At 47.0% G+C, this 72,089-nt stretch overlaps 1 protein-coding gene and 1 pseudogene across 1 annotated transcript; both read right to left on the bottom strand.

The window, feature by feature from the left end:
- Window positions 1-35,862: 35,862 nt before the first annotated feature.
- Window positions 35,863-37,485, bottom strand: LOC124699385 (protein ROH1-like). Its single transcript, XM_047231699.1, has one exon. It carries the CDS (start codon window positions 37,349-37,351, stop codon window positions 36,125-36,127), a length of 1,227 nt encoding a protein of 408 aa, XP_047087655.1. The 5' UTR covers window positions 37,352-37,485; the 3' UTR covers window positions 35,863-36,124.
- Window positions 37,486-51,890: 14,405 nt separating this feature from the next.
- LOC124703357 lies at window positions 51,891-58,933 on the bottom strand (annotated as a pseudogene).
- Between the last annotated feature and the right edge of the window lie 13,156 nt (window positions 58,934-72,089).

The raw sequence follows: 72,089 nt of genomic DNA on the forward strand, positions 1-72,089 counted from the left end.
TTTACTTTGAATTTATTGCTTTATGAGTAACTCTTATGCAAGTCTTATTGATGCTTGTCTTGAAAGTACTATTCATGAAAAGTCTTTGCTATATGATTCATTTGTTTACTCATTATCTTTGCCATTGCTTCGAATCGATGCATTCATCTCATATGCTTTACAATAGTATGATCAAGATTATGATAGCATGTCACTTCAGAAATTATCTTTGTTATCGTTTACCTACTCGAGGGCGAGTAGGAACTAAGCTTGGGGATGCTTGATACGTCTCAAATGTATCTATAATTTCTTATGTTCCATGCTACTTTATTGATGATACTCACATGTTTTATACACATTATATGTCATTGTTATGCATTTTCCGGCACTAACCTATTGACGAGATGCCGAAGAGCCAGTTGCTGATTTCTGCTGTTTTTGGTTTCAGAAATCCTAGTAAGGAAATATTCTCGGAATTGGACGAAATCAACGCTCAGGGTCCTATTTTTCCACGAAGCTTCCAGAAGTCCGAAGAGGAAACAAAGTGGGGCCACGGGGCGCCGCCACACTAGGGCGGCGCGGCCTACAGGGGGCCCTCGCGGCCCTAGCGTGTGGGGCCCCCGTGACGCCCCTTGACCTGCCCTTCCGCCTACTTAAAGCCTTCGTCGCGAAACCCCCAGTACCGAGAGCCACGATACGGAAAACCTTCCGGAGACGCCGCCGCCGCCAATCCCATCTCGGGGATTCAGGAGATCGCCTCCGGCACCCCTGCCGGAGAGGGGAATCATCTCCCGAGGTCTCTTCATCGCCATGATCGCCTCCGGATCGATGTGTGAGTAGTCCACCCCTGGACTATGGGTCCATAGCAGTAGCTAGATGGTTGTCTTCTCCTCATTGTGCTATCATGTTAGATCTTGTGAGCTGCCTATCATGATCAAGATCATCTATTTGTAATCCTACATGTTGTGTTTGTTGGGATCCGATGAATATTGAATACTATGTCAAGTTGATTATCAATCTATCATATATGTTGTTTATGTTCTTGCATGCTCTCCGTTGCTAGTAGAGGCTCTGGCCAAGTTGATACTTGTGACTCCAAGAGGGACTATTTATGCTCGATAGTGGGTTCATGCCTCCATTGAATCTGGGGGAGTGACAGCAACCTCTAAGGTTGTGGATGTGATGTTGCCACTAGGGATAAAACATCGATGCTTTGTCTAAGGATATTTGTGTTGATTACATTATGCACAGTACTTAATGCAATTGTTTGTTGTTTGCAACTTAATACTGGAAGGGGTGCGGATGCAAACCCGAAGGTGGACTTTTTAGGCATAGATGCATGCTGGATAGCGGTCTATGTACTTTGTCGTAATGCCCTGATTAAATCTCATAGTACTCATCATGATATATGTATGTGCATTGTTATGCCTTCTTTATTTGTCAATTGCCCAACTGTAATTTGTTCACCCAATCTGTTTATCTTATGGGAGAGACACCACTAGTGAACTGTGGACCCCGGTCCTATTCTTTACATCTGAAATACAATCTACTGCAATTGTTCTTTATTGTTCTTCGCAAACAAACATCATCATCCACACTATACATCTAATCCTTTGTTTACAGCAAGCCGGTGAGATTGACAACCTCACTTTTACGTTGGGACAAAGTACTTTGATTGTGTTGTGCAGGTTCCACGTTGGCGCCGGAATCCCTGGTGTTGCGCCGCACTACACTCCGCCACCAACAACCTTCACGTGCTCCTTGACTCCTACTGGTTCGATAACCTTGGTTTCTTACTGAGGGAAACTTGCTGATGTGCGCATCACACCTTCCTCTTGGGGTTCCCAACGGACGTGTTAACTACACGCATCATTATACCGGTAACTTATTAACTTATGTTTGTCTATTGACTTAACGTTTTTCTCATTGTTTTGCTTTTATCTTGTACTGCAAAGATTCCGGAATTGTTTCCGCATCCAATCCGATGCACACTTGGTTCTTTTGCTTTGCCTCTGCCTACCTCTCTGGGTTTTTTGGCGTACGAGTTACAAAGTTCTTTCGCCAAGCAAGCACTTTCTTGAACTTAGAAATAATTCGAAATTTTCACCGGTACAACCGGGGTTAGTTAAATTTTGCCGGATTGTTCGTTCCCACTCTCTCTTTTCATAGTTTACGTGCTTAATTCCTACCGGTTTATCTTGCTTTCCATGAAGCCGGGTTGCGGACAACAGCAGAGTCGAAGACTCCGGTAGGTTTAGCACGTTACTAAACCGGAAAGAAAAAATGTTCAACAAGCAACCGGTAAACTGAAAAAATAAACATATTGCATGCAACTTTAGTAGGGGTAGTCCCCGAGATTCATTCGAGGTCCCGACATCTTTTATTCATAGCAAATAAGGAACTTCTTACACCACAACTTCATGAGTAGAAAGGACGCAACAGAGCTATGTTCCACGGACGCTTGGTCTCCTCTCCGGATCTGTCCGCCTTTCCTTTTTTCCATTCCTGTGCATTGATCAGGTAATAGGCATCATTGTGGAGAGCTTTGCTCACAATGAAAGGTCCCTCCCGTGGGGGTGAAAGCATATGCCGGCCTTCAGTGCGCTGCACTAGGCGCAACACCAGATCTCCTTCCCGGAATACCCTCGGGTTAACCTTCCGGCTATGATAGCGTCTGAGGTTTTGCTGGTAAATGGTTGTTCTTGCCAATGCCAATTCTCTTGCTTCTTCTAGCAAGTCCACATCATTTTCTCGGGCCTCTTTTACCTCTTGTTCGGTATAGAGCTGCACCCTTGGTGAGTCATGGAGAATGTCGGTTGGTATGACCGCTTCTGCTCCGTAAACCATAAAGAATGGAGTGTATCCGGTAGACCGGTTTGGAGTCGTTCTTATGCTCCACAGCACTGATGGTAGCTCATCGAGCCAACACCCCGGTGACTTTTCGACTGCCTCGATGAGTCTTGGTTTGATACCGGAAAGTACCAAGGCATTTGTTCTTTCAACTTGGTCATTGCCTTATGGGTGTGCTACTGAGCACAAATCCAACCGGATATTGTTATCCTCACAAAATCTTTTGAACTCACCTTGAGAAAAGTTTGTTCCATACCGCAAGATAACATCTTTTAAGAACTTCACCGCTGTGCGCCCATCACATTTTGCGATAGGTTTCACCTCGAGCCACTTAGTGAACTTATCCACCATTACTAGAATATGGGTCATGCTACTCCTTGCCGTTTTGAATGGGCCAACCATGTCAAGGCACCAAACAGCAAACGGCCAAGTTAGCGGTATGGTTTTTAAACCGGATGCTGGAGTATGATTTTGCTTGGCGTACCTCTGGCACCCGTTGCATTTTCTTACCAAATCCTCAGCATTTTCCAAAGCAGTGGGCCAATAGAGCCCATGCCGGAATACTTTTGCTACCAGCGCCCTTGATGAAGCATGGTGCCCACATTCCCCTTGGTGAATCTCCGCGAGCATTTCTTTTCCTTCTTCCGGTTCCACACACCTTTGAAGGACACCGGTTACACTTCTCTTGTACACCTCGCCATTGATGATGGTGTATGCCTTGGACCTTCTCTGGATCCTTCTGGACTCATTTTCGTCAACCGGCAAGGTGCCGTTGATCAGGAATTCCTTAATAGGTTTAACCCAAGATGGTGCCTCTCGAACCAGGAACACCGGTACGTCTATCTCCATGCTATCCACCAGCATTGTTTCCTCTGGTATGGACGCAGCAGTCCCCGAGTTTACCGGAATAGTCCCCGGGTTTCCTTCATCGATATCCATTGGTACAACATGTGACTCCGGCACGAAAATGGACTCCGATTCCGGACTCGGTTTGATTGATGGTGCTCTTAAGTGTGCCAAGGCTATTCCGGGAGGAATTTCCTGCCTGGATGAGCCCAGCTTGGACAAAGCATCCGCGGCTTCATTTTCCGCTCGTGGCACATGGTGAAACTCACAGCCTTCAAAGAAGTCGGCAATCTTTTGTACGTGAAACCGGTATGAGGCCATGTTGGCATCTTTTGCGTCCCAATCTCCGGAACATTGTTGCACCACAAGATCTGAATCTCCGTAGCAAATGATCCGGTGTGCACCGATTTCTTTTGCGACCTTAAGCCCATGGATCAAAGCCTCGTATTCAGCGACATTGTTTGATGCCCTGAAATGCACTTGCAAAACATACCGGAGGTGATCTCCCTTAGGTGAGGTAAGTACCACACCGGCGCCGAGACCCTCTTTGAGTTTGGATCCGTCAAAGTGCATCTTCCAATATTCTATCTTGTGTTCCGGCGGCTTGTATTGCATTTCCGCCCAGTCAACCAGGAAATCAGCTAAGGCTTGCGATTTATGGCATCTCTTCTTTCATATACCGGTACGTATGGCGATATCTGGATCGCCCACTTTACAATCCTACCGCTAGCATCTTTGTTGCACATGATATCGGAAATGGGTGCCTCACTCACCACTTTCATGGGGTGCTCTTCAAAGTAATGCTTAAGCTTTGTGGCGGCCATGAACACGCCATAAGTCATTTTCTGGAAATGCGGGTAGTTTTGTTTTGAGAGGGAGAGCACCTCGCTCAGGTAGTATACCGGCCTCTGCACGGTTTTTCCTTCCTCATCTCTTTCTACTACCACGACAACACTTACAACCCGGTTAGTTGCTGCTATGTACAACAACATGGGTTCCCTTTCCAAAGGTGAAGCCAGTATTGGTGCAGTGGCTACCATTGTTTTTAGCTCTTTAAACGTTGCGTCTGCCTGAGGGGTCCAGACGAACGTATCGGATTTTTTCATGAGAGCATAGAGGGGCAGAGCTTTTGCTCCCAACCTACTTATGAACCGGCTTAGCGATGCCAAGCTTCCGGTAAACTTTTGCACGTCCTTGAGATCTTGCGGTATAGTCAACCTTTCGATTGCCCGGATTTTTACCGGATTCACCTCAATGCCCCGGCTTGATACGAGAAAGCCAAGCAATTTGCCGGCGGGAACACCGAAGGTGCATTTTGCCGGATTGAGTTTCATCCGGAATCTTCTTAAGTTATCAAATGTTTGCCGGAGATCGTCGATTAAGGTTTCTTTTGCCTTAGTTTTTACCACGACATCGTCCACATAGACTTGCACATTTTTTCCGAATTGATCAAACAAATATTTTTGCATACAGCGCTAGTACATTGCACCAGCGTTGCACAAACCGAAAGGCATAGTGACATAGCAATAAGCCCCGTGCGGGGTAATGAACGTAGTTTTTATTTGATCTTCCTTTTTCAAGGGAATTTGGTGGAAACCGGAATAAGCATCCAGGAAAGACAACAACTCACACCCAGCAGTGGAATCAATCACTTGATCGATCCGAGGTAAGGGGAAAGGATCTTTTGGGCAAGCTTTGTTCAGGTTAGTGTAGTCGATGCACATGCGCCACACCTTTGGAGCTTTTGCTTCGAGGTTCTCTTCTTTCTTCTTTTCGACCAGCACCGGATTGGCTAGCCACTCAGTATGCAGCACTTCCACGATGAAACTGGCAACCAACAACTTTGTCACTTCTTCTCCAATGATTTTCCTCCTATCCTCGAGCAAACCGGCGTAAAGGTTGTCGCACCGGCTTCGCATCCTTCCGGACATTCAAAGAGTGCTCAGCCAGCTCCCTTGGAACACCTACCAAGTCATCAGTAGACCAGGCAAAGATATTCCGATTCTCACGGAGGAAGCTGACGAGCGCGCTTTCCTATGCCTCACTGGGTGACAAGGGATTAACTTGTCAATGCCTACGGGTTATAGGCTAGGGTTTAGTTAGAAGTAGAGGGCAAGTAGATCTCGAAGGTTTCAGCCGAAAAGTACTCGACGATTACGAAAACTAGGGTTTGTGAACAATGATTCGATGATCTCTTCGTCCCTCGACTCCCCCTTTATATAAGAGGCGGAGCCGAGGGTTTCGTTTTGTACAAGTTACAGAGTTCGGGACGGTTTCCAACTCATCCGCCAGATTACAAATAATACTTCCTATTACAACTCTACTTTCCTTAATATATCTTGGGCTCCCAAATCTTCTTATTCTTCGGATAGTGGGCCTTCGGTAAACCCCGGGTACTATTTCGGCAGGCCCATTTGGGATGCCTATGTCGATAGCCCCGAGATTTTGCTTGAATCGTAGAGTCGGGAAAATCTCCACCTGTTTATTTTTATTCAACAATTCAAACTTTTCTATATTTCTTTATATAAATTTCTATATTGTACAGGGATATTGGTAGTTGGGGCTAGTTCATCTGACGGATCAGGTACTAGTTAACTGCTCTAGTGGCAATCCGCAAAAACCTACTTCAAGATCACGTCCCTGGACATGATCTCGGGATACCGGTGCAAACTTCGACGAGTGCCGCTTAAGGTCTTACCATTCTGTCGAGTCCTAGTCAAATTTATCGAGTACCTAACGCGTCCGTTAGGATTTTTCGTCGTATCTGTTGATACGGATAAAAGTAGCAGAGCGCAGTCTTCGGCGATGCCACGCCCAACAGAATGTATCTGGGGTCTTACCTTCGCAAATTTGCGGCATTCAGAAATTGATCGCAACTTTGGCGTTCTGAGAATATATTGTCGAGTGCTTTTCCGGCTGTTGGAATGGCACATTTTATCGAGTCAAATATGACTTATATTAATCTCCCGATGGGAGTATATGTAGAGTTAATCATAACTCGAAATATACTCTCTTGCTTTTCTATCTTTCTTTCTTTTTCCTTTTTTAAATTTCATCGGGCACGCGAACAGCGTTCCCGATGGGAGTAGCCCCCGAGGCTACAGCCAAGAACTTGTGCTTGGTTGTAGGCTCAACATTTTAGTCCACCTTGTCGCTATATTGCCATTATTTCCCGATATTCTATCTTTTCTTTCTTTTTTGTTGTTTTTTTTTTAATCTCTCGGGTGCGCGAACAGCGCTCCCGATGGGAGTAGCCCCCGAGGCTACAGCCAAGAACTTGTGCTTGGTTGTAGGCTCCCACAATTTCTATATTTGCCATAGTCGAAATTTTACTTTTATCGAAGTAGCCCCCGAGCATTTGGGCAAAAACTTGTTTCTGACCAAAGGCTCCCGAAGTATTCAAATAACTTCTCCTGCCGCCATTCTCCTTTTATTTTTCTTGTCGACATACTTTCCTTTGTCAAATTCTCCTCAGCTCTATTAATAGTCGAGATTTTTCTGCCTTGTGGGTCCATTGTTCCCACCACGTTGACACGTCGTGCAAGTGGGGGACACACGTCCTCCGCTTTTCCTGGCGCACGTTCGGTAACGCCTGTTCCATTCCATCTCCGTAAAAAGACCTTTTTACCCTTTTCTCTGCAAGATCCTTATTTCACCACACGATTTCTTCATCCAACGGTGCACTGCTTCGCCCGATTCCTATATATACCTTTCTTCAACCTCGGTTCGCTCCTTCGCTTGCGCCGCACATCTGTTCTTCCTTGCAAAGACTCCCCTGCGCCCAACTCTTTCTGATCTTCCGCACGCACGAACATTGCTTTTCCAGTGCCGTTGATGCCACCGCGCACGCGACTCACCCGCCACAGCACTCCAGAATCCAAGATGGCCGCTGAGGATCTTGAGTGGGAGAGATCTAAAATCTCCAACCAAGATGTCAATATGCTGAAGAGGCTTGGCCTGATGAAGAAGGAAGACGCCATCCGCTTTCCCAGCGAAGAAAGCTACCCAAACCCTCCAATGGAGTATCGGGTTAGTTTCGTTGATCACCTCATCCGCGGCCTTTCCGCCCCAATTCATGATTTCCTCCGCGGCCTTCTTTTTGTTTATGGGATTCAACTACACCGGTTGACTCCCAATTCCATCCTCCACATTTCTATTTTTATCACGCTTTGCGAATGCTTCCTTGGAGTCCCTCCTAATTGGGCTCTTTGGAAACGCATTTTCTGCCTCCGCCGTAATGGCGCTCACAACGCCACCTACAACATAGGCGGCGTTGTTATCTGTGTCCGAACCGACGTTGATTACTTCGACGTCAAATTTCCTAACTCTGTCCAAGGATGGCGCAAAAGGTGGCTTTATATACACGAAGAAAGTGCCAATTCCGTGGAACACAACATAGTCCCTTTCGACGGAAACGCAAAAATTCAACGCCGCCACTCCTGGGATGCTGAAGCTTCCGAAGAAGAGAAAAGGCGACGAAGCTCTTATGTCTCGCATTCGTCAACTTCAAAATACTCGGGGCAAAGAACTTTACGGTGTTCAAATCACTTGCTTATTTTCTTAGGATTAGAGTGCAGCCTCTTCAGGCTCGCAAAAATCCCCTTTGGACGTATTCTGGTGAAAATGACGCCAATAGGCTCTCCAATGATCTTTCTTTGAAGGACTTGGAGAAGTTAATTCGAAGAATTTCCTCGCTAAACAAGAAGGATCCTATTCCCTCCTCTTGTCGCGTGGAACCATACAGCTCCGCCAATCCTCTCCCCGAGGTATTTTGTCTTCTCGAATTTTTATCTTGTTCCGAACTTTCCCTGCATCTCATTGTATTGATATCTCTCTAATTTTCCTTTTGCCGCTATTTTCCTGCAGAATCATCCTACTATGACTTCCCTTCCTCCTCTTCCTGAGGATGGAGAAGTCGAAGAAAGGGGCATTATCACTGACGACAATCAAGAAGCTCCATCCTTTGTGAATGATCCCGTGGATTCTCGAAAATCTGCGGGATCTTCCGAGGACACTACGTCGGTCCAATCTCCTCCTCCCGTCGTTTCTCCACAAAGGAAAAGGAAGAGGAGTAATGCCGAAGATTCCGGCACATCCAAAGCCGAAGAAGTTGTTCCTTCTCATCCGAAGGCAGCTTATGATCCTTATATTGAATCCCTCGTCAGCTCGTAAGTCACCTTGATTTCCCCTTATTTCTGTAGTCGAAGTTTTTTTTTTCTTGTCTTGCTTTTTATGCTATTGATCCTCACTCGCAGTGATGACGAGGAAGAAGTACCAACTCGTGACGTGGCTCCTCGGATGAGCACGTCACATACTTTAGTTATTTCGGAGAAGCCCGTTGAAGGAGAAGAATCGTCGCCTCCTCAACAAAATGTTGGCACATCTACTCCTCCTTCGAGCCCCCTTGTTCCTTCACCAAAAAGGGCAAGGGTTGAAATGATCATTGAGCCTCCCCCTCAATTGAGCAGCTCTTCGTCCCTGCTCTTGGATGATGTAAGTTTGTCGATATCTATATTTCCTCTATTTTGCTTTTTTTTAGGCCCTCACTTTTTTTAATACCGATGTTTTCTCTTGCGTTCTTCTTCTTTGACAGCCCATGATCAAAGATCTTATCCGCATCGGATCCCAATTTATTGGGTACCGCGAGTATGCCAGCAGAACCGAAGGTAACAACCTTTATATTTTCCGTTCTTCCTGGCTTTTGCTCCTGTTGTTTGTCGCGATTTTTTTTGATCTTTCCTCCCCCTTTTTTTTCGATAGAGAAACTTGCAGAGGCCAACAAGCGTGCCGACGCACTTGCTCATAAACTAGAGCAAAGTGAGGCGGCTCGCGAGAAAGCCGAACTTGTTGCTAGCGAAGCTAAAGCCGAGGCTGATGATGCCAAAGCAAAAGCTGCTAGTGTCGAGGAACTGCAGAAAAGGCTTAAAGATGCTGAATCTGCTTTAAACGAGCAGAAAGCTGCACAAGCTGCTCGTGAGCAAGGGATCCTCAAGCGTCTGAAGTCGCAAAGTCGACGTACTCTGAGTAATATTATCGATCCCTTCTATTTTATTGTACTTCCTGTTTCTTGGTTTTTGACTAATGTTTTGTCTCGTGTGGCAGCCCAAACAAACCAAGATTTTGATCTGGAGAATCCCGACAATGACCCTCTCCTTGACGCACTTTCTTATCTGGAGCTTCATGGGCGCGAAATTCGTGAAGGCGTGGCAAATGCTAGTGCAGGTTTGTCGGCGTTGTTCCCCTACTTCTTCCCGAAGAAAGAGGAACCTTCGACTTTCCTTGCCCTTGCCAAGAACTTCAATTCATCAGAAGACCTTGGACTGAAGATGCGTCAGGAAAATATGAAGGTTGCTGTCGAAAACACTGTTGCCCTGGTTGCTGACAGCCAACAGACTCTTGAATCGATGAAAGTTGGCGACACCGATCAGATAGAGCTGTCGAGATGGAGGTCGCTGATTAAGGCGGCCAAGCCCAACACGAAGAAGATCTTGGCATATCTCGGGATCAAGCCAACTTCGACTCCTAGCTCATCGAGGCCGGAGGTCTAGTTGCATGCCTCCTTGTTTTTTCTTTCTCTGTTTCTTTTGCTCTTGTCGCCATTTTAGCCTTGGCGACAATTACTCTGTTAGTCCCTCTGGAGAACTTCTTTTGTAATGTCCGTGTAAATTTTCTAGAAAGTAATGAAATTCCTCTTCGTGCTTATCATTGATCCTGGGCCTTTCTTTTCCAGTTAATATTTGATAATTACTCGACCACTCCTTGTTCTGCCGCTGCTTCACCTGCATCTTCCTTCTCGAAGAAAGTACTAGTCGACCATAATCCCCTCGAAAGTTCGTCAAGCAGACATTTGTCGGAAGATTTGCAAGAACTTCGACAACAACTTCAATCTATGAAGAAACAAACTTTGGCCATGATGGAACGATCTCGGAAAGCATCTGAACGAGAAAAACTTGCTCTTCAACAAGCCAAAGAAGCTATGGCTGCTAAGGATGCTTTCTTGTATTAGAAGCAAAGGGAGCCACGACCCGAGAAAATAGTATGCTTGAGCTAATGCTGGAAGCTAGCACAGATATGTTAGGTACGTTTTTGCGATCTTATGATGCCTTCTCTTTATTTTGTTGTGCCTTTCTTCCAATTTCTTGCCCTGTCGCTTTAACGAGGCTCGGTTCTTGATTCTTCGCCGAAGATCGGAGAGTGAATGAGAGAACAAATCTTCTTGTCAATCTTTCCCTTAACCATGGCTGTTTGTTACGGGCCACTCCTGAACGAACCCAACAAATTGTTAGATTCCAAGACCGTGCTTGCCAAGTGCGCGAATTTCTCGGTTTTTGCACGACGACATTAACCCTTGTCTATAGGAATTTATTTCCTCGAAACGAGGTTCCCAAAACTCTTCCTCGAATTATTAGAGGTATTCGAGAGATGCTCCCCGCATTCATAACTTTGTGCGGGCTCAACTCTCTGTTGGAGCGAGATTCGCCATGATTATGATAAACATCTGTCATCCAAAGTTAGACTTGACGAAGATTGTTGCTGATTGCCTGGCCAAGAAAACGCGTCGGAAAAATGATATTGACTCAATCGATGATATGGTAGCTCCCGTGGCCGAATCGATGATAGATGAACTTCTTCGGATGGACTCAGAGTTCTTTATCAAGGGTTCTTATGCTGAACATAAAACAACCAGAGGCTTGTCCGTAGATAGTATCTTGGGATTTAACTGATTTGTATTATATTGGAAACCTTGTATCTCACTCTTTTTTGATTTTTTTTTATTTCCGAGGGAATTTATTGTATATTGCCGAAGCCTTCTATATTGTTGAAGCCCCCGAGCCTAACTGGGCAAAGGTTGTACTATTTTTTCCACCTTGAAATCTATCTTTCTGTTGTAATAAGACATCCTTGTTTTTCCCTTCGAGTATCTTTGATGTCGAAGTTCTATATTTTTGTTGCGAGGTTCTTAGACCAGAGCATTTAAGATTTTTGACGTGTACACTATATTTATGATTGCTGGCTTCCGATTTTTATATTTGGCGAGGTATTAATGTACCAAGGCAAAATATTTCAGTGAATCTATATTGTATGTATTTTGAGACTTAGGCGTTGAGCCCCGAGCGTGTCGAAAAATAAGAAGTATATCTCCACTATCTTTATTATATTGCAGCACCACGAGCCCGCCTCATTAAAAACCTTTCCCGGCCCCACTCGGTGCCCCGAAAAAGGAAAAGAGTGCGTCTGAAAACTCGTGGGCGTTTCAGTACATTGAAGTTTTACAAAGACTATATTTTAGCTCTAGGCGTAGAACCGCCTGAGTTGCGCCACGTTCCAGGGGTTTTGCTCCTCCACCCCTGTCTTCTTGTCCTTTATCCTGTATGCTCCTCCTCCGATTACTTCCGTGACGATATAGGGACCAAGCCATGGTGACTCGAGTTTTTCATGACTTTTTTGCGTGAGCCGAAGAACTAAGTCTCCCACTTGAAAGGATCTTGGCCGCAAACGTCGACTGTGGTAATTCTTCAAGTCCTGTTGATATTTGGTGACCCTTGATAATACTTCGTCTCGAGCTTCGTCGAGTGCGTCTACGTCGTCTTCCAATGCTGTCCTTGAAGCTTCTTCATTATACTGGCTGTGACTCTAGGGAGTCGTGCTCTATTTCTATTGGTAGTACTGCCTCCGCGCCATGGACCGAAAAAACGGGGTTTCTTGTGTCGCTGTATTTGGTGTTGTTCGGATGCTCCACAACACACTTGGTAGTTCTTCGGAGCCGGGTATGTCGAGCTTTTTCTAGTGGTCCCAACAGGCGTTTCTTGATGCCATTGCGAGATAATGCCATTGGCTTTCTCGACCTGCCCGTTGGTTTGAGGATGTGCAGCGACGCAAAGTGCAGCTTGATACCCACTTCTTTGCGGTAATCTTTAAATTTGTGGGATGTAAAGTTACTGCCATTGTCCGTGACGATGCTATGAGGCACTCCAAATCTGAAGACGAGGCCTTTTATGAATTTTACTTGCGGATGCTCCATCTGGCGAATTTATCGGCTTCGCTTCTATCCACTTTGTAAATTTGTCGACAGCTACTAGCATGTATTCCTTTCCTCCTGGCCATGATTTGTGTAACTTTCCCACCATATCGAGTCCCCATTGTGCAAAGGGCCACGACAATGGTATTGGTGCTAGTTCTGCTGCCGGAGAGTGAGGTTTTGCGGCGAACCTTTGACACGCATCGCAAGTCCTTACTATTTCTTTGGCGTCCTCGATTGCTGTCAACCAGTAGAATCCTGCCCGAAAAACCTTGGCTGCGATGGCTCGACTACTTGCGTGGTGGCCGCATATTCCTTCGTGTACATCCTTCAAAATTACTCTTCCTTCTTCGGGTGTTACACACCTTTGCAGAACGCCTGAAATACTTCGCTTGTACAGTTCTCCTTTGATCACCGTGAAAGCTTTAGACCGTCGAATTACTCGCCTTGCTTCAACTGGATCATCGGGTATTTCTTTCCTGAGGATGTATGATATATATGCTTGCATCCAAGGAACTGTACCATCATCACAAGCTCTTGTTCCTCTTAATCCTCCGTGGTTTCGTGAGGGTGTCGAAGTTTTTTCTTTTTTACGCACCTTTTTTGGCTTTGTAGATCTCTCAGATATTTCTTCCCAAAACACTCACGGCGGGATCGGGAGCACCTTGCGACCCGATGTTTGCGAGGACGTCGGCTTCATCGTTGCTCGATCTACTAATGTGGTTTACCTCGCATCCATCAAATAGCTTCTCGAGTTCATTGTACACCTCCTTGTATGCTACCATGCTATCATTGAGCTGCATCACATTGGTTCATAACTTGCTGGGCCACCAATTGTGAGTCGCCAAAGATTTTTAGTCGAGTTGCACCGCATGCTTTCGCCATCTTCATCCCGTGTATGAGGGCTTCATATTACGCTTCATTGTTAGATGCGTTAGGGAACGTCATCCGAAGGATATACTTCAATTTGTCGCCTTCGAGGTGATATAAGTACTACTCTGCGCCAGCTCCTTCTACTCTCTTGGACCCGTCAAAATTCATGGTCCAGGTTCTCGACAGGTGCGGGGGTCCTGTGTTTTGCAGCTCCATCCACTCTGCGATGAAGTCCGGCAAAACTTGCGACTTGATTGCTTTTCTTTTTTCATACGTGATGTCCCGAGGGAAAGTTCTATTCCCCAAAGGGAGACACGACCCGTAGCTACGGATTGTTCGAGTATATTTGACAAAGGAGCCTCATTGACCACTATGATCGGGTGTGCCGAAAAATAGTGACGCAATTTTCGTGCTTGTTGTGAATACTCCATATGCTAGCTTTTGGTGTCGAGGGTACCTTTGTTTTGATGGTGATAAAACTTCGCTGACGAAGTATACTGGCCTCTGTACTCCGTGGAGTTTTCCTTCTTCTTCTCTTTCGACAACTAGCACCGAGCTTACCACTTGGGGCGTGGCTGCGATGTATAGCGGGAGAGGTTCCTTTTCCTTCGGCACCACCAAAATTGGTGGTGTCGAGATTTTGCGCTTCAAATCTTCGAAGGCTCTGTCGGCTTCTTCGTTCCACTTGGAATTTGTCTCCTTGCTTTATTAAAGCATAGAATGGTAACGCTTTTTCTCCTAGCTCGGCGACGAATCTGCACAAAGCTGCGACTCGCCCTGTTAGCTGTTGTATCTCTTTCAACTTTGTTGGCTTTCTCATTGTTACAATAGCTTGTATTTTATCGGGATTTGCTTCAATCCCTCTTGCTGAGACTAGAAACCCCAAGAGTTCTCCTGTTGGGACACCAAAGGAACACTTCGTCGGGTTCAACTTCAGGCAGAATTTGTTGAGGTTGTCGAACGTTTCCTTGAGGTCCTCGATCAGTGTTGTTCCTTCTTTTGATGCTATGACGACGTCGTCGATGTATACTTGCACGTTTTTCCCAATCTGTGTCGCCAAGCACTTCTGCATCATCCTCTGATATGTTGCTCCCGCGTTTTTAGACCAAAGGGCATTGTTACTGTAACAAAACACGCCATAAGGTGTAATGAACGCAGTCTTTACTTCATCTTCTTCTTTCAACCTGATCTGGTTATAACCAGAATACGCGTCCAGGAAGGAAAGACGTTCGCATCCAGCCGTGGAGTCGATAATTTGATCGATCCTCGGGAGGGGAAAGTGATCCTTTGGACAATGTTTGTTGAGACACGTAAAGTCGACGCACATGCGAAGGACCTTAGTGTTTTCTTTGGCACCATCACAGGATTTGCTACCCATGTGGCTTACGTGAATATCTCTTTGATAAAACCAGCTTCTTGTAGTCGATTGATTTACGACGGCATAGCTTTGCGGTTTGGTTCCAAAAAACGCCGCAAAGGTTGTTTGATTGGTCTCGCTGATGGATCCAAATTTAGATGGTGCTCGGCAAGTTCCACAGGTACTCCTGGCATGTCGAGCTGGACACCATGCGAAGATTTTCCGGTTCTCGCGGAGGAACTCGACGAGCGCGCTTTCCTATGCGATATCCATGTTGTTTGCGATAGATGTCGTCTTTTTCGGGTCTGTCGGGTGAATCCGCACCTCCTTAGAATTTTTCTACGTATTGAAAGTTGATTCTTTATTTGGCCTTCCAACGTACGGCGATACGTCGTAATCGGTCATACTTTTTGACGCCAAATACTCAGCTTGCATCCCGAAAGTTTCGATAACCGATGAAAATCCTTGTCGCACTTATCGGCTAAGGCGAAGCTTCCTTTGATCGTGATTGGTCCCTTTGGTCCGGGCAATCTCCACAACGGGTATGTATAGTGTGGTACTGCCATAAATCTAGCATATGCTTGGTCGTCCCAACAAAGCGTGATACTGCGATGGAAAATCCACGACTTCAAACTCCGAGTTTCTCGATTCTATAATTTTCTTGGGTTCCAAAGCTGAACGTCGAGGTTGATCTTCCCTAATGGGTAACTTGGTTTCTCCGGTGTGATGCCGTGGAACCTTGTGTCCGTTGGCTTCAAGTTTGCTAAGGATATGTTCATCTTCCTCAATGTGTACGCATACATAAGGTTTAAGCTGCTTGCCACCATCTATGAATACTCGAGAAACATCGAATCCCGCAATAGCTGCCGGCGAGAATAAGTGCTGACCGCCCTGGTCGAGGAACTTGCTTGCGGATGATCCGCTATGGTGAAGCCGATGTCTTGCCACGACCAATTGAGGTACTCAAGCTGTTGGTGGAGGCATTTTCTCTGCCATGAACACCTGTCTCGAGATTACTTTTTGAGTTACGTTGGACGGCCTTCCCTTCTGAATCATCGACACCGCTCCGTTTGAGTTAGGATTGACATAAGGTGGTGGTGGAGGTGCTGCCGCTATTCTGAGCTGATGCCGATTGTCGTCTGTAATCGCGGGAGGTGGCGGTAGGTGAACTTCGCTCCTGGGCTCCCGAGGATTTCTCCGTGCTGCTCGAGCGTGAGCGTTTTACGCACATCTGAACATTGCTGAAAATTTCGACGGTCTTTACGCGGGTGCCCTGACTTGTCTTTTCCCGTTCTTTGTCGAGGAAAAAGTGCATCCGGCACGGTTTGTTCAGCATTTCTTCGGGGGACACGAAAGGTCTTGGAAACCTTGGCCCACTATTTTGTCTCATTGCGGGAGTCGTCCCTATTATCGCTTCGCTGCTCATTGCTTCTACGATAATCATCTCTCGTTGTTTCCTCCTGTGTTTGCCCGAAATCCTGCCGAAATTTGCCCTGGGGCGTCATAGTTCGGATCTCGCCGAGGAAATCGTCGCCTCGATTGATAATTTCGACCACGGTCCTCCTCGGCGACTTGTGTCGTTTATTGTGGACAGCGTCTTCTCCATCTCGCCCATCTATTTGCTATCTCCATCAACGCGGATACTGTCTTTGGATTGGTCCTTCCCAAGTCCTCGACAAAATCTCCACGCCTAATTCCTGCGACAAACGCATCTATTGCTCTCTCGTTAGATATATTTTCTGCCGAGTTTTTTATGATGTTCCACCTTTGGATATATTTTCTCATTGACTCATCTGGCTTTTGTCGACACGCTCTCAGCTCTTCTAACGACGCAGGTTTTTTGCACGTGGACCTGAAGTTTTTGACGAATACGTCCTCGAAACTTTCCCAACTTGTCGATAGATCTGGCGGAAGTTTTTTGATCCAAGATCGTGCGGCTCCACTTAAGTGCACCTGAATACTTTGCATGGCTGTTGCTCTAGTTCCTCCAGTTAACTTCACCGTCTCGAGGTAATCAATTAGCCAATCCTCTGGATCTTGCAAGCCGTCGAATTTTTTGAAGTGATCAGGCAACTTAAATCCCGAAGGGACTCGAGTTTTTCGTACTCTCCTTGTGAAGCACGGCAGGCCGCACATATCCTCGTCGTTAAGTTCCGGGGATTGCCGATGATCCCTTACGCTTTGCCTTGCTCTATCGACCCTTGCTTGTGCTCCTGTGTCTCTTGCTCCACTTGGTCCTTCATGGACTGCCACCGTTGCTGCTGCAGGTCGTGGACTATTTTGCCTTGCCGTTCCTTCGGGAGGCGTTGATACAAACGCTGTCCCCATAGCTCCAACCCCTGCTAACGCCATATTGTATAATGTTTCCCTTGGATCTCCTGGGGGTGGTCTAGATGCGAGGATGTAAGCTTGTGTCGCCATATACCCAGCTTCTGGTGTCTTAGGGATAATGTTTCCTCTTGTATCTATCGACATAAAGGACATGTCGAGGTTTTGAACCAAGTGCTCTCTTTCGCTTCGGGTATGTGTTGTAACCTTGATCTTCCTCCGTTCCGAGCCTCCCTGTGGCTATCGTCCGAAACTCTAGATTGTCGACTTAGATCTGCCCTTCTCCTGCTCGGATGCGTAAGCTGCCTCCTTTCTCTCGTTCAACTCAGCTTGTCTGTTTTTCTATTTCTCTGGCAGTGCGTGCGAGCCTATATTGATAAGCTTGCAATTCTTGAGCCGTAGCTGTTGTCGTCATTGGCTCCGAACCATCTAGGGCTTTTGCGGCTCTATCCCAGGCTGCTTGTGGAAGTTGAACTCTGACACGTGGTGTGGGCCCGACATATTTAGTGCCCATACCTCTCCTTAGATCTGAGGGATCGACATAGGGATTACCCAAATCGTCGAAAGCCTCCGATGTTTCCTCTTGATTTTCGATAGCATAAATCCGATGATATTTTGTACTCGGATCTATGTTGGGTTTGGTGACATCATTGTTGAGATTGATGAAGACCTTGCCTATCGTGATAGATTTGTCGATGAAGTCGTAGCTCGTCGACATCGCTTGAGCCATCGCTTATATATGAGTCCGCGAGATGACTCAAACGATGTGTCGCCGAAGATCTTGGCGAGTTTCTCTCTTGCTCGCGGTGCCGACGTAACGTGTTGCCGAAATTTCTTCTTCTCCGACTCGGTTGACGATGCATAGCTTGAAAAATCGGAATCGACCGCCGACGATCCCGACGAAATCGGAATTTCGACACGATACGATCCTTCCTTCTCGACGCGAAAGTGAAACCTTCCGAACGTCATCTCCATAGGCTCCGCCAGATACGCATATGCATCCAAACGGGAGGGTGGGTGAGGAACAAAATCAACAAGACCAACAGCGATCTGTTTACCTCGATCCATAGTGTTACTTCCGGTTGACGATGTCAAAGATCTTGAACGTGCCATCGAGATCAGATCCTTACGCCTCTAGTTCCCACAGACGGCGCCAATTGACAAGGGATTAACTTGTCAATGCCTACGGGTTATAGGCTAGGGTTTAGTTAGAAGTAGAGGGCAAGTAGATCTCGAAGGTTTCAGCCGAAAAGTACTCGACGATTACGTAAACTAGGGTTTGTGAACAATGATTCGATGATCTCTTCATCCCTCGACTCCCCCTTTATATAAGAGGCGGAGCCGAGGGTTTCGTTTTGTACAAGTTACAGAGTTCGGGACGGTTTCCAACTCATCCGCCAGATTACAAATAATACTTCCTATTACAACTCTAATTTCCTTAATATATCTTGGGCTCCCAAATCTTCTTATTCTTCGGATAGTGGGCCTTCAGTAAACCCCGGGTACTATTTCTGGCAGGCCCATTTGGGATGCCTATGTCACTGAGGCCGGCACCGATACGAACGGTACGCTCAGGGTAAGCCGGATCCAGCACGATGTCCTTTGTTTCTTTTGTCGGCTTGAACGTCGGTGTGCCCAAGTTTGCACTCATTGCCGCTAAGCTCAACTGTGAGGACTGAGCCAGCGCAACCGCAGTTTGCATCCTCCTTTTTTCCTCTGCAATCACTAGTGACTCTGCCAGGTTTGATCCGGCGGAAGCAGTTTCCAGCGAAATCTTGTAGTTTCCCACCACAGTTAAGGGTCCACGAGGTGCCGGCATCTTCATCTTGAAATAGGTCGTGTGAGTCGAGGCCATGAAAGCAGCCAATGCCGGTCTCCCCAGCAATGCATGGTAAGGACTATCTAGGTCCACCACCTCGAACTCAATGTTTTCAACCCGGCAATTGTCACGTCCTCCAAACGACACATCCACCCGGACTTTTCCCACTGGTGCGCAGGACAAGCCCGGAACGATTCCGTGGAAAGTTGTACGAGTTGGCTGAAGCATGTTTTCTGTTATGCCCAGCGTATGCATGGTGTGTCGGTACATGATGTTTATGCTGCTTCCATTGTCTATCAGCACTTTGCTGAACCTAACTCGAGTCGTTGGCCCCTGCATGATTGGGTCCAGCACAAGAGCATAACCACCCGGATTAGGCATTACCTTGGGGTGATCCTTGAACGACCAGGAGATCTCTTGATCTGACCACAGCATGTATTTTAGTATTGCCGGCATCACAGCGTTCACTTTCATGGAACGGCGATGTAGGCTTTGCCTGTCTGTTGGCTCAGTAACGAACACAACACAGCACACGTCCGGATCCTTGTAAATGTTCCGACCCAAAGGTGCCGGTGGAGGTGGTTGGCCGTTGCCTTCTCCCACCTGATGGACTTGCTGATACTACTGCTAGTTTGGCTGAGGCTGTACCGGTAGAGCATTTGCTCCGGTAAGCGGTGGTGGTGGTGGTAGTGGGTGCTGATGCAACATGTCATGCGAGGGTGGCAGTATTGTAGAGCACCCTTGTGCTTGCGCTTCTTTTGTCGCACCTCTCAGCATCAAGTGCTTGATCCAAGAGCAATCTTTTGTCAGATAGTTTGCCGGCTTCGTCGAATTCGGAGTATGAAACCAGCATGGTTGCTCCATCGCTGCTTCCATGGTGTATCTCATATGCTCTTGCCAATCTTTTTTCTCTCCCTACTTTTTCTTTTCAACCCATTGTTTTTTAGGACCCGCCCACGGCTGCGATCCGGTTTTTTTCCTTTGGCTTCCGTTGGGGCCGGAGTTATCCTGCACCGCAGCTACTTGCTGTGGACCATACCTCCGGTCTGGAAAATCTTCCCTTCTTTTGTTGTGCCGGTTGTCCCGGTATTGATCTTGGCGCTGCTGAGGCTGGTTTGTTTGTTCCGGCTCAGCTTGTACCGCCGGTTGCAATGGGTCTCCCAATGCGTAGTTGTCTGCCACACGTATCATCTCCGCCAGAGTTACCGGCATGTTCCGCTGCAGCTTTTGCCACAACGGCGAACCTCTGCGGCATCCATTGCAAAACCAAGCAATGGCTTGCGCCTCTATCACCCCTTCGCAGGAGTTTCTCGTGGAGTTCCACCGGGCCAGGTAATCCCGGTCTGTTTCTTGTGGGCGCTGCACGCACAAAGCGAGCTGCTGAGGCCTGTTGGGCCTCCGGTATGTGCTGCTGAAATTACTCACAAAAGCTTCCTCAAAGTCCAACCAACCGTTTATGCTTCCTGCCGGCAAGTTGTTCAGCCAGATTCGTGCCGGTCCCACCAGGAATGATGGTACAATTCTCACGGCCCAACGCCGGTTTCCTCCTCCGGTTACGGTTCCTCCGCCACCAGCGACGTATACCGCGGTCACGTAATCCGCGAGCCAATCTTCCGGCTTAGTGGTGCCATCATATGTTTTTGTGTCACGGGGCAACTGGAAGTTGCGAACCGGTGGTTCCTCTTTCATGATCCTTGGACCAAAACATTTTGGACCAGGAGGACCTTCTGCTTCGATCATTTCTGACAAATACACTCTATCCAGACGGTGCCTCGCATCCCGTTCTGGCAGGTGTCTTTCTCCCACGCGTTCTCCCAATGGGTTCCGGTGTGCAGTGAATCTTGTCGAATCAGCTTCATCGTAATGTTCTGGTACCGCGGCCCTTGCCTGCCGGTACCTTGGGGGAAGCATTTCCTCCTCTTCATACGCTGCCCTTGCAGCTCGATAATTTTGCCCGGTTTCGTATCTACCGGCATGATTGTTTCCGGCATAGCCTCCTTTGGCGTAGCATCGTTCTGCCCCTTGGCTTTTCCTACCGGCATCGTGTTGCCCGGCTTGTTGTTTTCCGGCAAGGACCGGATCATACACGATCATCTGCTGCGCATTCATCTCTTTTTCTTTTCTTCTGTCCGGATGGGGGGACGATGCCTGCCCATGGGACTTGCTTCCGGCATTCTTTGTTGAACGCGCGGATTTTGAGGCCACAGCTTTGTTCAACTTAGCAAGCTGCTCAGCATTCTGCTGCTCAATGGTTTCTAGAAAGTCTCTAACACGCTCTTGCTGTTTTGCCAAAGCCTCTCCGGAGAGCGATTCACACAGCTCTACTGCAGCCTTAGCAGCTTTTATGGTTTTATCCGGGCTACTGTACTTAGGTTTCTCTACGATGCTCACAGATGCAGAGGTACTTTTGCCGGCAAGAACTTCCTTACGCAAATCCCGATCTAGATTGCGAGCCTTAAGCCGGTTTTCCGGCATCCTAGCAGCATGAGCGCTAACCGAAGCAAAGCCATGGGCAGCGTTATACTCACGTAGGGTTAGGTTCAGCTCGCGCTGCGCCCGGACGATGTCGGCGCCGTTCACGAGCAGCTTCTTGCGCGTTGCCTCCAGCTCCGCCTCGAGCCGTTGCCGGGTCGATGTTCTGCGCGATGGGCGTCGCCAGCACGTTCATCGCCGCTTGAAGTGGTGTCTCCGGTGGTGCGGAAGATGCTCCCGCAGCGCATGCGTCGCGCTCCAGCGGTGGCTTGGCCGCACGGGTCGATGCCGCACGCCCAGCACCTTCATCCACAACTTCCTTGCCAGCGTCGACCGCGCCAGCCATCATCACCTCCACGCTGCCGGCAGCGCGGCCAGCACAGAGCCACCTTGGCGGATCCGGCGCCACCAGCACCGGCGAGAGGCGCTGGCGCACAGGGACAGTGCCGAAGTAGACGCGGTGGCTGCCGAACTCGATGACGCGGCCGTTCTTGGGGAAGATGCCGCCGTTGGCGAAGCAGCCCGCGTTGTCGTTGATGAAGTCCATGGAGTAAATGCGCTGCACGAGCGCAGACACCGTCCGCTCGCCGGCGACATCAAGGATGCCCGCCCGAATGTGAACTCCAGCAAGCGCCACTTCATGCCCCATGGTGGGCGCCAACTGTCGTCGTGGTGAACAGACAGATGCCATAGGATGGCTTAAGTTGGGGCCGAATGGGCGCTAGAGGATTCGGGGGAGGGTTTTTGATTAGATAGGATGAACTTCCGGATGCTTTCCTCAAGAACTTAGCCAAAGCCAGAGGTAGAAGAAGAAAGACACAAGGAAGAACTCTGCTCTAGATCTTTCTATTCATTGATCTCAACAAGTTACAGGTTTCTGAATACAAGGTTCCTCTAGATCGCATCGTCCCGCGTACGGGTGTGCCCCCTCTCCTTATATAGGGGAGAGGGTGGCTTACAGGGGAAGAAACCCTAGGAAACCCTAATGGCATCTTTGACTAGACAAACTACTTTACAAAGTTACTTTAATCATAAATGATGTCGGGGTCTTCTTTAATCAGGAAGGCTGACATCCTCCGGATGCTTTCAGCGTCATCCTCTTCTTTATCGTCACAGCTTCGTTTAAAGCTACTTTGCTTAGCTCATCCTTGTCCTCTAGCTCTGGAGAGAATCTTTGACCAGTCTTGCCGACGTGCTACGATGCACTTCTTACCTGTAGCTCGGTGTCTTCTTTATCTCGGTTTCGGTATACCCCTCTTGGGGATACCGGCTTAGCTTTACTTAGCCAAACACTTAACTTCGTGCTCCGGTATAAACATTAAACCGGTATCTTGATGGCTCAAACCATCCGGTTTGGCATGCCTTTGGCATACCGGGGGTCATCCCCCCTACAAGACTCCTCCTTCTCATTGCCCTCCCATGCCCCCTTCGCCTTGGTGGGTTGAGTTTCCATACCTGAAAACAAAATTGAAAACCCAAGTTAGTCACGGAATAGGAAAATATAAAGTACAATGCAATTAATATATTGGAGACACATACGGAAAATGCCCTGCTAGGTATCCTAGCATACTAGCACCCTGACGTCCACCATGGCGACCTCTACTAAGCCCTACATGAATCCTAGGTTGCCTTGGAGCTTGTCGCCATTGTGATTGATGCCTTGGGGCTTGTTGCCTTGGAGCTTGTTGGCTTGGGGCTTGTTGGCTTGGAGCTTGTTGGCTTGGGGCTTGTTGGCTAGGAGCTTGTCACCTTGGGGCTTGTTGGCTTGGGGCTTGTTGGCTAGGAGCTTGTCGCCTTGGGCTTGTTGGCTTGGAGCTTGTTGGCTTGGACCTTGTTGCGAAGGAGCTTGTTGGCTAGAAGTTCCATGGCTTGGAGTTTGTTGGCTTGGACGTTGTTGGCTTGGAGGTTGATTTGAAGCTTGTTGGCTACTTGATGCTTGGCTTGTGCTAGCATCATTGCCCTTTGACTTTTTGCTAGATGTACATTTCCTTTTATTGTGCCCCTTACTGTTGCATGATCCACAATTAGTTGGCTCGCGAGCCTCTTGGAATAACTTGTTTCCCAAATGACCCCATCTATCCATATCTCCGTGATACCTCTTTGTCTTTCTTCTTCCACGTTTCACAACCTTCCACTCCGGATCTGGCCAAACTTACACTCTATGATACTCCGGCCATTGTGATTGGTCCAAGTAGGGAGAAAACCTTGGAGCCCATGTCCTCTTTGTGGCTTCGATGGAGAACTCGGACTCCCGAACGGTGAGCGGGTTATTGTAGTCCACACGTCTAGTGCGTGCCGCTGTGAGCAAGTGCGAGCAAGCCAAATGAAGCAAAGAGGGGCCCCTACATGTGCATTCACATGTCTTTAAGGACACACGGAAAGGCCGACCTCTGTGTTGGACACCACCTTGTGTGGTGCCTCCCGGCTCATTCACTTGGTAAACCCAGTCAACATTGTCATAACATGTAGCCGTTTGGGAGTCCGCCTTCCTCGCCTGAAATTCCATGAACTGTTCAACCTTCGTTGGGTGCTCGCAGTTCCTAGCAATTTCCTTCTCCGTTTCTTCGGTGTAGTTTTGGAAATAGACATTCAACTTCTCAAATGTGTATTGAATTATTGTCGTCACGGGTAATGCACAGACACCCTTCAACACATTGTTGAAGCACTCGGCCATGTTGCTTGTCATTTGACCATATCTCCTCCCATCCTCATCATAAGCTCTTGCCCACTTTGAGTTAAATATAAGGTGTCTATGCAGAAACTCAAGACCACCCGCGTTGAGGTCTTTGTGCTTCAGCAAGCCGTTGTATAGGTTTGCAAAGCGGCGCTCAGAGTAAGCGAGGCAACAATCTTGAACAAGGTCAGACAACTCTTTGCTCTTGCATGCTCGGTAGAAGTTTGCACAAAAATGCCTCATGCACCATCGGTGGTGCAAGGGAGCATGCCCGGGAATGTCAAGCTCCACCGCATTAAGAATTCCTTGATGACGATCCGAGATGACACACACTTCCTTTGATGGTGGTATGACCCTTGTCCTCAATATATGGAAAAAACATTGCCAGTTATCATTGTTCTCAATCTCTACCAATGCAAAAGCCAATGGTAGTAAACGGTTGCTCGCATCATTTGCTACTGCCACCAATAATGTGCCCTTGTACTGCCCGGTCAAGAAGGTACCATCGACGGCTATGACCGGCCTACAATTTTCGAATGCCCTCGTGCATTGCTGGAATGACCAAAATGCACGGTGAAATACCCTCACTCTTTTACCGTCATGCAATGTCATTTTGGTTGCGGAAGGCTTCACCACATGCACCATGCCCGGGTTAGTTGCGGCCATCGCTAACAACAACCTAGGGACTCGGTTGTATGCTTCCTCCCAATCATCGTACAACATCTTGAATGCGGCTTGTTTGGCCTTCCATGCCTTCCCATACTTGACGTCGTAGTCAAAGCGGGATTTCACCGTATCTTGCACGGACCTAATGCTCATGATAGGAAGTGATGATATCTCTGCCGAGAGCTTGTATGCAATGAACTCGGATGTGAGTTGACGGTGGTCCGGCTGCGCATCCTTGCCATCAAGCTTCGGCCCCCGGCACATGTGAGTGGCTACACAACTTGTTATGTGCCAAGAGGGCCCTTTTTGAAAGGTCTTGCACGGACAACCCATGGGCACCTTTTATCCACACATTTTAGCGTGTACCGCTTCTTCAAGTCCGAGTGAACAACGATGTAAGGGCGATGATGCTTAATCGAGAACTCCTTCAACCATATCTTCAATTCCAAGAAGGTATCAAACGTGAGCCCTTTAGAGATCATAGCCGTCCTACCATCCGCATCTTTTCGAAATTGGCCTAGCTCCAAGAAGTAAACTTTTGCCACCATCAACCATGGCTCCATCTGCAAGACTAACATCACGGAACAATGGTATCTGAATATCCCATCTGGTTACCTTCTTGAAGATCTCGGCTCTTTCGGCTTCCTTAGCCGTCAAGCCATCCTCATCAAGTTCCTCTTAGGGTCCATCATCATCTGAGTCCGACGCATAGCATGGGGAATAAGGAATGGATTGGTCCATATCCTCTTGCGTCAAATATTTATCCAAATCACCGACATTGTTGTCATTCATCTCGAAACCATCATCACCATCGTCATGCTCGTCATACTCCTTGTCCAACGGAGGTTCTTGGGCAATGGGAGATTGGAGAATGGGAGATTGGGTGGCTTCTTCTTGGCTCATGGGTGGTGGACTCCTCTCTTGAACGGGGGAGGAGGGCCGGTTAAGGTCAAGCTCGATACGAGCATCAACCGTCTTGGTTCCAAACAACTCCAAAGCCTTGTCTTGTGACTCGGTCACCGTCTCCTTGTAAACGGACCAACGGAGTTGATACGCATTATCTTCCAACGGGAGTGCATTCCAAATCCAACATTATGCCTTCCCTCTAGCTCAACACCATCATTTGGCTCATTCCAATTCAACTCAACCCTCACTTGTGCTACCACCTCGGCAAAGCTAGGGCTAAGGTCAAACACCAAGTCAACCTCTTCCGGGTCTGGCTCTAGGTTTCCCTTCAAGAAAGCATCCTTGTCCACATGATGAATATGCACAATTCTTTCCATCCCCCTAGCATAATGGGAACAACACATACACACATGTATTCATTAGTTACCATAATCAACATAATCTACCCATACAAACTAGCACACTACCATTTCTCCTACTTCAACAACCCTAACATCCAACCAAATCCACATCCACCCTCAAATCAACCAAATCCACATCTAGGGTTTCACATGTAGATTCAACCAAATACACAAAATCAATGGATGAAAAGAAGAGGAACGGAGGAGATTACCTCAAGGAACGGGTTGGGAACGATCTCCACAGGCAGATATGACGAAATTCAACAGATTTGAGTAAGGATTTGAGGGGGGGTAGAGAGAGCCGGCCGCCTTGGAGCTAAGGGAGGAAGAAACAGAGAAGAGAATGGCTGGGTCGGGCTGGGGCGGGCTCGCGCGGCCACACATAACAGGATGTGTGGCGCCTTTGCCACGGGCGCCACACACACTTTCAAAGTGTGGCGCCGGTGTGAGCGGCGCCACACATCCTGCCATGTCAGCGTCGAGGGCGCCACGTCGGATGGGAGAGTGGCGCCGGCCGCACAGGCTCCACACAGCGCCACACAAAAGGGTTAGATGAGTGAAATAGTTTACCCTTAGGGTCAGTCTGTGCTATAGTTTCAAAAAAGGGTTATTTTTGTGTAAATCGCCTCTTTAGCTGCCATGTTCAGTTTTCCAAAAGAAAAATTATAAGTAGAAAAAACTATACAAGCCGGGCTAGGTGTGTCAAGTAACAGGCTGCCCTGGGCTAGTGCCATCTACCGAGCCCTATTGCCAGTCTGCACCCCTGCCTGTTCTGCTGTAAGAGCATCTCCAACCGCGCGATCCAAACAGACGCGTTGGGCCGTCCGTTTTGGGTCGTTTGGGTGGCCGAACGGACACCCGGACAGCGGCCCGCGTCCGCGTGTCCGTTTGGGTCGCACGCTGCGCCCAACGCGCGGACGCACCGCATATGTAATTAAAATAACAAAAATAAAAATAAAAAAGGAAAACAGCCAAAAATAACATTAAAGTAGTGGTTAATTAAACTTAGCCCTATTTTGGGCAATTTTTACACAAAAGAAAGCCCTATATGGGCTTTAAACTAATTAAAAAACCCTAGACAGGGTTTGCGAGCACGGTGGCCGCCGGCAGTACTACTCCCAGTAGTACTCGTCATCGTCGACGTCGATGACGACGACGCCCCCCGGCGGCGACGCGCTGTTCCGGCTCGACACGCCGGAGGGCACCAGCGACTCCGGCCAGGGCTCCCACTGCGCCCTTTCCCAGGGGGAGTGCGGGTTCGGCGGGCTCGCCGGCCTGCGCAGCCGTGTCCTCCGCGCGGACTCCGCCGGAGCTCGCTCCTCGGCTGCGGCTGCGTGGCCGGGCGCTCCTCCTCCGCCCGGCCGCGCGGCCCGGCGCTCCTCCTCCTCCCGGAGCGCCGCCGCGACGCGTAGCCTCCTCCCGACGGCGCGCCGGCTCCGGGAAGGCCCACGCCTTCGCACGGGCGTCCTCCACAGGCCTTCCCGGCCGCCTCCTCAGCAGCGGAGGCGCGCAGCGCGGCGGAGCGAGGTGCGGCCATTTGGCCGGCTCGTCGAGGTCCTGCTGCTCGCGGGACGCCGCGAGCGCCGCCTGCAGCTCCTGGTCGTTCTCCTCCTCCTGCGGCTGCGGCTGCGGCTGCGGCTGGGGCGCGGGCTCGTTGATGTAGAGGCCGCCGGGGCGGCGGCCAGCCCGCCTAGCAGGTGTGCCTGGCTGCGCGCGAGGCCGCGCCGTCGCGGATGTGAAGTACGTGCGCCGGCGTGCATCGTGCTCCACCTCGAACCACAAGTCCCAGTTGGGACTTGCGTCGCCGTACGCGGGGTCCTGGCGGAGGTCCGCCGGCGGCGAGCCTCGGCGCCTCCGGATCTCGGCGTAGCGGGCGCGGCCGGAGCCGGGATGGGCGGCACCGGAACCCGATCGGGCTCGAGTGCCGGCCGTGGGGAAGGTGCACGTCCCCCCACGGCATTGGGACGCCGGCGTCCCAGAACATCTGCGCCACCGCTACGGTGACGTAGATCCGCTCGCGTCTGGGAGGCGCCGGCGGCCCCATTGTGAACGCCGGCGGCGCGACTTGCCGGGCCGCTGCCGGCCTCGTGGTCGTTGGCGGACGGCTCGAACTCGCGCTCGGGGCCATGGCGGCACGGAAGCTTCGAGCTCGCGCGTGCGGCCGGAGTGAAAAGTGGGGACCTGGATAGGGACAGTCCCCTTCCCCGATCCACATTTAATAGGACCGGGCACGCGAGCAGTGGGCCAGCCACGCGGACAGGGCGGACACGCGAGGACGCCGCGTGCCATCCGCGGCCACGCAAACCCGGCCAAGATTTGGGCCGGGTTTGCGTCGTTCCGGACGCCGCGGCCGTCCACTTTTGCGGTGCGTCCCCGCGTTGGACCGGGTTTTTGTCCGGCTGAACCCATCCGGACGCGCGGGCGCGGGATGGGTCCCCCCATTGGAGATGCCCTAAAGATGGAAAATACCAACACGCGCCGTTGAGCAGATGATGGCTGGGCATTTCAAAAAAAAAAAGGTAGCTGATGGCTGGGTCCTCCAAAATGACGTGATCGTGACGCGTCAGCGACGTCACGGTGCCACGCAAACAATGTGAGAAGGGGGCCAGCGACACAGCTCACTCGCACAGCAACAGCAACTAGCTGCCATTCGACACATCCATCATTCACACACACACAGCAGCTGAGGCTCTGCTACCTGACCGACGACGATGCACACAGGCAGAGCAACAGAACAAGAATAGAACACAAACTGCTGCTCACCAAGTGTGAACGGAGGTCATGGAAAGGGGCAATCGGAGGCACATGTGGCAGATGAACCAAATCATCAAACCAGCAAGGATCATGACAGTGATGATGATGATGATTAGTGCTATACTGTAGTAACAAAGGCTTGAAGGAGGGTTACAGTAGACACAGGACGGTTCCGAATCACATCACACGCCTTTTCTGAACATTGCCGTCTCGTCTACCGACACAAATGTTCACCGTCAGGACACTTTCCCGGACTAGTGGAGTTTTCTAGGTGAAAAGATGGAAGATTCTTGAGCCGTTGTTCATGAAAACGATGATGAAGCAATGTTGTTTGGGGCTCATTACCAGTGATTTCAGTTATGACATGAGCTCACACAAGCAAAGAGCTAATGTCGCAATATCTATCGGCTAACGGTAAGTAAAACATATGAATGGTCAGAAATACTTAAGCATTGTACTGTGTACACGGGTGCAGCTGACAGAGGAGCCGAACTACAGGACCAACTCGTGTGCCTACTGCTTGGTACTGGATCAGGTTGTTTATTAACATGTGACCTCGGGATAACATGCCGAGACTAGCCTTTTTCCACAGTACAGTACAACTCGTAAAAGGGAACCAGAGTTAACTTTGCGGCACTACTACACACCTTTTTGGCTTGACAGAAGAGGCTTATGTACAAGGAAAGATGAACACATGCATTAAGTGGGTCCTGACTATTGATCATAGGCCATTTCATTGTTCTTGCCTTATTGGTGTTCAGATCAAGTGTCATATGTGGTAATCAAGACATTTCATTGCTCCACAATATGGTACTCTGGCATTCCTCTGCATAGTGGGAATTTTGTTCATCAGATACTATTTTTGTTCATGATAAGCACACATGCCACAACCCACATATAGTTATCTGGGGAAATATAATTTTGAGGACAGGGTGTTTCTACACCCGGGTGCATATGCACCCTTTATTTGAAACGCATATTAAATATATTTAAAAATGTTAGAAAAATACAAATAAAAATTCTTTGTGTATACCTTGACATGTTACATGCTTACAAAGTTGTTTCAGCAAAAACCGATATGTTTCATGCCTTGTGCAAAAAAGACAAATCTTAGGTGCTAAAATAGTCTATTCTTTGAGGCATTATTTGCCTTTTTTACACAGGGTACAAAAAATATTGGTTTTAGGTGAAAATTTACGTGCACACATAGAACATGTCCCTCTACATGCTAAATTTTTTTCCTAAATTTTTTACGGTTTGGAAATATGTTTTATACATACCGGGTGCATATGCACCCGAGATCAGATTTGCTTTTCCGTAATTTTGATTACTACATATTACTACTTTCTTTTGCCAAACAGAACATTAGCTGAGACATCTGAGCATTTCTTGGGACAAATTAAGAGTGGTACCAAGAACTATGCTTTAAACTAACGTTCAGAGTTTTTTTTTTGTTGAAACTAACGTTCAGATTTAAAACATTCCAGATAACTCAAACATGGAAGACTGGGGATTAGAGTCAGAAATAACACAATTGTTAAATCACTGAAGTATTTTTTACCGCATTTTCTCTCTTCTTTTGTTAGCTTCTAGAATTAAATCATTCTAGATAACACAAACATGTGACTTTTTTTTGCCAAAGAGAACATTAATTTAGGCATTTGATCATTTCTTTGGACAAATTAAGAGTACCAAGAACAATGCCTTAAGCTGATGTTCAGCGTGAGAACGTTCCAGATAACACAACCATGGTAAATTAGGAATTATAGTAAAAAATAATACATTCATTAAATCAGTACAATATTATTTACTCGTCATCTCCTTTTGTTGACATTCTAGAATTAAAGGGGGCACATTTCCAAAGCGATCTCACAGATCTTCAACGCGCAAAGTGACTCAAGGATTAGCAGCACACACATGGGTAACAAAAAATTGATGATACACACCAAATGCAGCATCAAAACATGAGGAGAAGGAATCATCTTTGCACAAAGATAGTTCCCTTTCTTTACAGAACGATACACATTTTTATACTTACTTCTACTTCCCGATCACAACTCACAAGTGTGCAAAAACCACGAGAAGGGAAGCCCATTTTTGCTCCTGATAAGCACACATACAACCACATATAGAGAACTGGGAAAAAACATTTATTGTGCATTTGTTTGGACAAATTAAGAGTGCCAAGAACAATAGTACCCTAAGTCCTAAGAGCATCTCCACCGGTGCCCCCCAAAAAATTACCGGCAGAGGCGCCGGCACCTCCTCTATTTAGGAGAGTTGTTCCCACACCGGCGTCCCCAAACCAGCGCCCCCAATAGATGTTTTGAATTAAAATCAAAAATAAAAGCATAGAAAAACGAATAAAGAGAAGAAACATTCTATTCCACAAACTAATACGAAAATTAGCGTAAGAGTATTTTTTACACAAGACCCCTAGCTGAACGATTTGAGATAAATGTAAAATTTGGGAAATCCATATCTTCCTAACTTACCATAACAAATTTGGGAGCTGAACGATTTGGGAGCTGAACGGGGAGGGGGTAATTGAAAAAAGCTAAGCTACAACTGTAAGGGTATATTGCCCCTATGTGTGGTTTTGGTAATTAATGACAACCCCTATGGACTAATGTTTTCATTGAGTTTATATGAAGGAATATTCCATTGGTACTACTTGTACTCCATGTGTTGGATTCAAGTATGGATGCCATGAAGATAAAGGTATACCTTGTGTATTGGCATCAAGATCATTGGTATGAAGATATATATGTGATATGATCAAGAAGAAGAAATGAAGATGGAGTTCTTATGTGGAACTCAATATTAGCCATGCTCTATCTTAAATGAGTATGAGAAGATACAAGGTTGAGTTGGGCAAGTTCAAGATGAGCATCTTGAGTGGATCACATGCTTGAAGCTTGCCGTCCATTTGGTGATAATGTACATGTGAAGATGTGCATCAGTAGAGCTTTCCCATCATGGTGTATGAGGGAAAATGTGTGAGTCTTCACGAAGCGACGATGATCAAGTGAGGCATTCCGGTTTGAGTGGAGCTTGAAGAGCTATCATCAAGATCAAGCGGGATGCGTAAGGCAAAGGTATGGCCTTGCTAGGTTTTCCTTCTACCGGTCTCAAGGTGGTTGTTGGGAGACCGGATTATAGGATAGATAGCCGCACTATCAAGAGGGGCTTTCGATTGGGTAACTTGATCGCATCGTCTTAGGGAGCTCAATCCTTTGCATACTTTGCATATCCCTATTGCATCTTGGTGTTTCTCTGTGTAAGGTTCTTGAGCTTGTTGCTAGCTTTACAACAAGCCCAAATTCATCGAAAACGGAATCCGCATGCATCTTCTATTGCGTTTTCGAGTTTGGACGTCTTCACCGTTTCTTGACGGTGGGAGACTCCCTCTCTAAAATCATCTAAAAATGTTCTGTGAGGAGTCTCCATATTTCCAACAAAATTGGTTTCATGTCAATCGGGGTCCGGACACAAAAGTTATCACAGTTTTTGTATAACATGTTTTCCTGCTCACCCGGTCAGGGACCCGGTCGGACCGGCCCATGCACCGGCCGGTTCCGGTCTTCTGCCCGGTCAGCCGGCCTACAGACCGGCGGGCTCGGCGTGCCGTCCGGTCGACCGGTCGCCAACCGGGCGCCAACCGGGGGACAACCGGATGACCTCCTGGACGACACAAAGTGACCCCGGTCGGGATCCGGCCTACCGACCGGTTTGGACCGGCTGGTCCGGTCTGTGGCCCGGTCTGATCTGGCCCTGGACCGGACGGTTCGGCCCCAGGCCCGGTTGACCGGCCTCCTCGATGGTTGACTCAGCCCAACTTTTCCCCAACGGTTATATTTGCTCTTGGGCTATAAATAGCCCTTCTTCCATCTTGGGCTAAGTTAGTTCTTCTATTCTCTCACCTCCATTGTTGCCTTTGAAGAACTTGCTCTCTCTCTTGTCTCCCCCCATGATTCTTGCTCATTCTTGAGGGATCTAAGAGAGGAGATCTAGATCTACACTTCCACCAATCCATTTCTCCTCTAAGTGAGGGGAACTCTTGGGATCTAGATCTTGGAGTCTTTTATTAACTTTCCCCTTTGTTCTTCCTCTCCAATCTCATCCTAGCATTTGTTGTTTGGGTGGGATTTGAAAGTGAAGGATTTGAACACCTCTAGTGTTCTTGCTTTGCATCATTGCATAGTGTTGAGCTCTCTACCACGATTAGTTCGAGTGAGAGACCGTGAGCTTGTTACTGTTGGAGGGAGACCTCCTAGTTGGCTTGGTGATTGGTGCTCCGGTGATCTCTTCAAGAAGATTGTGAAGAGGCCCGGGCTTCTCCTTCGTGGAGCTTGTGAAGTGGTTGTGGAGCTTGCCATCTCCGGAGCGGAGGAAAAGCTAACCATAAGGAAAGGGCCATTATCCTTCGTGGGTGTGGTTCGGAGAATAGGGTGAGCCTTCGTGGCGCGGGGAATCCTTCGTGGGACCTCCACTCCTCCAAACGTGACGTACCTTCTTGCAAAGGAAGGGAACACGGGAATACATCCTCGTCTCCGCGTGCCTCGGTTATTTCTATACCCGAGCTCTTTTTCTTTGTGATAGCCATCGTGCTTGAAGTTCATATATCTTGCTATCACTTGTTCTACATATATCTTGCGCCTATCTTGCTTAGCTCTAGTTGCTATTGTTACACTTAGTTGAGCTTAGCATACTTAGGGTTTGTGCTTGTAAATTAAACGTTAGTTTAATTCCGCACTCTTACAAGACAAATCCGCAAGAGTTTTTAATTGCCTATTCAACCCCCCCGCCCCCTCTAGGCAACATCTCGATCTTTCAACAACCTTATATTATGAAACAAATGCCAAAAATCTATAGGCACTATAGAAAGGAACGGAGGGAGTACATAATTGGGAACGTGGTTTACACGAAGATATAGTTTGGAACATGATTTTCCACAAAATAATACATAGTTTGAACCATGGTTGACACAAATCTAAAATATTGCAAAATAACTAAACCTAACTAGACCGGTCATCGCAGATTTCGTGTGTTCGCTGCCAAGAAAGAACACTCGAGGGCACACCCAGTCACCCAAACTGAAAAATACAGCTGGTGACGGTGCTCCTGTTGGTTGTTTCGAGTAAAACATCCAAAACCATGCGTGCCTATTTGCGCTGCGAAGAAACAACACTCAGCCGCCATCCTCCTCGGCGTTGTCGCCGTGGTAGTGGCGGCGGCAGCGCGTCTCGTCGAACACCTTGACGCTCATGTCCCGCTCGCCAAGGTAGGAGAACATGAGCACGAAGCCGTCTTCGAGGTGGTGGTAGCGCGAACTTCTCCCAGCCGATGTGGATGTTCATCTTGCCGCGCGCGTCGTAGATCACGTCCACGATCCACTGGCAGCAGCCGCATGCAGCCTCCTGCAGATGCAGCGAGCCCTGTCCGTCGCCGACGACGAAGTCGGCGAACGTGTCCGGCAGCCTCTGGATGGCGTGCGGGTCGCCCTTGAGGACGGCGACGAACTCGAACACCACCGGTCACTCCTCCTCCTGCAGATCCGACGATGAAGACGACGGCGTCGCGGGCGACGGCGAGCGTGCAGCTCTGCCGCGGCCACGACCACGACCGCGACCTTGGCCTCGACCAGACATGGCGTCGTCTCTTCAGATGGTGGCGGCTAGGGTTGGGGAGAGAGGCACTAGGGTTTGTGTGTAGGAGAGACAATGAGAGGCGGCCCTTTTTATAGGCCGGAGGGAGGCCGAACAGCGGTGGCGCTCATTAACGCCGACACGAAGAGCAAGGCGCGACGGGACGGTTTGGTGCGCGTATGCGGAAACTGCACCGCCGCTTCGCCCCAATAACTTCCGTCATGAGGTAGGCGACGGTTAGGTTAAATTGAATGTGTCACTGACGTGTCGGTCCCGCCACTCCCCGCTAGCGTCGATTTTTGGGATGTGTGGCTGACAGGCGGCTCCCACGCTCAAAACTTTCAGCCTCGCGAAGCGCCGGCACGCCCGATTCACGCCCTTGGCCAAGGGACCGTCACGGGGTTGCCGGCGCTTCTATTGGGCTCGAAAAATCGCCGACGCCGCTTGGAACGCCGGTGTGAGCTTATTTTCGCTCCCGGCCCCAAATCGCTATCGGAACCGCTATGGAGGCGCCGGTGAAGATGCTCTAAGCTATGTTTAGACTGAAAACGCTCCAGATAACATAAACATGGAAGATTGGCGACTAGAGTCAGGAATAACATAATTGTTTCTCTTCTTCTGTTTCCTTCTAGAATTATAGGACAGATTCCCAAATCGATCTCACAGACATGAGTCCTGACTATTGATCATAAGACATTTCATTCAGTTGAAGTGTTTGTGATCTACAATCTGTTACTCTGCACATACTATTTTACTAACTGTAAAAGTTAAGTTATACATACTGGGAATTTTATTCCTGAGTAACTTTTGCTACTGATAAGCATACATACAATCCACATATAGAGAACTGGGAAAAGAAATTTGATTACCAAGAAAAACATCAATTGAGTCGTTTGAGCATTTCTTTGGACAAATTAATAGTACAAAAATAAATGCCTTCAGCTATGTTCAGAGCGAAAAGTTCCAGATAACAGGAACATGAAAGAATTGTGCTATAGAGTCAAGAATTACACATTTGACAATTTGTTGCATGAAAACATGGATTGAGGCATTTGATCATTTCTCTGGAGAGAGAGCAGCAAGAACAATGCACTGGGCTAATGTTCAGTGAAAAAAGTTCTAGATAACACAGACATGAAAGATTGGGGATAAGACTCAAGAACTACCCAATTGTCATATCACTGCAATATTTCCCCCCATATCTCTTCTTTTGCTAACATTCTAAAGTTGAAGGACAGTAGGACACATTTCCAAAGCGATCTCACAGATCTTTCAAACACAAAGTGACTGAAGAATTAGCCGCACACGACTAACAAAATTTGATGATACACACGAAATGCAGCATCAAAACATGAGAAGAAGGGATCATCTTTACAAGACAAAGATAGTTCCTTCCCTTTGCCCTTCCTTTACAGAAGGATACACAATACTACTACCTGATCACAATTCACAACTCACAGGTGAGCAAAAACCACGAGCAGGGAAGCTACCTATCACCGGCACAATGCGCGATCAAAATGTATGTGGATTCTTCAATCGGCGTTGGACATCGGCGAGTCGAAACCCTCCATGCGGCTGCGCACAATGCGGTGGAAGACATCCCTGACCTGCCTCTCCAGCGGCTCCAGCCCGTCCTTCATGACCGCGCACACGGCGGCGAGCTCGGCAGCGGCCTCCCGCACCTCGGCCTCGCTCTCCGCGGAGAGCGGGGTGGCCGCGGCGTCGATTGCCTCGGCGAGCCTCTGCGCGCACTTCTCGAGGGCGTGGATTTCCTTGAGGAGGCCGCACGAGTTGCGCCTGTCCTTGCGCTTCCCCTCCTCGGTGAGCCGGTCCTGGAGCGCGAGGAGCGGCGGCGCCCACGCGAATGGCGCGCGCGGCGGGACGGCGGGGAGGTGGTGCGCCTGGAGCGCGGCGCCGCGGTCCGGGCACGGGACGGCCGCCACGAGCGCCCAGGAGGCGAGGTGGAGCACGCAGCCCATGGCGTACACCGGGGCCGCGAGCCCCGCCTCGTGCGCGCGCGGGGCGGCCAGGCCGGACCCGATGGCCTGCAGCTGGCGCGCGGCCGACCAGGTGCGGGACACGCTCCAGGAGAGCGAGCGGAAGTGCGCGGAGGAGGAGGAGGAGGAAGACGAGGAGACGGAGGAGGCGCGGGAGGGGGACGCGCGGGCGCCGCGGCCGAAGGAGCGGTTGCGGTGGGAGGCGAGGAAGGAGGCGACGCCGCCGGCGCTGCCGGCGGCGGCGGCGTCGTCGACGAGGAGGACGGAGAGGTCGGAGAGCGCCTTCCGCGCGCGGCGGAGCTGGCCCTCGTGGATCTCGCCGGGCGCGGCCAGCACGGACGCCGCGATGCCGGCGAGGCGGCCCCAGCGGCGCACCTGGTCGACGCCGTCGCGGGCGGCGTTGCAGACGTCGAGCGCCTTCACGGCGCGCTCGTGGTACTCCGCCACCAGCCTCTCCGCCTGCGCCCCGCCGCCGCCGGCGCGGCGCCGCGCCTGGGCCACGACCACGCGGAACTCGTCCTGGCACTGCAGGAAGGCGTGGAGGAGGCGCCGGATCCAGGCGAGGGAGAGGAAGTCGTCCCCGTCCCTGAGGTCCGCGAGGGTGACGGCGACGTGGCGCTGGAAGGCGTCGACGTCGGCCTCCCCGCCGGAGGGCAGCATGGTGGGGTGCGCGGGGCTGTCGCGGGTCCGGGAGAGCAGCGAGCGGCCGAAGGAGGAGAAGGAGGAGTGGGATGGCGAGCCCTGGTAGTCCGTAGCCGGCATGGTCGCCGGTGAGAGCGCGGTGGGGGTATTTTTCTCCGCCGGAGAAGGCGAAGCGGGTCGCGGAGGAGAGAGGGTTAGCGGGCGCGGACCGTCGGCGGAGACGACGTTTTGTGTGAGGCTGCGGTGAGCTGTGTGTGGTGTTGATGGCTGATGGGTGTCCCGCCTGTATATATGTATGGGATTGGGATTAGGGAGACGACTAGTTTACCAACTGATGCTGGATTAATTTAGGGGTTAGGGAAGAGGAGTTCCTCCCAGCTACTCACTTGCACCAGTTGGATTTGTCTAATGCCGGTCTGTGGTCTTTATTTGCATGTGGTGATATTCTTTCGGAATTGGAATGTTTCTGGTTTTTGTTTAGCTTTATTTGACTGTTTTTGACAAGGCCCTTTGAAAACTTAGTTATTCCTTATAACTTCCCTTGGAGTGGATGATGCTTGATTTCAAGGCTTGTGTAGATTATACCACGAAAATGGTTGGCATTATACCATGAAATGGTTGCATTATATTATATCTATTCCAATGAATAAAACTTATTTTTTTATAAAAAGTGAAGTTGAAGTTTGACCAAACAACTACCAAGAACTATGATATTATATGGACATTACATGAAAATATATTTCAAGATATATCTAAGGGTGCACGATTTTTTAATTGTCTGTATTAATGAATCTTTTCTAAAAAAATTGGTTAACTTTTAGGTAATATGAATTTTAGAAAAATATAAGCCTTATTGATTGGAATGGAGGTCGTAAGTGATATGGTGTAGCATGGTGCTTGTGATAGTATTAGTACAACTAAGTAAACATTTGCAAACTCACCCAAGTTATGAGAAAATTTGCCTAAATCATCATACCTCAAAAAGACGAGAGTTGCATTAATCGGTGGGGTTAAAGATTACATGTAGGACCTTAGAGTAAAAAAAATACAAATAAGTACTCAACTTTTGCAAAAAAAAAAGAACCTAACAAAGGATTTGCAATCAAGTCCTCCATCTCCACCCAAATCCACTAGATTTAGTGGAGAACCGAGCTTATTTTGTTTAGCAATAGTCATAGATCCTCCATCACCTTTCAGCTCCGGCCACCGGAGCAGGACATGCAGAGGGAGGACAAGTCCAACGCCCCCATCACCGCTCGAAAGCATTCGGGCTGTGGAGTGCGGTCCCTACTAGCACGACATCAAAACACCATGAGGGCAAGGTTGAACCTAAACTACGTTGTGCATCAGTGTGCCGCACTCTCTTGTCCACGACGGATGGCAACGCCGCTGTAGAAGAGAGATGGATTGAGCCAGGTTATCCTTTTCGAATGCGAGAGGGTGCAGTGGAGACTAAAGGGGATGGAGACGAGAGTCTATATGTCGATTTTATTTTCACATTGAACATGTGTTGCACATCACATGAGATGCGACCATTGAACCAAGGCATGCGGAGGGAGGACCAGGGACGGAGCCAGGAAAGTGACACAAGGGGGGCTAAATACATGCAAAATTTCTTGGAGGGGGCCATATAGCTAAATTTAGGTAAAATTACAGGTAAAATCAGCATATTAGTAAAGGGGGTTTTCACAAAAATTTCCACCATGAGGGGGCCATGGCCCCAGCCAGCCCCCTGCTGGCTCCGTCCCTGGGGAGGACTAGGCCGAAGCATTTGGGATGAGCCCTACTGACATCGTGCCAATTAAAATGCCACTAGGGCAAACGGCAACCGAAAGTACGACGTTGGACATTCCGGTAGCATCACTCTCTCTTCCACGACGGATGGCAACACCACTTTAGAAGAGAGGGAGTGAGCCAGGTCTATCTATTTGACTCGTAAGGGCCCGGAGGGGGTGTCTATCTGTCAAATTATTGTCAATTGAAAATTTGTTATTATTGTCAATTTTAACATTTCTTGCATGTCACATGAAGCTCAACACAACGTATTCCTGTCCATGGAAATGCCAAGTCCTCATTGGGCAGAATTGCAAAAGGACCATTGTGAAAAGAAACCAGGAGGCGTGCACACGCTTGTTTGCTTGTATTTTAAGTTTATAAGAAATCACGGGACAGATTAAGAAAGCATTAGACCGATCCAACCCAACCCAGTTCCATCATAACCCCAGCCCGGTCAGTCGCCTCGCCCGCGCGCGCGCGCGCCCACGATCTCCGCCGATGGGAAAGAAAGCGTACGCGAAAGAATCGGAAACGTAAAAGAAACCGAGGCGAACGCGGGCGACGCGACGCGGCCTGGACGCGCCCGACGGCGCCCGAGGCCGCCATGCGGGCCCCACCCTGGCCGCGTGCACGCGGACAGAACGTTCCCACGTTGCGCTCCTCCGCCGCGGTGAGCTTTTACCGTGCTGCCCCTTCCGCGACGCCCACCGACCCGGGGCAGTTTGGGGAAAGTTTTGTTTATCGATCGGGCGCACGGGCACGCGGACGCGGCCAACGCTGCCGGCACCGGTTTGACCGCGCGTGGGCCCGCGGCGGAGGGGGCCGTGGGGCCCAGTTGTCAGCCGGGGATGCGGAAACGGTCACCGAGGCAGGCGCGCGGGCCACGTCCAAGGGCTGGCTGGACTGCAGCTAGCAGCAGCAGCTCAACTGACGGGAGTACGTGCGGATTGTGTTGGTGCTGCGTTCAAACGGAACAGGTCAATTTCTCCAAATTATAAACTCGGAAGAGGTCGCCGGCTTGCAGCTTGGCAGCAACTTGGTTTCCTCACAACAAGACTAGTGGATTATTAGCTGCTGCAGCTTGCATAAATATTTTGTTTATCTATCACCGTGGTCAAGAGGGGGACTTGTGTGCTGTGGATAAGACAAGAAGACAGCTGATGCATTACTCCGAATAAAAATACTCTCTCCATCCATAAAAAGATGTCACAAGTTAAACAAAAAAAATTATGGACGGATGTGCTATGCAACCTTGCCAACACGGGTATAGATGGCTCCGTTACACCAATCTAAGTTTTTATTTTGAAAAAGCAACAACCTAAACAACTTTGATTTTTTGTCGATCAAGAAGAGGAGAATTGCACGGCTAGTTACCGCGGGAACCCGACTTCGCCACCGACTCCCACGGGAGATGCGCACACCGCAACATGAGTGTGTAGTCAACGGCCGTGCACCATTGGGTCCGATGGCGAGCTACGAATGGGAAGAAGGCAAATATGGCACCACCAAGGATCATCGGGCGAGACTATCTGCAACTATTCATCGTCGCAACCCAACCAAAGGGACCCCATCATCCGCAGTAGCTCCGACTTCAAACCATAAACATACCACAACGATCCAATGGGCATGCTGCATAGCGACTGCCGCAACCTTGGCCAGCTGCCTCACTAACGAAACCGAAGTCTGTCGGCCCACATGTCCACTTGTAACACCCCATGTTTCTAGGGCACGCGAGGGTAAATTTAGGATTTGTGCATTCACCTTAAAAAGTGGATGGGAGGGGAATTTTTATCTTCGATTAAAAACTCAAAGTGATCGAGAAACCTCATATGAGTTGATGAATTAGGGTTATCATCTCGACAAATGTTTGGTTTCGAGATAACCTTTGTTGATATTTACCACAAAAGAGAAAACATGGAAAAAAATAACATCAAGGGTTATTTGAATCCAAAAACTAGAATTTGAATCTTACATTCAAATTTGAATTCAAATCATCCTATAACTCAAAAATTGAAGTAAAGAACTTATAAAACAAAGTAAACACCCATTTTATTGATATCTAAGACATTACATTGTCTTTACATATAAGTTGAATAAAAAGAAAATTACAAATTCGATTGTTTACAAATTTGAATATAATGAATAGTAAACCTATATTAAAACTAGACTAAGGAGTCTTCAATCTCTAGTCTTCAAACTTGCACACATACACAACTAAAAAAAAGGAATGGTTATTGTTAAAATGTTACCACCACCAAATTGGTGAGGCATATTACTGTATGGGCTTGAGAAATAGACTCTAGGAATAATCCTAGAACCACTGTTTGAGAAAAAAAAAAGGCAAATCAGAAAGAAATCAAGGGACCAAGATCACCAACTAAATGACCAAGTGACAAATGACCAGCAACAGTAAGAGTGGCACTGTTTAACATCCAATTTTGTTGAACTATGAAGCAAGGCAAAGAGAACTGATAGCAACATTACAACTTTAACAGTAAACAGGATCAAGGGAATTAGGCCAAATTCATTTGAAAATCAACAAAAGCAAACAGAGCAATGGAAAAGATCTTGGCACTAACAGTCAAGATCATTTACAAAGAATCAACTAGCAACTAGGAAGCAGCAATAGACTCGTGGATCATTTCCAAGCAATAGGTCAGCACAGCACAGCTTAGTAGCAACTTGGTTTCGCAACAACAAGAAGACTAGTGGATTATTAGCTGCTGCAGCTTGCCTAAATATTTTGTTTATTTATCGCGATGGTCAAGAGGGGGACTTCTGTGTTGTGCTGTGGATAATACAAGAAGCCAGCTGCTCCATTATTAGTTCGTAAATAAATATGCAACCTTTTCGCAAAAAAATATGCAACCTTGCCAACATGGGTATAAATGGAGAGTCCATTAATCCAATCTACGATCTTTTCAAAAAAAATCATTGATTAAGAAGAGCCTTGTTAATTATCGGGTAGCGAAAACCGGTACAACATGGTGGGCTAAACAGACACACAAAAATGATGCGACACACGCCGTCAAGTGGAAACAAACCACTGCGAAAGAACCCATGTGTCATCATCGTCACTTCTCCTCGAGCTAGAGAACCCGGCCTCACCATCAACTTCCACGGGAGACGCGCTCAAACGCAACAAGAAATGTGAAGACATAAGACCCCCCCCCCCCCAAATAGCCAGGCACACACGCTGACGGCCGTGCAACCTCGGATAGGAGGACAAGCTACGGAGGACACCATATCCACCTTGAACCTCGGGGGAAGTTGTTGTAGTGCTCGGGGCTTGCCATGTCGCCGCCATCTTTGGCACTGGCTTTAGCCTGACACACTCCTCCGGTGGCGGCGAGGAGAGGTGGAGGGGAGAGGGGGTGACAAGGGTGGTGGCTAGGATTTCCCCCGAGCCATCCCAGAGAGAGGGGCGCGATGGTTGATAAAATGTCATTTTCACCAACTTGTCGAGTACATCATTTATGTTAGAAAGTTTTTTTTTAGAAACATAGTACAAACGCAGAGGTTCACATACACGCGCATACACTCACCCCTATGAACGCACACACGCACACCCAACCCCTATGAGCACCTCCGGAAGACTGAGCCGGTGGATTGGATCTTGAAATTGACGAAGTCACCAAAGGCGCCTCGCTGTCGATGGAAACGTCGTCTCCTGATGCGTGTAGTTGACACGTCCGTTGGGAACCCCAAGAGGAAGGTGTGATGCGCACAGCGGCAAGTTTCCCTCAGTAAGAAACCAAGGTTTAATCGAACCAGTAGGAGTCAAGAAGCACGTTGAAGGTTGATGGCAGCGGGATGTAGTGCGGCGCAACACCGGAGATTCGGCGCCAACGTGGAACCTGCACAACACAACCAAAGTACTTTGCCCCAACGAAACGAGTGAGGTTGTCAATCTCACCGGCTTGTCTGTAACAAAGGATTAACCGTATTGTGTGGAAGATGATTGTTTGCGAGAAAACAGTAAAGAACAAGTATTGCGGTAGATTTGTATTTCGAGTATAAAAGAATGGACCGGGGTCCACGAGTTCACTAGAGGTGTCTCTCCCATAAGATAAAAGCATGTTGGGTGAACAAATTACAGTCGGGCAATTGACAAATAGAGAGGGTATAACAATGCACATACATGTCATGATAAATATAGTGAGATTTAATTGGGCATTACGACAAAGTACATAGACCGCTATCCAGGCATGCATCTATGCCTAAAAAGTCCACCTTCGAGGTTATCATCCGAACCCCTTCTAGTATTAAGTTGCAAAACAACGGACAATTGCATTAAGTATGGTGCGTAATGTAATCAATAACTACATCCTCGGACATAGCATCAATGTTTTATCCCTAGTGGCAACGAGCACATCCATAACCTTAGGGGTTTCTGTCACTCCCCAGATTCACGGAGACATGAACCCACTATCGAGCATAAATACTCCCTCTTGGAGTTAATAGCGAAAACTTGGCCAGAGCCTCTACTAATAACGGAGAGCATGCAAGATCTTAAATAACACATAGGTAATAACTTGATAATTAACATAACATAGTATTCTCTATCCATCGGATCCCGACAAACACAACATATAGCATTACAGATAGATGATCTTGATCATGTTAGGCAGCTCACAAGATCCAACAATGAAGCACAATGAGGAGAAGACAACCATCTAGCTACTGCTATGGACCCATAGTCCCGGGGTGAACTACTCACTCACCACTCCGGAGGCGACCATGGCGGTGAAGAGTCCTCCGGGAGATGAATCCCCTCTCCGGCAGGGTGCCGGAGGAGATCTCCAGAATCCCCCGAGATGGGATTGGCGGCGGCGGCGTCTCAGTAAGGTTTTCCGTATCGTGGCTCTCGGTACTGCGGGTTTCGCGACGGAGTCTTTAAGTAGGCGGAAGGGCAACGCGGGGGGCCACACAAGGGGCCCACACCATAGGTCGGCGCGGCCAGGGCCTGGGCCGCGCCGCCCTGGTGTGTCGCCACCTCGTGGCCCCACTTCGACTCTCTTTCGGTCTTCTGGAAGCTTCGTGGCAAAATAGGACCCTGGGCGTTGATTTCGTCCAATTCGAGAATATTTCGTTACTAGGATTTCGAAACCAAAAGCAGAGACAACGAAGCTGGCTCTTCGGCATCTTGTTAATAGGTTAGTTCCAGAAAATGCACGAATATGACATAAAGTGTGCATAAAACATGTAGATATCATCAATAATGTTGCATGGAACATAAGAAATTATCTATACGTCGGAGACGTATCATCTCCCACTAAATGAATATTCCGCCTTTTATAAGACACACAGATGTCAAACCTGGGATTTGAACTCTGGTGGGCTGGGGATACAACCATCCTCCTAACCACCCAACCTCAAGTTGGTTCTCTATGTTAGAAAGTTTTGACTGAATGGTTTCTACAACTTATATGCTTGTAAACCGATGTAGTGGCACTCGTCCCCATTGTCAACGACATCCACAGCTCAGCAACATTAGAAAGCAAAAGCCCTAGAAAATCGAAGAAAAATATCCTGGAATAAGAGAATCGTCATCAACAGCTAGGCTATAAAACAAACGCGAGGCTTAAAGTGCTCGCACGATCCATTTGCATGGATCCGCCTAACGTTCGGTAGGGCGTCATCACAACTTAATACGGCGGCCGGACACTCCTAGCACGGGAGACTTTTTTCCCCAAGATCTTGTGAGGCAATAGAGAATGCCTCGCCGATTGCGGCATGGCGAACCAAATCTCCAAGTACTTGACAGCCTAACACGAGCACTATCAACCGCGCCTAGATAGCTAAGCTACGTTATCCAGATTTGCACCGCCCCCACTTGGGCTTCGCGGCTCCTCACTTTTCAGAAATGTGTGTGGTGGTAGGACTAATTGTAGGGTGTGGATGGCTCCAAAATAATTTTTCACGACTTTTATTGTTAGTAATATGTTGCCATCTGCATGTTCTTTTTCATAATCTTCTGAACTTTTTGTATTTGAAAAAAATGTCTCCCAACAACTGTATAACCGATAGAATTGATGAAAATGTCGTAGAAGTATTTTAAACTTACGCGAGAGAATCCAAAAGTTATCAGACCTTTTTTTTTTCTTTTGTCGGGATAATGGTCGTCGGATGTGTAAGAGGAATGAATTCACTTAAACATCTACAAAGACATATAACTTTTCCTCCAAACTAAATTTGTGTCAATTAAGTTGGGTATAAATTTGGACAAAACCTGCTCCGGGTGTGATGAAACTGAATGTGGATGCGTCCTTCCCGCCTGACTCATGGGGAAGGGGCCTATGGGGCTATCCCGCCGGATTTTGGAGGAAATTTTGTTGTAGCATGTTGCGATTATAATACACATGCAATCGATGTTGCATCAATGGAAGTAATGTCTTTGTTCGCTATACATGAAACTCGTGAAGCAGGTTGGATGTCAACTGTTGATGGTTGGGTCAAACTCCATGGATGCGGTGTGAGCTATACTCGATCCTGATGAGTATGGAGGTACAAGTGTGGTAATTATTGATGACTGCCAGCAGCTAATAGCTTTACTTAGCATGTCGACTATCTAGCATTATCCGCGAGAAGCTAATGGAGCTGCAGGTGAGCTTGCTCGCTACGGAGCCGTACAGGGTTTGAGGAAGGTTTGGTTAGTTGATCCCTTTGTTTTTCTTTCTTTTTTACCAGTTGCACGAGATATAATTCAATAAAGTTCCATGAACTTACAAAACCCATCTGGGGTTTCATCCCTCCCGTTATCGTTGCCGCCGGTCCGCTCCACCTCCGGTGGCCTTGGGGCTTTGGAGGTGTGGTGGACCACAACAACTCACCTGTAGGAGGGTTTATGTTCTTTGTTTACACTATTTTTAGTGTACTTATTTTTTAAGATGTTGAGGCGGCGGCTACTCCCTGCCCTATCCTCACTCCGGTGGTACGCATAGCATCGGCGGAGGGCGTGTGGAGTTGTGCGTCATGTGGATCTTCTGGGATCTAGTCGGTTTCAACGTTCGTTGGTGTGGTTTCAGGTATGTCTCTTCCAACGTTTGGGCCTCCCGCTTGTCTACTACAACAAACTCTACCACGACAAGGTTTGCCTGATTCCGGTGATGGAGGGGCGAGTACAGCGGGGCGCCTTCAGCTCTTGCAGATGTCGCTAGGTGGTCTATGGACCGATTAATAATCTTTAATATTTTTTGGGTTCTTTGTAGTGCTATGAATGATTATTAATAGATGGTGAAATTTACGGTATAAATGAATTAATTAATAAAAAAGTATTGGCATATAATTGTGTACGGTAGTTGAACGACATGAATGAATGGCAAAAGGACAAAAAAGAATTCTGAGAGATATTTAGATCCGTTGAACATTCCGTGATACTCCGTACTACTATTCTCTAACCACAAGGCTAGGATCACACGCAGCGTGGACGTACGTACGTGTTGGTGACGTGACCGGGTATTCCGGGGGCGGACGGACGGACGGGCACACTTGACAGCGGCCGGCTTTGATATACGGTACTCCATAGTGATAGTGTGAGCTCGCGAGGGAAGGCAAGGGGTCAACCTCAGTGGAATGGGGACGGATGGGTGTGGAGACACTTGCCCTTTCTGTTCATCGTCCACTGTTATTGTGGCCAGGTCCTAGTCGGCATCTACCGGATATATCTATCGGAGGCTTCTAGAAACGCAAGAATTCTGAAGGTTCCATAGATCGATGCATGAACATACATAGTGGAAAAGTCGATGTTGAACCGAACGGCATTTGAACCTGCCGCATCTACGGCAGCTAGCAGCACAAGATTCGGGCACAAGATTCGGGCATAAGGACTGGCCAACGTATTCATAGCGCAATTTAATGTATCGAACGCGTATCTGAGCGGATGAACAGGAGGTGGAAGCTGGTCCCTGACAGAACAGCAGCACAAGGCAGATCGTACAAGCCGTTGGAGTAAATGGAGCCGGACCACCTTTGATCGGTCTAGTTTGTGTTAGTGTCTCCGATTAGCTAGGTTATGTGTGCTAAATCAAGGCGTAGTTAGCATTAATATACTACCTCCATACCGGATTAATGGGCAATTACGTATTTTGAGAAACAAGTTTAATTATAAATTTGGTGAACAAAATATGAGATATATACCACAAAAATTATACCGTTGGATCGCACTCAAAAAATGTTTTCAATAATATAATTTTGTGATGTATATCTTATTTTATTGCAAACTTGTTTATCGAAGTGCGTAATTACCCATTAATTCGGTATGGAGGTAGTAGGGTATTTCTAATTAATCCACTAAAATACAGAGGAGCTAACCGTGGAGCAAAATTTTGCTCCTCTTAACGGTGGCCGCCAGATCCAATCCCCTAAAACTAGTTAACCATTTGCATAAATTTCGTAGGATTTAAACGATTTCGACTACAATTTGCACATAGCTCACAGAAATAAACTAAAACATAAACAAAATTTAAACTAACAAACTAAAACTAGAGCTTGAACTAAGTAAACTAGTTAATCAACGGATGCCGCGTCATCATCGTTGCCGTCTCCTGCTCCACCGCCAAGTTATCGAACGCTCATAAGTTGAGGTCGTCGTCGTCCTTGCCGCCTCCTCCTCCGTCGGTGTTCTGGTCGGTGATTTCGGCCACCGAGGTTCTCCACTCGCGTTGCCGCACGCTGTGGTAGCGGCTAAGCGGTGGCGGCGGGAGGTCAGCGGGGGCGCTAGTTCGGCGACGCAGCGATGGGCGGTTGCGGCTGGCGCTGTGGATGGTCGGAGGCGAGCGACAGCGGGAAGATCCAGCCATGGGGATGGGTTTGGCGACGATGGGGATTGGTTTGGCGGCAGCCGGAGATGGTACGGTGGGCGGTACGGCTATGGGGATAGATTTGCTCCTCGGTCGGCCGCCGAGCAAATATAGGAGGGGATGGAAGATATTTGCTCCTCGGTTGCCTAGATATGCGCCGCTTACCGATTTAGGTGTTTCGGCTAGAGTCAGCTCTTCCCGTTAGCGGCGTAAATTTGCTCCTCTAAAGAGTTCTAGGGAATCTTTTATTTCACAAATTTCTACCAGTTTGCCTCCCAATCGTGTTAGGTTTGTAATATCGAAGATCGGGCGATTTATTAATTTATTTCACAAATCCGTGGAGGATTGTTCATTTTATTCGCACGCCCGAGTAGCTTCCGCCATGATGTTTACCAACACGCATAACAGTAGGTCAATGAATCCCTTGGCGGCCGTGTACTTAATCTAGCCCACCGCAGTAACCCGAAAAATTACCATCCGACAAGCACTGCAGTCCGATCTGACCAAAGGCTCATGTATCAAGCCTTCATTTAGCAGTACCACACACGGTCCCACTATTTTCAGCCGCCAGTTGCATGTATTCAAGCAGGCCGGTCAATATCTGGCCATTTCGCCAATAGTTTGGGTTCAGATCACGAGGACACCCGTGCGGACAGATATCCAAGCTCATGTGTCGCCGAGTTCTATATATTCAGTCTCATACATAGTGGATTAATATCTTTTCTACCAATACCTGGCCGGTCCAGATTCTGACTGAACTGGTAAATTAGCCGTCATCGGTCGTGGCTTCGGAAATTTCCAGCGTTTCTGCCCTGTCACCCGTTTGATTTGAGTAGCATACGGACACCACAGTGAACATACCTGACACTGACGGCCACGAGCTGATCGATCGTTTGTTTGCCTGGGAAACAAGAAGGGAACTGGCGATACATCCATGAATGGATCATGTAGCATCTCCCTCTGAGGTGGATGCACCACTCTCAGTTATCCAGTGGCACGTAGGATCTACCGGATAGAGCCAATGCAAACGTGTAATTGGTCCGCGCTCCAACTGTGAGTCGAAACTCCAAGAACATCGCCTCCAATAAGGTAGCGACATCAATGGTCTCGTCGCCGCCCGATCCATGTCCAAAAGTCGAATCCGATTACAAATATCGAATCTAGGTTTTCACCCAAGCCAATACAGACAAGAGACAAGGTCGAGGAAGGCCATAGCCTAGAGAACCGCGATCACGACAGACTAATCCGCAAAATCCTAGCAGCACTGAAAAACACACTAGCTCGAGAACTTGGCTAGCCCGTCAACTTGCCAGCATAGGCCAGCGCACACCTCACAAGGAGTCGCATTCCAATTAACTTGGGTAGAAATAATTAGTTGATATTTTTAACTTATATGAAACTATTGATATATATATATCGACAAAAAAGTATGGGAAATAAAATTATTAAAACACTATATATGTATATGTATGCAACTGCGTACGGGTAGGTGAATAACATTTTTCGACAAAGAGCATATATTAATATTGCGGAGATACCAATTACATCTAGCATCTGTAACAACGCATTGCTCTAGCGGCATTACGGATGCACACAACTAAAAAAAGAATTACAGAAAAGAAAAATTTCGCTATAGTGATCCATTCCTTAAAACAACAGTTCTACCACCACCAGGACGACACCAGAAGTCCAACTTATCCTAAATTGGCGCCTTCAAGAAGGAAACGGTGCAAATGCGTCATCGTCGTTCGATCAAAGATCTTAGGTTTCACCCTGGAGAAAGTCCTCGCTTGCAAAACAATTCTTTCCGCAAGGCCTTTGCTAGACACAATCAATTAAAGTCAGACATTGAATTTTCACCATGGGGAAGGTAATACTTTTAACTTCTTATGTGTTCCCCCCCCCCCCCCCCCCCCGCCGCCCTCCTCCCCCAGGCATGAATCGTCCAATGGAATTCATCAGTGGAGCCTTCTGAAATACGACACTCCAAGCAGGTCGATGGAGACATGCATCCGACAGTTCATCATCTTGACGCGATTTAAAATCTCAGGACAACCACCTTTATTCAAAAACCACGCCAGTAGCCCCACACCACCAGCTGGTAGCCGAGGAGGGAGCGAGTTATCGGGATGCCGAACAGCGCCAACGTGCGAACATGGCCATTGTGCGGCCACCAGACAGAGACGCACAAACCAGAATTTGGGTCCGGATCGGGCGCACAGGCCCGCGCCGCCGCCGCAGCACGGAGCCAGGACGCCACCCTGAATCTCGCGTCACCAGGCCAGAGGACGTCGCCGGCGCCTCCTTGGCGTCTTGCCGCACCCAAATGTTTGGACCGTCGAACATTCCGTGATAGTGTTGTCTGACCACAGGGACCCGGATGACACGCAGGGATGGGCGCCGTGTCAGCCATCGAACGGGAAATGAAGCGTGGACGTAGTACGTGTGGTGTGGTGACGTGACCGGGTATTCCGGGGGACACGCACACTTGACAGCGGCCGGCTTTGATGCACTGCTCCTCCGTACCGTGGCTTGCCAGCGAAGGCAAGCGGTCAACCTCACGGTGGAGCGGGGACGGATGGGATGGGAGGGGACACTTGCCTGTCCTTATTCAGTTCATCGTCCACTGTGGCCAGGTCCTAGTCGGCAGCTACTGGATATCATCACTCTATACGAGGCTTCTAGAAAAGCAAGAATTCTTCCATGGATGCATGAACTGGATTAATATCTGTTCTAGTACCTATATTATATATACCTGGTCCAGATTTAGTAGGCTCAAGTGCTGAACTGGTAAATTTTGCCGTCATCGGTCGTGGCTTCGGAAATCTCCTGCGTTTCTGCCTTGTCACCCGTTTGGGTTGCATACGGACACAACAGTGCACATACCTGACACCGACAGCCACAAACCGATCGATCGTTTGCTTGCTTGGGAAACAAGAAGGGAACCGGCGCGATACATCCATGAGTGAATCATGTAGCATCTCTCTCCAAAGTGGATGTACCACTCTCAGTGATCCAGTGACACCTTCGATTTCCAGTGATGGCTTTTTCGGCCCCTCGTATTTCTTGCAGAGCAGGGAATTCCTTCGATGCTCCCAAAAAGGTCGATGGGAGACGGCATCGGAATATGGTCCATCCAGGCGAAAATGGTGATGGACGGTTCAGTTCCTCCACGGTAGTGCCCGTCGAAGAAAGCTCCAGGTCGACAAGCTAGCCGAGGACACTACTAACAAAGCATTTTGTCTTTGTCTTGCTCCAGGGTTTAGGACTTAGATGACCTAATAATTCATAGATGTTTTCTTCCTATCTACCTTACATTTGTTTTTTACCCTTTCTGTTTGCCACAAAACAAACTTATCTTGCATCGATCGTGTCCCTTTCTGTTTACCGAACCATCGAAAGAGATAGCTCTGCACATACATCCTCACAATATAACGCTGTTACTTTCGAATCTTTCATCCGATGTTGATTGCAGGCTTTGCATGTGTACGAACGGGATCCGTTCCGTCCCTGATGACTGCCGTAATCATCTTCATATTTTGCTGTCTGCGAAAGACCCTAGCTGATGACCTCACTTAGAAGCAAACAAAACAAGAAAATCTTATCCCTGATGGTGACACCACAGCTGCAATTGAATATTGCCTTTCAACGCATCAAGTTACAGATTTATAATTCACTCAGTACATAAATAAATTAACGGTTTGAACAGTCCCATGAAAGTTTGCTATTGTATAAATCATCACACACAGTCCACGCCGAAGAAAGAGCAAGCTACTGATCCAAGCAATTAGAAACAAAAATCTCATCCCTGATGGCGACACCACGGCTGCAATGAAGATTGATTCTGAACGCATCAAGTTATAGAGAGAAAGACGCTTTCCCATCTACTTAACCTGAAATGAAGGGGCCGCCGAAAAGAGATCCAGTGGAGATGGATGAGCCTGTAGCTCAGAGGATTAGAGCACATGGCTACGAACCACAGTGTCCGGGGTTCGAATCCCTCCTCGCTCACAGCCTTCCAAAGGGGGTAGGGCCTTTACTTTCCCCCTAGGAAATCATGATCAGGATAGCGAACGTAAAGCTATTGAACTTAGGCAGATTTACAATTCACTCAGTAGATAAATACATCAACGGTGTTGACCAATCACATGAAAGTTCACGATTGTATAAATCATCACATACAGCCCTCGCCAAAGCGCGAGCAAGCTACTGATCCAAGCAATTGGGATAAAAGGTACAGTAACAAATCAGCAGCCACGGTTCTACTACATGCTAAACAGCACTTTCATATGCTTCCAGATGTCTTCCTGAGCCACAATAGCTTCAACAACATACAACAACACAAAATGGCATCCCCAACTATTTTGGGGATGGCCAGCATTTAGGAGCACCAGCCTTTTGATGGTCGGCTTCTCCAATAAAGTGACTTTATTCACAAGCCAACTTGGTGTCGAAGCTGCTCAGGGAGAGGGCGAAGGCCTGGAAGGCCGAGAGCGGGTAGCGGAAGTCCATGGTGAACATATCCTTCGCAACCTTGCCAAACTGCAGTATCACCTTATCGTGCTCCGGTGGAGGTGTTGGAGCAGGGTGTGGCGGAGTTGGGGCTCCAGCAGCAGGTGGTGCGGCAGCAGTGAGCTGGAAGTTCTTCACAGAAGCGACAGTCACCCGGCCGCGGAAGTTGAGGCACCAGCACTGCAGCTGCTCATGCCATCTTGGAGCCTTATTGTGGAGGATCAAAGGCTTATCCGTGCTCTCATCATCGTCACTCAATGTCTGCCCTCTGATCCCTGAGCCAACTCCACTTAAGATGTCAGAGAACCGGGCACTGCTGAAACGCACAGAATGCTCCGCAATGGACGATTTTGAGATCGACATGCCACTGAAAGATTCGTCTAGGGAGCGGCAATGTGTGAGGTCCGGTTGGCAAGGGACACTTCCACCAGCCTCAATGGATGAGGCAGGGATGGACTGCATTACACAGTGCATCCGCCTAGGACCTCGGGTTCCCAAAACATTCAGCTCATAGGAGACCTGGGCTATGCTGTATGTGCTGCAAGGAACCTTCACCGACCCCTTCTTGGAGTAGAATCTGCGGCTTGCTTTCCCTGACTGTGAAACACCACTTGCATTGTATGGAGGCTGGGTGTCATACATTACAAACTTGGTGCCAAGGAAATTTGACCTACAAAATGGTATAGCAAGAACCCAACATATGTCAGATTACAATGCAGTAAGGTTTTGAAATAACGCTAAAGTTTATTCAAGTTCGTACCTCATTTTCCCAATGTATGTGTTACTAGACCTAGATATATTGTCAGCGTTCATAGAAATTATATATTCTGTACATGTTGCATGGACGATCCTTTTTGCTGATAGAAGGAATTTGCCATTTTCTACAAGCACAGCTGTAGAGAAGAAAAATAAGAACATGCTAAGATAATAATATGGTAAAGAAATAAATGTAGACAGGCGAGAAATAAATATATTTGCATTTGCAGAATATGGAGACCAACAGTCTGACAGATAAACACCAGTCTGATGCAAATAATTCAGGACAAAGAAGAAAGGGGTTCTTAGAGATGGACTAGTCAGTCGTGACAATAGAAAACTCTAGCAAATCAATAAAAGCTTCACAGGAGTACAACAGACACAACTTGCAGCAATGTAATCGTATGGTGTATATATACAGTGGCCTTCGTATGTGCATAGCCATCCCAGCTTGTTATGTACAGTCGTACAGATATAATTATTAGCTCAATAAATGAGCCTTACTACAGATTAACATATTAGATTTTCTCAACTTGTCAAATGAATTTGCTCATTGGCTTTGCCACAGCTCTTGGGTGAGCTTTGCCTTGGGAAGAACAGGGACCTGTTTGTGGGGGAGCAGCACTATGGCCGGATAAGATTTGAATTTATATTTTGAAGTCTGTTGACAAGGAGTACCGCTACTGGAGTCTCTGCACGAGCATATAGATTTTAACAAAAAAAAAGGACATCTATTGGAGTCATTTCACACCACGGACATGTGCAATTTTCGCCAAAATTTGGGGACATCTATCGGAGTCTCCGCATAGGCATACAGATTTTTTACGAACATTTTAAGATGATCCCACGTGTACGCAGAGGGAAGGTGGTGGAAAGACTACAGATGTAGAAATTTGATATCGTAAACATACCATATGGAACTGGTAAAATGGTTCTAACAAAAAATGAAGAGACATTCCAGACCCCTAGTAAACATTACTCATTTTCAGAAATCAAAGAAACGATTGATCGCTACTGGAGTCTCTGCACAAGCATATAGAGTTTAACAAAAAAAAAGGACATCTATTGGAGTCATTTCACACCACGGACATGTGCAATTTTCGCCAAAATTTGGGGACATCTATCGGAGTCTCCGCATAGGCATACAGATTTTTTACGAACATTTTAAGATGATCCCACGTGTACGCAGAGGGAAGGTGGTGGAAAGACTACAGATGTAGATATTTGATATCGTAAACATACCATATGGAACTGGTAAAATGGTTCTAACAAAAAATGAAGAGACATTCCAGACCCCTAGTAAACATTACTCATTTTCAGAAATCAAAAGAAACGATTGATCGCTACTGGAGTCTCTGCACGAGCATATAGATTTTAACAAAAAAAAAGGACATCTATTGGAGTCATTTCACACCACGGACATGTGCAATTTTCGCCAAAATTTGGGGGCATCTATCGGAGTCTCCGCATAGGCATACAGATTTTTTACGAACATTTTAAGATGATCCCACGTGTACGCAGAGGGAAGGTGGTGGAAAGACTACAGATGTAGATATTTGATATCGTAAACATACCATATGGAACTGGTAAAATGGTTCTAACAAAAAATGAAGAGACATTCCAGACCCCTAGTAAACATTACTCATTTTCAGAAATCAAAAGAAACGATTGATTCTTGGGGGGGGGGCATATGGAACTGGTAAAATGGTTGTAACAAAAAATGAAGAGACATTCCAGACCCCTAGTAAACATTACTCATTTTCAGAAATCAAAAGAATCGATTGATTGTGGGGGAGGGGGCAGGGGAGGATGGGGTTAAGAACTAGTAACAAGGAAACTCTGATCCGTATAAGAAGCTAAGAATGAAGGATATTGCTACGTGGCGGCGCCGCATAACCGTGAACCCGTGCGGTGGCTGATACCACTGCGTCCCAAGCGAGCCGCGCACAAAAGGTCGCACGAAAGCCACGAAACGCGCTGCCCTCACGTTGTGCTTTCGATATCAGCCAGCACCTTTTCTTCCTAGCGACATGCAGTGGCAGTCACAGCTATCCCTTGCTGAATAAAATATGAGAGCATTACTGAGGATGAGCTGCAATAGAATTATAAGAGTACTCCATGTAGTATCTGTTCATAAGTTTCATTTCCTTTGACATTTTGCATGGCCATTTACTACATGTCTACAAAAAAATGGAACGATGTCAAAAAACACACTCTCTCATCAGCAGAATTTCCTGATCAATTCGGCATAGTTGCCAGATTTACTATCAAGATTAGTTTAGACCGCGTGGCAGGTTCAGTTGTTCAGATTGCCATATTATTAAGGTCATCGCTGCCTAATTAATTAGGCCTGATTGCCAGATTTAACTGTTAATAATGATCATATTAACTAGGTTTTGTAGTTACCAGATTAATTGAGCATAATTTCAGGCTGACAACACGGGATTGCCAGATTAATTAACCCCATAAGGGAGGGCAACGCATTAATGAATCTCATCAGCTGTCATCACGCCGTCGAGCCCTTCTTCCTCTCCCCGAGTAAACCACCGCAATGTCCAGGACCCCTCATAGCAATTCCTCGATGTACTCGTCGGCACGCACCTCCTCACACCCTGCTCAGCGGCAACCTCCCCTGCTGCTGCATAATCGATGTGTTCTCGCGGTGACAGCCTACCCCACAGCTGCGTACTCGTCAGCACGCGCCCCCACTGCCTGCTCGGCGGCGACCTCCACCGCTGGTGCGTGCGCCGCCGGCGCGTGCTCGAGAGGCGGCGGCCTCCACCGCTGGTGCCTCCTCGCGTGGCGACAGCCTCCGCCGATGGTGCTTTTTCGCGCGACGGCGGCCTCCAACGCTGCGGTGTACACGGCGACCTCGCTGCTCGGTGGCGGTTTCCTCCTCACTTCCATCTCCGGCGCAGCACTGTTGCGGTGGTGACTTTAGAGAGAGGGATTGTGTGGTCAGGACAGTAAGGATAAGATGAATCGGTTGCAGGTGGGGTTGCACGACGTGCTCTATAGGGACACGATGCCTTTTCACGAATCGGGATGAACTGCCGCACAAAGGACCAAACCATGCGGCGCTTCTCCTTATATTTTCCCAAGAATGAAATATCAATGTTACTGGGTAAAATATGTACTTCTGCACACAATCCTGCCAAGCTAGAGGCAACCAGGTAGATGATGAGAAAACAACTTCCTTTGGGATCCAATAAGACATACACACAACTGCATACACATGTTAGCTAAACACTATGACACATTTACACCTCCAATACCTATGCAAGGACTATATATATGCATATTTGTTGATTTGCGTTACATACATAAGCATAACATCATGACAATATTTTGCATTTTTACGAAACCATAAGCTTGAAGCACGCACAACTGCATATCAGTTTTCTTAATTGTATGTACATACAATACAACATAGAGCATATGAGAGTACAAAAAAACATACCTGAGGTAAGACTGAGGTACAGGTAGTAGATTTGGGTAGATCTATCCCTCTTAATAAAGCACTGCATAATTCCATTCCGAGGGCCAGGCTGTACAAGGATGAAACAACATGCTTTTATTAGGACCCAGCAGAAAGCTGAATACACTGTGCACTCCAAACATTAGTCATAGGTTATTAATTAACATTAAAGAATTGATATTGCCAGTGAAGGATATAGCGATCATATAAATTTATCAATACCTGCTTGAGGGAATCAAGAAAAGTGATCTTTCCACAAAACTCTGGTTTTTGTACAATATCTTTACACATCTCTCTCCATGTTCTGCAGACGCCTGCACAAGCAACAACATTCTTCCTACAAGGCCATGTAGCCTCACTAGTCTCCAACCTCTCAATCACATCTTGAAGCAATTCAGGAGGCAAGTTAGCCCAGCAGCTGCTCTGGACTACAGGAACTGGAACTGGGTCATGCAATTCATGGACAGCACCATGAGATTTACCTCCGCGATGGCCCGAAGCCTGTTCTCAAATCCTCTCCGAGATAAGCTCCCAAATCCATCCCTTACATCGCGGACAATACTACGGAATGACATCTACCCCAAATTCCAAGATATCAAGAGCACTGGTGTGTAACACAAGCGATCTCCAACTGGCGAACACTATCATTCCAATTAACAGTAGCCAACTCACACTCTCTTAGCCATTAATGAAAGAACCTGCATCACAAAAATAGTAAGTAACCAATTAGGTTTGCATCAGGAACTGGAGCTTAGTGTAATTTAAGTTAGTATTCAGACAATTGAGTGACAAAGGATATACTCCCTCCATCCAATATGTAAGGCATGTAAGAAAGTTTTGCACGAAAATTAGCGCAAGGTAATTTAGACTCTTTTGCCCCTGCGTAGTGTGATTGCCTACAGAATCTGATACACTAAGCCATAATGAGGAGCGTAACTAGCGGGATGTGCATGCTGTTGTTTCCATCTCCGTTCGTCTCTTGATTGCAGGCTTGCAGCTGATTCCTTCCTACTAGCGCGAACGTAAAACTATTTTTTTGTGTAGCATCACCTTTCATTTGGAAACCGATCGCTTGTTTAAGAAACCGATCGTTGGCAGCTGCATGCAGGAAGCACAATTTCTGGAGCGGAGAAGACGGTAGCGCTGCATGCTCGGGAGGGTAGAAATGGAACAATGAGCCAAAATCTGCTAATACACCTTACATTTTGGGAAAAATAGAGGAGGCTTACACACCTTGCATATTGGGATGGAGGGAGTATATTATATTACATTAACTCTGCTAATCAACAATCAATCATACTTCAGTCAATTGAGTGGGAAATGAAATAACATTTTTTAGAATAAACAGTTTGGTTTACCACTTTTGACTTTAAACATATAGGAGTATTAGGAAAAGAGGGAAAAGTAAGCCAATGCCAAACCTAGCATACTATCACATGTATAAATCCCACCCACATACCCAGAAAATATCTTCGGAAAGACTTACAGGACATTGCCACTTAGAAAGAAAGACTATTAGCTTCCAAATTACTCGCTTGAGTATCAAACGAGTAGATAGCTTCAGCACAACAATTTTTCAACAGCCCAGTCTGGGCAAATTCCACAGGTTGAAGTAGCCATAACCAGAGAGTAAAGATGTACTTGTCCACCCGTATGAGCATCCCAGCACCTCAATTTACTAACTAGAGCAGCCTAAAAAAATGACTACACATAGTATGGGCAGAACCCCATTCACAGGCACTAAACAAGTATACGTATGACGTACAACAATAGCAGGCAGAACAAGTGTAACAAAAGAAAAAAGAAAATAGAATCAATCATAGTACATGATACTCTGAGGACGAATTAAGATCTTAAAGAATAGAACACATCACGTGTACTACGTTGGCACCAAACCATAAAAAAAGAAAGATAAAATCCCTATATTTCACCGAGTTAGTTGTGGAACCACCACGGAAAAAGCTAGCATTCCTTGTCTCGAATTAGGTCAAGAAACCAGCCAGAGACGCCTCATCTCCACCAAATTAAGCTAAGCAAGTAACTGAAAAATCCCTCTTCTGAATCGAGATCGGCTAAACACGCTACCTCCTACCCAAACAGGTAAAGGAAATCCACCTCCCGGTCTCTCCAAAACCGGATGCGCGACAGCGCCGAACCCCAAAGAAGCCCGCACCAACCCACACCTAAGCACAAATCGGGAGGAGGCCACCGGCACGGATCCGGGGGACACGCACCTCGAAGCGGCGGCCCCGTCGCGGGAGGGTTCTGGAGCGCCGCTGGGTCCGGCGAAAAGGAGGGGGGAGGGGAGAGGCGGAGGGCGGCGAAGGAAGGAACAAGTTGTGGTGCTGGTGGCTGGGGCTGCTCTACTTTGGTTGGCCTCTTGCTTTGTTCCGTTACTCATGCTCAGAGCAGTGCAGAGCTGTCTCTGTTTTCAGTTTTCACTCAGAAAAAGGTACTGAGTAAGTGCTAACTCGTCGCACCTGGGCACGTGCCGCACATGTCTTCAACGGACGCATTTTCTAACACGCCTCCGTACGTGAGACAGCGGACACAAAATTGGTCGTCTTTTACAGCGCGTTCGTTGATATCTGGGGTGTTTCTAGTTGGACGATGTATTTACGCGTCCGCATGAATTGGGATATTTTAAACGACAAAATAATAAAGTTCAAAATAGTCTTAGTTATTACATCCAAATTTTTAAAAGTCTACATGAAAATAAGATGGTATTGACCTCTATGCATTGTTTTCATGGTCAGTCAATGTCCACTGATGCTCAATCGGATCCGTCTGTATGCATCTGGTCACGTTCTCGCCAGTGACTTCAACATTCATATGCAGATACTGCTGCCAGGATGATGCACCAGGGATTGGCGCAACCAGCTCACCTTGAAAATCTCATTGGTGCTCACTGCGGTCATCAGGACGCTCGTTCTCAACGATCATGTTGTGCATGATCATTCAACAGGTCATCGCCTCATGCATGGGCTTCAGCACCCATGTTCTTGCCGGGTGACGGACAATTGCCCACCGAGCTTGGAGCACACCAAAACCCCACTCCACATCTTTTCTGCAAACCTCTTGCATCTTGGCAAACCTCTTCGTCTTTTCCGAGTTAGGATTACGGACATACATCACCAATGTGGCCCAGTTAGGGTAGATGTCATCACCAAGATAACATGGCTTGTCATATTCATTTCCATTGATCTCGTAGCTCACCCGGTGAGTTTTGCCTTGCATAAGCCTGTTGAAAACCGGTATCGGTGCAACACATTGATGTCATTGTTGGAACCGCCATGCCAAAAAAATGAATGCTAAATCCATAAATCCTGAGATATCACTGCTTCAAGAATGACAGTGCATCCCTCCGCATGGCCGCCGTACTGACCTGCCATCCAAATGGACAGTTCTTTCACTCCCAATGCATGCAATCTATGCTATCAATCATTCTTGGGAACCTTCTAGACTCGTTGATAGACAACAGCCGCCTTGTATCATCAACTGTTGGCTCCCTAAAGTAATATTCTCCGAACACGATAATCACAGCTCGGCAAAACCAGTACATGAACTCAAGGCAAGTGCTCTCACCCATTCGAAGATATACTCATCGAATATATCAGCAGTCATTCCATAGAATAGCATGCGAATAGCTGCGGAATATTTTTGGTAGGAGGTTAAGCCTAGCGCACCTATTGCATCGGGCCCGCATTGGAAATACGGGTCGTATTCTCTGACGCCCCGTAGAATGACCATTAACAGGTCCCTTGACATCATGTAGCGGCATCGGAACATTTTTTTCGGGAACACCGGACTGGTGCGGTCGAAGTAGTCCTTGTGGAGCCACATGTGCCCTTCCACTCTGTTGCGTGGCAGGGAGCGGCCCTTCACAGAGCCCCGGTGCATCGGCATCTGGCTGACATTGTGCTCGTGGAGGATGGAGACTGCAGCAGCAGCCATGGTCTGCGTTGTGATCGGACTCTTCGTTGGAATAGGAGTCAATGACCTCAGCGCGAAACTTTTCCAGCATCTTCCACATGTCCATCTGCGTGGGTAGCAACTGTGGATCAATGGTCGCCCACAATAGCGCCCAAAGATGAGTAAGAAACCTATCGGCGCAATTGACATGACAGGTCATGGGCAGCGAGGCCGGGCGGCGCAAACGGCAGATGTTTGGTCCCTGTCGAGGGTACTCCTCGGCAATGCCCTCCGATTGGGGCTTAGGGTTGATGGAATCCTGTGGGCTGACACGATACATCGGTTAACAGACAAGCGGGGAGAGCGATTTACCCAGGTTCGGGGCCCTCGATGAGGTAAAACCCTTACGTCCTGCCTGTCTGATCTTGATTATGAAAATATCGGGTTACAATGGGGTGCCGAAGGTTTCGGCTGTGATCTCGTCCAGAGGCTAAGTGCTATGAAACCCTAGCTCTGGACTTCTAGTGGCTAAAGTTGCTAAGATTGATTGTGTGTACCTCGGCAGCCCCTCTCCTGGCCCCTATATAGGGTGCCAGGTCTCAAGAGATCTGTCCGGGTACGACTAGGTTACAAAAGATCCTAGTTCTAGACTTTCCTTCCTTGATTCGCTTCTTCGTCTTGTTCTTCAAGGAATCTTCTTCGGCACCGCCATAGTGGCCCACCTCGCCATCGGGTGTCTTCATGGGCCTCCGGTTGGGTCATAGAGGATAGGGCAATAACAGTTACCCGAAGGGTAATGCCCACGTCAGTAGCCCCCGAGTGTCTAGCCGAAGATATTTCGGGTAGAGACTAAAGCATGCCTACACCAAACGTTCTTCTCCCTTGATAATTCTTGTCCTTCTCGTGATAACATCTTCTTCGTCTATCGGGTGCGCGTCCAGCGCTCCCGATGGGAGTAGCCCCCCGAGTCTAGGTACGGATGCTTGCAATCCGTGCGTAGACTCAAGTTGTGCCACTCGAATATTTTCTTCTGCCGAAACTTTCTGCAACTCTTCATAGGTCATCCGATACATTTATATCGGGGCTTCAAATTCTGAAAGTTTTAACGCGTAAAGGATATTGAGTAGTGTGCCCAGCTTTGCTGGTTAACTGCCGAAGGCAAAACAACGCTACCCTACACAGAATCACATCCCCGGGCATGATCCTGGAATGCAAAAAAGTTTGTCGGGTGTGCGTCCAGTGCTCCCGATGGGAGTAGCCCCCGAGTCTGGGCACGGGCGCTTGTGACCGGGTGCAGACTCGAGCCGAACATTCCATTCTTTTCTTCAAATATTTCTTCACGCCCTTCTTCGTAGGAGAATCTTCGAGTCCACGTTTATCGGGTGCGCGTCTAGTGCTCCCGATGGGAGTAGCCCCCGAGTCTAGGTACGGATGCTTACAATCCGTGCGTAGACTCAAGTTGACCACCCAATGGTTGTGTTTTTTCTTCGAATACTTCCAGCGAACTTCACAACGTCACTGATGACGTAATTACTGCTGCAATTCTGACTGACAGGACACGACCTGTTGGGCCCATCCTGCTTCTGCGCGGTTCTGTTTTGAGAAATGTCCACCACTTGCGCGCAGTTACCAAGGTGTCCCCTCGATTTCCGCGACCAATGATGGAAAGAGGTCCCCTTAATAAATCGGAAACAACGACACGTGTCCGCTCAATCCTCAAGTTTCCTTGTACCTTATAATCTTTCGGGGAAAATTCTCCCCTTTCTACACTCCATCCTTGCATCCTTTTCTTCTTCATTCATATCCTTCACCCATAACCACTGCGCCGCCGCCGTTTCTAAACCTTCCTCCGATCTCAAAATGGTGAAGAAGAAGAATCCCATTCTTGCTACCAGTGCTGCAAGCAGCGGCGCCGCTGATGACCCACAAGTATAGGGGATCGCAACAGTCTTCGAGGGAAGTAAAACCCAATTTATTGATTCGACACAAGGGGAGACAAAGAATACTTGAAAGCCTTAACAGCGGAGTTGTCAATTCAGCTTGCACTGGAAACGAGACTTGCTCGCAAGAGTTTATCGATAGTAACAGTTTTATAGCGATAGTAGTGGTGAAATAACGACGACAGAGTAACAAAGACAGCAGTAGTGATTATAGTAAACAGCAGGATTAAAATACTGTAGGCACAAGGATGGATGAACGGGCGTTGCATGGATGAGAGAAACTCATGTAACAATCAAACCAGGGCATTTGCAGATAATAATAAAACGGTATCCAAGTACTAATCAATCAATAGGCATGTTTTCCATATTTAGTCGTACGTGCTCGCAATGAGAAACTTGCACAACATCTTTTGTCCTACTAGCCGGTGGCAGCCGGGCCTCTAGGGAATCTCATCGGAAATTAAGGCACTCCTTTTAATGGAGCACCGGAGCAAAGCATTAACACTCCGTGAACACATGTGATCCTCATATCACCGCCTTCCCCTTCGGTTGTCCCAATTTCTGTCACTTTGGGGCCTCGGGTTCCGGACGATGAATACGTGTATACATCTTGCGGGTAAGATCATAAAGCAATGAATATCATCATGAATCGATAACATGTTCAGATCTGAAATCATGGCACTCGGGCCCTAGTGACAAGCATTAAGCATAACAAGTTGCAACAATATCATAAAAGTACCAATTACGGACACTAGGCACTATGCCCTAACAATCTTATGCTATTACATGACCAATCTCATCCAATCCCTACCATCCCCTTCAGCCTACGAGCGGGGAATTACTCACACATGGATGGGGGAAACATGGCTGGTCGATGGAGAGGCGTCGGTGGTGATGATGGCGATGATCTCCTCCAATTCCCCGTCCCGGCGGAGTGCCAGAACGGAGTTTCTGGTCCCGAGACGGAGTTTCGCGACGGTGGCGGCGTACTGGATGTCTTCTGGTGATTTCTTCTAACCCACGTGCGTTTTTAGGGAAGTAGTCCGAAGGAGGGCGTCGGGGGCCAGCCGAGGCGGCCACACAATAGGGCGGCGGGCCCCCTCCTGGGCCGCGCCGGCCTAGTGTGTGGGGCCCTCGGGCCCCCACTTGGCTTGCCCTTCTGGCTCCGTCAATCTTCTGGTAAAATAGGACCTTTGGCATAAATTCCGAGGATTTTCCTGAAAGTTGGATTTCTGCACAAAAACGAGACACCAGAGCAATTCTGCTGAAAACAGCGTTAGTCCGTGTTAGTTGTATCCAAAATACACAAATTAGAGGCAAAACAATAGCAAAAGTGTTCGGGAAAGTAGATACGTTTATTGCTTGTCCTCAAGCAATTCAGTTAACAACTGAGTGCGATAAAAGAACTTTCACGAACACATTTGTTCATATGATGTAAATATTCTCATGATATGGCAAGTACTTAAGCAATTCATAATAAGATACATGCAAATAAAATCATCTAACAGCTATGTCAATCATGGAAAAGGTACCAACAAATTAACAATAAGCATCATGAATCATGTCTATCAGCAGGATTGCAATGTTCATAAAATGATATGATAAAGTGGTATCTCGCTTGCATGTATTTGTATAGAAAAACATAAATGCTCGGGCACCTTTGAGGTTCATGAAAAGACTGGAAGTAGAGATTATCAAAGATAAAAGCATCAAAGTTATACCACAGTTAATCACATTTTGGGACAAGCATATTATACTAAGAATGACAGTCGTGCTCTCAAGAAGGTGCTCAAAGAAAGGATGGAGACACAATGTAAAAGTAAAATATTGACCCTTCGCAGAGGGAAGCATGGATTAACATGTGCTAGAGCTTTTCATTTGTAAAACAAGAGTAAAATTATTTTGAGAGGTGTTTGTTGTTGTCAACGAATGATAGTGGGTACTCTAACTACCTCGTCAACCAGACTTTCAAGAGCGGCTCCCATGAAGGACGTTATCTCTACCAGCAAGGTAAATCATCCCTCTTCTCTTTTGTTTACACACGTACTTTAGTTTTATTATGGATGACACTCCCCCAACCTTTGCTTGCACAAGCCATGGCTAACCGAATCCTCGGGTGCCTTCCAACAATCTCATACCATGGAGGAGTGTCTATTTGCAATTTAAGTTGCTTACTGATAAATCAGGGCAAAACATGTGAAGAGAATTATTAATGCAAGTTGATTAATTGGGGCTGGGAACCCCGTTGCCAGGTCTTTTTGCAAAATCATTGGATAAGTGGATGTGCCACTAGTCCATTATGAAAGTCTGTCAAGAGTAAATGACAAGATTGAAAGATAAACACCACATATTTCCTCATGAGCTATAAAACATCAACACAAATTAGAAGTATTTTGAAGGTTTAAAGGTAGCACATGAGAATTTACTTGGAATGGTTTGAAATGCCATGCATAGGTATTTATGGTGGACACTTTGGAATAACTTGGTTTTCAGGGGTTTGGAAGCACGAGCAACGTTCCCGCTCAGTACAAGTGAAGGCTAGCAATAGGCGGGAAGCGACAATCAAGAGAGCGATGACTTGTCATAATCATGCTTGCGACAAAATAAATTAACGGAGGCATAAAAGTGATACAAGAACTCTGAGGTAAAGTAAATCATCGAGGCTTAATTGACTTTTGTTCAGTCATATGCATGTGTGAGCATGTGCCAAGTTGATTCAAGTGAATTATTCAGAGGATACCACAATGTCATATCTATCTATGAATAAAACAATGCAAGCAAATATTTATGACATGCTGCTCATATTAATAAATTGGAGCTAAACATGAGAGATCATGAACTACTAGACTTTCTTAAATGACGTATACCTCACATGAACCAACTAAGCATGCTCACATGGATGAGTATATGTACAAAAATGAAAACAAATAGAGTTCATACCAGCCTCTCACCACAGTCGAATTGTCGTAGATCGTCATTATTGCCTTTCACTTGTGTAGCTTGAATAATATGGAATGAAAACCAAGCTCCCGCCACCGAAAACCATTGAACTCATATTGAACTTTACAAAACCAAAGAAGAACAGCAAATATTTTTGGTGTTTTCGAATTAGAAACAAAAACAAAAGGAAACAAGCAAACAAAGCAAAATCTTTTTGGATTTTCTTATAGCAAACCAACGATAGCAAACACAGCAAAATAAAAGCAAGAAACCAAAGTAAACAAATGGTGAAGAGAAACAACAGAAATATTTTTGGTCTTTTTGTGTTTTAGGAAAGAAACAAAGCAAAAAACAAGAAAATGAAAACTAAAAGAAACATAGAAAAGCAAGATGGCAGAAATCTGCCAAAACTTGACAGCAGTATAGTAATCGATTTTTAAGAAATTCTTCCGCTGTTCAATCGAAAAGTGTTCAACTAATGAAAGTTAGATAACAACCTGGGGAACATGCACAAAAATTGGCAGCTCAAAATAACGTTCTGGTTGTGCTCACGAATTTTTTTAGTAACAGTCCAGAATCTGTTTTCAGGCAGCACTTCCCCAAATATCATCTTCCTCTTATTAGAAAACCACTCTAAGAAACTAAACAAGTATGTACAAGTATCCAGCAACCATAATATGCAAAGAATGAGTGATGCCGGTATACCTCCCCCCAAGCTTAGGCTTTTGGCCTAAGTGGAGATCAACCCCATGGTGCCCATGAAGTAGCACCTCCGTAGTACGACGAAGATGGATCATATTCCGGGTATGTGCTGGAAGAAGCACCCGGATACGTGACGGTGTAGTCGTAGGAGGGCTCGGCGTCCTCAGAGTCATGCTGCTGGTGGAAGTTGTGTATCTTCAGCTGCTCATCCACCTCCTCCTTAGAGCGCGACCATGGTTCCCTGTCAATACTGAACAAATCTGGCTGCGGCAAAGGGACTTCCCTCTCTTCCCCGTCAGCAAACAACATTCTATAGACAATATTATCTAAACTAGAGTCAGCTGTAACAAATTTATGACTCTTCATAGCAGCAATATCAAGCCTCATAGGAGTTATTTTCACATCAGTAGGGTTAAGAGGAAGATCTAGATATGCTAAAATGCGCGATGCAATAATTCCTCCAAATATGGGCCCCTTGTTAGACAAGCGGCGAGCAACAAGGGCACCAAGTGATAAGGTGTGTCCCCAGTGAGTGCAGCAATTAAGAAAGCAAGATGATAGCTAGATATATTACTAGTGTTCTCCCTACCAAGAATGCTAGTAGCAATGTAATAAGCAAAATACTTAATGGCGAGGAGTTGAATGTTTCTTATCTTGCCACGCTGAATGGTGCGACAATCATCATTGGTGATTCCTCGATAGAGCTCCGACAATTCCTTGGGGTTGTCCTCAATCTTCTTTGTCGTACCTACGGGGCAATATCCAATGAAGCACAAAAATCTTCCAACTTCATAGTAATAGGTTTACCATAGATCTTGAATGCAAGCTCGGGCGATAGTGCTTGTTGCTTGAACTTGAAGATCTCCACAAAGATTTTAGTGAGCATGTAGTATTGCTCACTCTCATCTCCCATGTAGGTGGTTAAGCCTGCCTTACCAGACGAGGGTCAAGAAATCATCCAACAACCCTGCATTTCTCAAAAAGTCATAACATGGGAAGGATGAAGCGTTAGGGACTCCATTGTCCTCTTCGAGCTGCGAAGCTCGGTGCGATGAGGTCCTCATTATAGGATTGCACTGAATCGGGTGGATGACCTTGAGGGCCTCCCCGTGCTCGTCGTCTCTCTTTCAAACACTTCTCCAAAGTTGTGGTTATCCATCTTCCTTTTCTGAAATTTTTCAACAAACAATATAAAACTTGATTTGGTGACATATAATTGAGGGAAACTACCATAGGAACTTGCTAGAGTACTAATCATGCATCAAAACTAGTTTCTACCACTTAGAACAAGCATGCAAGCTCACTAAACATGTTACCTACAGCAGCAAAATGTTCAAGATATACTCCACCAAACAAAATTCTACTTGGATAATCGGAGAGTCACATACCGGAGAACAAATGTGCCAAATTTCAGACAGAAATCTGGGCTGAGTAAAGAGATTGAGAAATCTTGAGCTCTTGAGCAGAAACGCGAGTGAGAGGAACCTGGTGCGAGTATTTTCGGGAGAGAGAAGAAAGTGGGAGGAAGAGATGAGGTGGTAGGGAAAGGAGGGGCCCACACGCCAGGGTGGCGCGCCCCCCTCCTTGCCCGCGCCGGCCTGTGGGGGGCCACCCTGGGGTGCCCCACTGGTCATTCCCAGGTGTTCCCAGGTGCCTCGTCGAAAAATAGGACCAATGGTATAATTTTTGTGAATTTTTGAAAACTTTGAAAAATGCACATTTCTGGGTGTCAAAATTATTATTACTGAGCAGAAAAAGATTTTGAAATCTCTAATTAACTAAAGAACTTTGCAAAACAAAAGTGCTACAGCAAGTAGATCAAGTGGAGGAAGAAAGAGATGTTGTTTAGCTCCTCTATGCATATAAAATGAATTTGTTAACAAGGTTGATCAAGTCTTGCCACCAAATAAATTTTACATAACATATGAAGAAATAAACCTCAAATCAATCATGTTACCTTGTATTGTATTGATATGGATCCAATCACAAGAGTTTGATATTCTTCTTTAGGCTCATATATTGGACAATCAATAGTTCCCACTTTGATAGTTCTCACATTAGAATCGTATTAACTCCACATGCTTTTTCAATCCTCTTGGGAAAATAAACGGTATGCTCCTTGTCATCGACATTGAAAGTAAGTTTTCCTTTATTGCAATCAATAACAGCCCCTGCGGTGTTAAGAAAAGGTCTCCCAAGAATAATAGACATATTATCATCTTCAGGCATTTCCAACACAACAAAATCGGTTAATATCAAGCGGTTGTTAGTAACTTGAACAGGAACATCCTCACATATACCAACGGGAATAGCAGTAGATTTATCAGCCATTTGCAAAGATATATCGGTCGGTATCAACTTATCTAAATAAAGTCTCTTGTAAAGAGAGAAAGGCATAACACTAACACCCGCTCCCAAATCACATAGAGCAGTTCTAACATAATTATTCTTAATAGAACAAGGAATAGTCGGTATACCGGGTCGCCAAGCTTCTTTGGAACCTTACCATTGAAAGAGTAATTAGCAAGCATAGTGGAAATCTCCTCATTAGGAATTTTCCTTTTGTTAGTGACAATATCTTTCATATACTTTGAATAAGGAGGCAATTTAATAGCATCAGTCAAAGGTATTTGCGGGAATAAAGGTTTCATCCAATCACAAAATTTATTATAGTGTTCTTCTTCCTTTGATTTTAGTTTCTTAGCAGGAAAAGGCATTTGCTTTTGAACCCAAGGTTCCCTTTCATTACCATGTTTCTTAGCAATAAATCTTCTTTAGTATACTTTTTATTTTTAGCATGCTTTTCAGGTTCTTCTTCAACTTCTTCTTTATCATAAGCATCATTCTTATCATTATCTTTATCATGTTCATTACCACTTTCAGTTTCAGCATCAGAAATAGAAATACTATTAGGATCATTAACAGGCTCAGAAGATTCTACAATAGTTTTATGTTTCTTTTTCTTTTTCTTAGATGGAGCACTAGTTTCAATTCGTTGAGAATCTTGTTCAACTCTTTTGGGATGCCCTTCAGGATATAGAGGATCCTGGGTAGAAGCACCGCCTCTAGTTGTTACTTCATAAGCATGTTTTTCTTTAGAATTATCTTTTAACAAGTCATTTTGCACTTTAGTGAGTTGATCAATTTGAGTTTGAACCATTTGAAAATGTTTAACAAGCATCTTAACATCATTGGAGGTTCTCTCCACAATACCATGCAATTCACCAATAGCTCGAGAATTTTCCATTAAATGATTCTCTACTCTCATATTAAAATTACTTTGCTTAACAATATAATTATCAAACTCATCTAAGCATTGAGCAGGAGGTTTTGAATACGGAATATCTTCTCTAGTAAAGCGTTCAAGAGAGTGTACCTCAATCATGGATGAAGGGGGAGTGATCTTACATGAATCTTCTATGGGAGGTAAATTCTTCACATCTTCGGATTTAATACCCTTCTCTTTAAGAGATTTCTTGGCTTCCCTCATATCTTCATCATTTAATTTAATCATACCCCTCTTCTTCAATATTGGTGTCGGGGTTGGTTCGGTGTAGACCAATCATCATGATTCCGGCCTATTCTAGCCAATAATTCTTCAGCGTCGTCTGGAGTTCTTTTCCTGAAAACACAACCAGCACAACTATCCAGGTATGCCCTAGACTCAATGGTTAGTCCACTATAAAATAATATCAAGTAAATCATGCTTTTCCAAATCATGTTCAGGCCGAGCTCTAATAAGAGAGCAAAATCTAGCCCAAGCCTCAGGCAATTTCTCTCCATCTTCCTGATCAAAGTTATAAATTCTCTGCAAAGCAATATGTTGAGAACTAGCAGGAAAGTATTTCCGGAAGAAAACATCAAGCAATTCTTTTGGACTATTAATAGAATCAGGTGGCAAACTATTATACCAAGTTTTAGCATCATCCTTTAATGAGAAAGGGAAAATTTTAGCAACGAAATAAGTACGCTTCTTAACATCATCAGAAAACAAGCTACTAAGAGTAGATAGCTCAGGGGGTGTTTGGTGTGGCTTTTTTTGGCTTTTGGCTTTGGTAAAAGCCACCAAAAGCACCTAAATAGGTGCTTTTTTTGGCTTTTGGATTTTGGAAGCCAAAAACAAAGATCCTATTCTTTTGGCTTCCAAAATCCAAAAGCCAAAAAAAGCACCTATTTAGGTGCTTTTGGTGGCTTTTGCCAAAGCCAAAAGCCAAAAAAAGCCACACCAAACACCCCCTCAATCATGTGTTCTACATCACTTTCTTTTTCAGTACCACAAAAAGGTGTTTTCTCCACAATAGATATATGAAACAAATCAAGAGAAAAATCATAATCCTTATCCTTAATGTTTATAGGAGATGTGGCAAATTTAGGATCGGGAGACGAGTTTATATCTAACGAGTATGTTGTGCAAGCAACTTTTTAATTTTTCTTGCATCGGTAGTAGCATTGCATTTATCAATAAAATCATCATCAAGTTCTACATAATCTTCATCAAGATCATCACTAGAGTATTCAACGAGACTCGGGTGAATTAACGAGTGTAGCAGCATTTTCATTAGGAGTTTCAGTACTTTCAATTTGTCTAGACCTAGCAATTGTAGCATCTAGAAAAGATCCCAATGAACCACTATCATCAAGCACAGCAGAAGCATCATCAATATTATAAGAATTGTACCTTTTCTTGTGAAGCATGTGGTGGAGAAACAAGTTTATCTATCACAGATGGTGAATCAAGAGCAGCAGAGGTACTCAGAGTTGTACCTTTTCTTGTAGTGGATGGTAATATGGCGACTTTAGGATCGCGAGGTTTACCCATGATGGAGAATTTGCAGCGAACAATATCAATCCAAGTGAACTTCCAAATAAAGCTATGCTCCCCGGCAACGGCGCCAGAAAATAGTCTTGATGACCCACAAGTATAGGGGATCGCAACAATCTTCGAGGGAAGTAAAACCCAATTTATTGATTCGACACAAGGGAGACAAAGAATACTTGAAAGCCTTAACAGCGGAGTTGTCAATTCAGCTGCACACTGAAACGAGACTTGCTCGCAAGAGTTTATCGGTAGTAACGGTTTTATAGCAGTAGTAGTGGTGAAATAACGAGCAGAGTAACAAAGACAGCGGTAGTGATTATAGTAAACGGCGGGATTAAAATACGTAGGCACGGGGATGGATGAACGGGCGTTGCATGGATGAGAGAAACTCATGTAACAATCAAAGCGGGGCATTTGCGGATAATAATAAAACGGTATCCAAGTACTAATCAATCAATAGGCATGTGTTCCATATTTAGTCGTACGTGCTCGCAATGAGAAACTTGCACAACATCTTTTGTCCTACCAGCCGGTGGCAGCCAGGGCCTCTAGGGAATCTCTCGGAAATTAAGGCACTCCTTTTAATAGAGCACCGGAGCAAAGCATTAACACTCCGTGAACACATGTGATCCTCATATCACCGCCTTCCCCTTCGGTTGTCCCAATTTCGTCACTTTGGGGCCTCGGGTTCCGGACGACAATACGTGTATACAACTTGCGGGTAAGATCATAAAGCAATGAATATCATCATGAATCGATAACATGTTCAGATCTGAAATCATGGCACTCGGGCCCTAGTGACAAGCATTAAGCATAACAAGTTGCAACAATATCATAAAAGTACCAATTACGGACACTAGGCACTATGCCCTAACAATCTTATGCTATTACATGACCAATCTCATCCAATCCCTACCATCCCCTTCAGCCTACAGCGGGGGAATTACTCACACATGGATGGGGGAAACATGGCTGGTCGATGGAGAGGCGTCGTTGGTGATGATGGCGATGATCTCCTCCAATTCCCCGTCCCGGCGGAGTGCCAGAACGGAGTTTACGGTCCCGAGACGGAGTTTCGCGACGGTGGCGGCGTCATCGGATGTCTTACGGTGATTTCTTCTAACCCCCGTGCGTGGCGTTAAGTAGTCCGAAGGAGGGCGTCGGGGGCCATCCGAGGTGGCCACACAATAGGGCGGCGCGCCCCCCTCCTGGGCCGCGCCGG

The sequence above is a fragment of the Lolium rigidum genome, chromosome 3 (assembly GCF_022539505.1).
Source record: "Lolium rigidum isolate FL_2022 chromosome 3, APGP_CSIRO_Lrig_0.1, whole genome shotgun sequence".
In the NCBI taxonomy this organism is placed as follows: Eukaryota; Viridiplantae; Streptophyta; class Magnoliopsida; order Poales; family Poaceae; genus Lolium; species Lolium rigidum.

What these genes read in the sequence shown, in the direction of transcription:
- LOC124699385 (XM_047231699.1), bottom strand. Translation starts at nt 37,351, where the DNA reads ATGCCGGCTACGGACTACCAGGGCTCGCCATCCCACTCCTCCTTCTCC.